This window comes from Strongylocentrotus purpuratus, unplaced genomic scaffold (assembly GCF_000002235.5).
Source record: "Strongylocentrotus purpuratus isolate Spur 01 unplaced genomic scaffold, Spur_5.0 spur5_scaffold_8, whole genome shotgun sequence".
NCBI lineage: Eukaryota > Metazoa > Echinodermata > Echinoidea > Camarodonta > Strongylocentrotidae > Strongylocentrotus > Strongylocentrotus purpuratus.
The window spans coordinates 26,871,944-26,934,841 of NW_022145614.1; the positions used below are offsets into that span (position 1 = coordinate 26,871,944).

Here is a 62,898-nt window from a genome sequence, read left to right on the forward strand (position 1 = left end):
ATAATAACTTCATTTCAACCTTCTTTTTGTGTGCATTATGTACATATAATAACGAAACTTAATATTTCTATAACATATTATTACAAATTTAAATTATTATTTAAACTATCTGGTGAAAAGGTGCAGGATACCGCAATCATAAGCGATACTTGACTAGGGTGGCGGCCTCCTCGCTTCTCTCTCTCTTGATCTTCCTCTTTGCAGTGTCCCAATCTTATCATCATCTTCTTCTTTCGCCGCCCCTTCACCTCTCCCTCCTCACGGCATCAACGAGAAACATCCCCACCATCCATCCATTCATAATATTCATTTTCTTTCTCCAACTGATTCGTCCTCCGCCTCTTCCTACTCCTCTTCCTCCTCCATACTCTTCCTTGTCCTCATTCTATTATTCTTCATCCTAATCTTTTTCTTGCCCTCTTCCCCCTCCCCCGCCCTCCCCCGCCCTCCAGTCCCTCCCCTCCTTTCCCCATTTCCTGCACAATCATATGATCTCCTCCCCCTTTACATACCACTCTATTCTCAACTTAAATCTCAAATCACCCAGTGATAATTACCATCGGATATGGACACGTATATTGGACTTGTCCTCACATCCACATTTACAACATTGTTTGATTGGCTCTCTTTCCGCCCTTCGTTAATGTCATGATTCTGTTTCTGTGGAATAATATTGGCCGATCGTCTGCAAACCAAGGACCGCATATCTCATCGAGCGGGAAAGATAGAGACAAAACTATTGCAATCACAGTCACTTCGCCGTCTTGTTTCTGAGCTTGCTTCGACGGACAACTGTTGGAAATCTCTTAACAAGTACTTTACAACATTAAAGATCTTGTATTCTATAGTTTGTTTGTTTGTTTGTTTAAAGAGAGAGAGAGAAAGAGAGAGAGAGAGAGAGAGAGAAAGAAAGAGAAAAAGAGAGAGGGAGAGAGAGGCAGAGACAGAGAGAGACAGAGGGGATGATAAGATGGGATGATAAGAGGGGAAAGAAGAAGAGAGTTAGAGAATGAAGGGAAGAAAATATGAGGGACATAATAGAGGGGACAGCGAGAATGCATGGTAGGGAGAGAGAGAGAGGGAGAGAAAGAGGTAGAGAAGGGAGGGCGAAGAGATACAGAGAGATACAGGAGTAAGTGGACATTTGGAGAAAAACAGAAAGAAGGAGAAATGGAAAGGGGAAAAGGGAAAGTTAAATAAGAGATTCAAAAAGATAGATAAGAAAGGGAAACGTAGCATACTGCTTCATTCTGATTTGATTTGAACAGATCGTGAGTCAAAATCGTTTTTAATTTGTCAACCCCATAACTCAAGATCATAATCTTGTTTCAGATGCCAGTACTCATGAAATAATGTTCTTTGTAAACTTAAAAACCTGAATGATAGTGAAAGGGTCCTGACATACTGACTGGTTACAAGGCTAAAATAGTTGACTCGCAGAATGGAAATCGAAGATGGGGCATTAATAATAATCTTTTTGTTTTTGCTCTGTATATTCAAGAATTTCAAAATTTGACATCGTCTGTTCAGTCTCTGTGCATTTCAATATTCACGAAAAACACAGTTTTTTCAACTTGCTTGGTTAGAATGTAGAAATAAGTAAATTTCTGTCTCGTGCTTTAGAGTGGGAGTAGGGAACAAAATATTTCTATGTTATGCAAAAAAAGTAATTATGCAAGCAAATCATCCCCTTTTTTCTCCACCTCTCTCCCCGTCTCTCTCTCTCTCTCTCTCTCTCTCTCTCTCTCCCTCTCCCGCTCACTCTCTCTCTCTCTCTCTCTCTCTCTCTCTCTCTCTCTGTCTCTCTCTCCTCACCTCGTTTTTCTTTCCCCCAGAACATGATTTCAAATACTGACTCCAAACGACCAATCAAGATAAAAACATGACGTCAGTGTTTATGATACATATTTTTAAGTACATGGATGTGTTACATAAATTTTTCTGGGGGTATACTGTAGTATGATGTGGGCTGGCATAGATCATCGTCACAACATTACCGAATGTGTCGAGATAAGGGACTGGCTGGGGGAAGGGGCGGACGAAACGTAGTGCGACGGCGCTGGGCTGAGTGATGGGCGCTTTCATCTCAGGGTCCCGCGGACGCCGAGATGGGGGCTGAAGATGCGGTTTGGTGGTGATGAGGGAAAAGAATCGTTCAACCCCCTTCCCAAATTCGTCCTTCTTGCATTTTCTCTTGGCTTAATTCATGCATGGTCTCTTCCACGGAGTCCATAATATATTTATGCCCACCCCCCCCCCTCTCTCTCTCTCTCTCTCTCTCTCTTTCTCTCTCGCTCTCTATCTTCCTATCTCACATTCTTTCCCTCTCCCTCCCCACGCCCACTCTCTACCCCTCACTCCCTCTCTCCCTCTATCACTCGGTGGCTCCCAATCCCAGTTATAATTTATTAACATGCATGGTCAATGGACTAAAATAATAAGTCCCTTACACATTCATTTTATGTACATGTATTTATTTATTAGGATCACTTTTTGCTTTTAGTCCTAAAAAGAAGAATTGCAAAGCGAAGTTTTGGGAAATTTTGAAAATTGGGTGGATAGTGAATCTTTACACTTTTGATATATTTGGATGCCCATGTTGATGTAACACTTATGTTTTCGAGAAAAAATTGAATATAAAAATTTACCGGTGCTCCCGGGAAATTTTGATAAATTTCAAATAGCGCCTATGGCCGTACAATGGAAGCTGCGACCATGAAAATCTCAGAATATGTAGTTGTGATATATAATTTCCAAAGGGGAATAGCTAATCGGTCGGTTTTAGTCAAGAAACATTGTTTCATAGCTAAATTAATATCTTGACCTTGAGAGGGAGCTATACAACATAAAGAGTTTATTATTTATAATTTCATAACTTTAGACTCGATTTCAACCGCGACAACGATCAATGAATATTGTAGGAACGTATATGCTTCCAATATGTTAATTTGAACCAAATTCATGACCCCATACCAAAACTTTGTAATACCTTTAAGTTTACATCACCCTAACAATCCTGAGCTTGGAGAATCTATCTATTGTGCTGATTCATGAAAGTAGACTGTGACGTAAGAAAAGACAAGAATATAATACTTCTAATTGCTGTACGTAGAGCCTGATTGACAAAATCTATTTTATAAATCCGAATAAATTTTAAACATTATGGAATCATGTATGAAAGTAGAAAGACGTACAATTGTTTAGTTTTGTCCAACATAATATGATGTTCATGATATATTTATTGATATTAATGGACGTAACATAACTGAATGTTCATCCTCATCATCATCATCTAAATTCTCTCAGCAGCAGATGTTTGTTATTTCTGTTTTAAAAAAAAGATACAGCACGATTTCTTTAAAAGTAAATAGAGTTGACGAGCATGCTCTTGACTCCTATACACAAACACACACCGCCAAGAAAAAAAAGCTTAAACCATAAATGGGAGTAAAGAACATAAATATATGGGTTTATGTGGGGACTATGCTTTCTTCAATTATCGTGGAATCTCGTGATAATGTTGTGGTGAGATACAGACTGGAGACAGGAAGGCCTTGACGTTTCATCGTCTTTGCCGATGGATCACGTTTGGAATAAACTGTGAAACGATGCCCCCTGAAATTATCCAATATTCACCATTGCCTGGCCTTGCTACAGTTTAAGCCCATGTGTACAACCTAATGGGAAGAGTCGTAATGTTAAAAGAAAGTACTGCGATTTTGTTCATCTTTTGGACAACTAAGAGGTTTTGTTGTTGTTGTTGTTATATTTTGATGTTTTATTGATTCTTTTGATTTAGTGAAACATCGTATAATATCAACATAACTTATTGTGGATCATATTGATATATATATATGTCTAATTATATATACATTTTTTTTAATCAATCAAACGACAAGATGTCGATTATTAATATTATCATAATCATAAGACTACAGGAGACAATCAGAGATAAACAATGCTCATCAGAAGAAAAGAAGACAGAGAGCAGGCACCTGGCCAAATACAAGAGGAACAAAAGTAAAACACACCCTCTCATTCCTACTGACCCTTAAGGATATTCAAAATGTCGTTTTGCAGCTTTGATGACTGATTTGTTTTACCTTTGTGCAATGTTATGTTCGACAGATTCATATACTACAAACGAAAATTACAGAAGTGACTGAGAGTTGGCTTTGTATCGCCGCACAGACATAAGAAACTGTATTGTTTACCTAGCAACACCAAAACTTTCGATGGATAAATATTTCGAGACTTACGAGGCTCTTAAATACCACAGAAAACTGACATTTCTATTTAAAAAAGAGGAAAGATCGAATTATGCAAAAAGGGCGTTAAGATCATTCCAGAATTTGTGAACGAATTGACAAGAAAACTTTCCAAATTGGTTTATAAAACAGTTACAAAAACGTTCTCCGAAGTTAAAGGATTGGAGCACTTTTAATGAAAAGGCAAATCAAACACCTTTTGGTAATCTAGACTTTAGAGGTAATACAAAGTTTTGGTATGGGGTCATGAATTTGGTTCAAATGAAAATATTGGAAGTATATCCGATCCTACAATATTCAGTGATCGTTGTCGCGGTCGAAATCGACTCTAAAGTTATGAAATTGTAAATAATAAACAATTTATGTTGAATAGCTCCCTCTCAAGTTCAAGATATTAATTAAGCTATAAAACTAGGCGTTGTGGCGTGCGCCTGTAATCCAGCTAACAGTGGAAGTTACAAACTGATTCAGCCGAGGACGCAGGTTCGAAACTGAGTCACGTCTTTCGGATGGTGACGTTAAAGGTCGGTCCCCAGACGTAAATAATCATATGTGATTGATACACGTCTGTAAAAACCAAATACACACACACACACACACATATAAAACAATGTTTATTGACTAAAATTGACTGATCAGCTATTCTCGTTCGGAAATTATATACCACAACTACATACTCATACCATTGTACGGCCGTAGGAACCATTTGAAATTTATCAAAATTTACCGGGAGCACCGGAAAATCTTTATATTCAATTTGTCTCGAAAGCAGAAGTGTTTTAGGGGCTAAAATTGCTGGTGTTTTTAATACATCCATAGGGGCATCCAAATATATTAAAATTGTAAAGAATCACTATCCACCCATTTTTCAAAATTTCCCAAAACTTGTATTACCTTTAAAGAATACACGAAATACTACTTTGCAGGGCCCTCAGTGAGAACAGTATAAATACAAGACATATTATTATTATTATTATTATTATTATTATTATTATTATTTGGATTATTTACTTTATTACTATTACTTTTACTGTGCGGGCACCCTCTCACATAATAATATCTATCCTTAACAAATGCTACTTGATATAGGGATGGTTCAAATCGAGTAAAACTTTCTTGAATCTTTTTGCTAGTGCTTTCGAACCAATTTTCAAGTCGACCTTTACTATAGATTATATAGATTAATTGCCCGATAATTTTCAATCTACATTTTGTCTTTTCCTTTCTTAGATATCAGTGTTATTATACCTTGCCTTCGTGAACTTGCCGAGAGTTGGCCTTTTTTTTAATAGAAATTATGATTAAGATTTAAAGCTGACCAATCTGATTTCTGAATTTGCTCTATAACTCAACTGCTTTGTTTTTCTGTTGCTTTTTTGTGTTGACATTTCAGTGTAAAAAGACTCATCATCCCATACGCTGTTATTAAACTTCCAAGACATAGCCTTTCATCTTCTTTATTTTTCCACTTTACATTCTAAAATAATAGCTAGGCGATCCGAACCTACCCATGGAATCATATCTGCATTACCCAACTACATCTAAGAGTTGTCAACTTGAAATCAAAGACGTAAAATATGTCAGAAATTTACGAATGAAAATCTAAGGAATATTAGATAATTCATTTTTAAAATCATGCACTGATTGAATAAACTTCAAATCATTTTATTTACTCTATTTACCAGTGATGAGAAATGATATTTAACTTTGCATCAACTTACAAGTGGTATAATCTTGCAATTAGTGTCAATCAATGAGGAATATGAGGAAACATCTTCTTAATATTTTTTTCACATTCGGTTATGACATGTAATAGCCTACTACAGGTATAATGAAATATGAAAGCTTAGCTCGTAATCTGTTTGCGTACCAACATCTTTGCCTACATAATTTTATGGATATTTACCTATCTTAAATAGCAAATTCATATATCATATCATCATCTAAATATTTTAAAGTGAAAATGTATGACAAGCTAGACGACGATCGATAAAAGACAAAAAAACGTGCCTTTGCATCGTATAAATTATGAATGTTAACGAATGTGCAAAGTTAAACCAGGGACTTGGGATACAATGCCCGAAGGAAATTGAGAAGTTGTTAATACTGGCAATAAAAGTAAAGAAAATCTCAATTCACATTTTAGCGAAAAGATACTTAGAGAGTACGTAGTTGTTTATATTTTAGTGGTTGGATATTGAGCGAAATTAACATCATAAATGCACTTGTATGAAAAGTTGGTTTGGCGGCTTGAAAAAAGCCTTGAATGAGGTATTTAGTAAACTTGTTTATGACTGAATCTACTTATAATGTATAAATTCCAACCAAACCAGGGGCGGATTCAGAATTTTGTGAGAGGGGAGGGGGCACATTGCCGAAAGATTACACAACGAAGGGGCATGCTGTTGTTGTATACCTAAGGTATACCAAATCGGCTTTAAAGGGGGGCATGGGCAGGTTTGTGAAATCCCTCTCCGCCATTTGATAAAACTGTACCATTGCGTATGTTGAGGCAGTTAAATTTGATAAAACTAATGTGGGAAGGCAACCGATAACCTCTGAGAAAATGGAGGTAAAGTGGGTAGAGCATACAGGCTGCTGTACAGGGTTAATGTTAATATCTAGAATGACAGATTGAAGTCGGGTAAAGAAATCAAGCTGAGTGAACGGATTGGTTTATAAACCCGAGCGCATTCGTTTTTTGAAGCCACCGCTCGGTTGAGCAACTGACGATTCGCATATAGGCCTAAAGGCAGCAAAAGAGGCTGTAGAAGAAAAAGAGGGGGTGGGAAGGAGGGAGGGAGAGGGAGGGAGAGAGAGAGAGAGAGAGAGAGAGAGAGAGAGAGAGAGAGAGAGAGAGAGTCAAAGAGAGAGAGAATAAGAGAGAGAGAGAGAGAGAGAGAGAATAAGAGACAGATAGATAGAGATGGAAGAGTGAGACAGAGAGAGGGAGACGGAGAGAGAAAGACAGAGTTACAGACAGAGTTACAGACAGAGTTACAGACAGAGTTACAGACAGAGTTACAGACAGAGTTACAGACAGAGACAATATTATTAACAAAAAGAGTATAAAGCAAAAATAAAGAAAGATATGCAATAGAAACAGGAAAGAATTTAAACAAAATTTGGAAAGAGGGGAAACAAGATCTGATTTGATCTGATCTCATGGTCTCGGAGTGGTTTAAGGCGCTTGGCTGGAGATGCGAAGGTCGAGGGTTCGAATCCCGACACGGCACTAATATCCTTTGGCAAGATATTTACCTACACTTGATTGATACTCTCCACCAAGGTGTTAAAGGTAAAGACCAGTTTTGGAAACGCCCCAATTTCAAAAAATGAAATGGAAGCTCTCATTACCAATCATGTGAAAGAATATGTTTTGACTAATACATGATGATAACAAATTTGCCGGGAAACCGCCTACTAATTCATATATTTGGTAAATTTGTTTCTCTCATGGTCTGTGAGAGATATAGGGTAGTCCCATATACATCTTTCTGTGTATAATGATTGTAACTTTACGAAGAATGGGCCAAATTTCTTATCATTTTGATGATTCCAGAACCTTGCAGATGCTAGATGCTAGATGATCAACCTTTTCTGATCGATTCCACGTTTCTTTCACAATGCAATCGCATGACCATAACTGGTCTTTACCTTTAAATGGGTACCTGGTAGGATGCAGACGTTCATGTGGTTAAACGAGCAAGTGTGCGCTTGTAAAATGGCGACTGGCTGGAATGCTCCCCAGGGAGTGGAAAATGTGCACACATTGTGTGTGGGTAAGCCTGAATCCGATGACCGGGGTAATAATATATCTGTAAAGCGCTTAGGCACATCGTCGGATCGATGTATCGAGCGCTATATAAACACTAAATATTATTATTATTATTATATCAACAAAAATCGGAAAAACAGAGGGAGATAGAAAACGAGAGAGGGGAGGGAGAGAAGGTTGGATGGGGGAGGGGGAACAGAAATACATTTCCTACACTATTTTTCCTCTAACCATTTCCAAACCCTCCCACTTCATGTTTGATTACGTAACTCTATCTTTTTATTCACTAAAAACTCAATTGTTTGGACAATTTTTCCCCAAATGGATTTGTCATTCTTATGTACAAAGCACAAAGTCTAATAAAAGACCCAAAAATTGTTCCTATGTCTAAGATTCACGAAAATGTCACCTGCAAACCATGAAGATCGGGGTAAGGGTCACGTCTCAATCTCGCATGACATCATATATTCCACATTTTCGCTGTCTATTCTCCTCTCATGCTCTATGCGTCTTCATAAATTAACCAAGAAAACAGCAAAAACATGACAAAAAATACAACGACTAAGGGCAATTTGATTGAGATATTTGTATTCACATCATTGTAACATTTTCTTGGCACAACTGGAGAAAAGAAAAAAACATAACAAAAACAATGACTAAGGGCAATTTGGTTGAGATATTTGTTTGTTAATGAAAAGAAACAAGTACAGACACTTATACTTTAAAAAAACATACACATGTTCACTTTCACTTAGCTTTAAAAAAACGTGTTGTAAAAATATGTCATTTTCTTTTTTGAAATGAATAATCAAGCAAAGTTAAGCACGAATTACTATGCAGCAATATATAAAGCAGGAATACAGGATGCATTTTAGTTTTAAATAATAATGTCTAATATATGTGGAGCAGACTAGAATATATGACTGATATGTTATACAATAAAATAAAAATATGATAAGGCATTTCAAGTATTAAATAAAACAAGGTACATATGATATTGCTATGAAATACTTTTGGTGTACATGTATGTATACAGGCATTAGACTTGAAGTAGATATACAGAAGCATCTAAATGGAATTGGAGATATATCACGCTATATCATCAATTTGATTTGTTTTGAAGCTACCATAAGCTGCCTCAAATGTCCAATCTACAAAAAGGTACCCATAATTGCACAGATACTTTCACTTCATCCTTTTGCCTTACAACCATAAATAGTCACAAAAATATTGGAGAAGGGTTTAAAATAAATGAATAAATTAGTAAGGAAATTAAAAGAGAAAAAAGGGGGGAAAAGCCAGGGAGAAGAAAGAGAACATGGAAAGAGGATTATATGAACTTTTAGGGTACATGTTAGAATAAACTCACTATGATAATAAGGATAACATATTTATGTATTTTCCATGAAATGAAATTACATAATAATAATAATTAATAATTACAGTGCTTATATAGCGCCTAACACTTACTTTGTCAGAAGTATCTAAGCACTCTACAATAATGCAGCATAATTACCCTGGCTTTAGCAGTGCAGCTGTTACGCGCATGTCTTAATATTGTCTTAATTAACATGCTTCTCTTTGCATATTTAAATTTGGAACAATACATGCTTTACTAAGTAGACGAGTCTTCAGATGTATGTAGAGCTACCTGAATGGTCTCATCAATAGGGTGGAGGGCATGGTTGTTTTGACAATGGGTTTTATTATAGGATCGGGGGGGGGGCAAGAGATACCCTTTCCTTTATCATTTATGCCAGTTCTCATAATTTATTTTTATGTTATTTATTTCCACTTGTGGGACGAAACACCCTGATCAACATGAATATCATTTTTCATAGAGCTTCACTGGTTTCACTGGATACACCTGTAATTTGTCTTGTAAAATTCGAATTATTATTAAAAATGGAGATTCACAAATGACACATGATTTATCACAAGTGGCAGCAGCTCTATACATAAAAAGAGCTACACAGAATGTTTCATTTCTTGACATGTTGATTGATATATATGGATCATAATTCAAGTTAATATTATTACACACAGTTATCATTCAAGCAAAATTTTAAAAAATAACATGAGTTTGACAAAAGGAGAGGAAAGATTATGTGATCCAGAAGATGCAATGGTACATTTCACAACTTTCACACAGGCCTGTGTATACAATGACAAAATGTTGACTACAACAATTTCATTAAAGAAGAAAAATCATTTCCAAATAAAAATAAATCATGTCATATTTCCAATAAGAATACTGTTTTATCACACTGTCATACTGTTGAGTCTTTTCTGTCTTTTATATCATTTTATCAAACATATGCTTTTTGATCTAGTTCATTAACACCACCTGAATCAAAATTATTTTCATGAGTTTCTTTAGAAGTAATCAAGCATTACTGTTGGAATGATTTAAAAGCAACAAATGAGGTAAATAAATGATTTGTGTACAGCTGGTTTAACATCAACTCTAACAATTTTCCTGTCATTAAATGGATTAAGGGTTAAAGAGAAGGTTGAGTTCTGGGAAGAGGTGAAAAATAATTTGTGAGCATTACTCATTCTTATTATGCAAGTGTGGAAGAACATCAGTTAAGACATGTTCCCTGAAAAGCATGGCTCTTCAAATGCCTTCATATTCTAAATATGCATGTAACATCGTAAAAATCGAGGGGGGGGGGGCGGCTTTTTACGCCACGTGTTCGTGTAGTCCCATATACATCTTTCTGTGCAAGTGTTTGTAACTTTACCAAGACTTGGCCACATTTCTTATCATTTTGATGATTCCAGAACCTTGCAATACACACAAATTCTTATATGCTAGATGATCAACCTTTTCTGGTCGGTTCCACACCGTTTCTTTCACAATGCAATCGCATGACCAGAACTCAACTTCATCTTTAAGGGTTAAGGAGAAAGGAGGATGACATAAAACCTAGCTTGCATGATCAGACCCTGTGCGGAAACCTAATTCTGATTTGGGTTACATGAGCATCCTTTCTTGAGCAAGTGCTTTCAATACTACCCCATCCTTCAATGGATATTCCTACAGACTTCTGCCGACTTCGCTGATTCCCAAGGCTCTAGACAAGAACCATCTGGTTCCTCTACACGATCTGGGGGTGTTTCACAAAGATCCCAATTTGAACTTATCTCTAAGTTGGACTTAACAATTATGGAAAGCTGTTAGCATCTATGAAAATATTTTGTACAAGTTATTTTAAAGGGCACAAAATGTTGATTCAAATCATTCATATTTTCTATTATCGAGGGCACTTCATGTTCTTGAATTGGAATTTATAAAAAGTCTAAAATACTTGAGTTTTCGCTTTTGAATATATTTCATTTTATCCCTACCATGTACATGGTGACCACACAACAAACAGTAATAATATATGTATACAGGCATGAGACTTGAAATAGATATACAGAAGCATCTAAAGGGAATTGGAGATATATCACGCTATATCATCAATTTGATTTGTTTTGAAGCTACCATAAGCTGCCTCGAATGTCCAATACAAAAAGGTACCCATAATTGCACAGATACTTTCACTCCATCCTGTTGCCCTACAACCATAAATAGTAAAGCACTAAAATAAAAAGCACTTAGTCACATTGTTGTATCAATGTATCGGGTGCTATATAAAAGTGGAATATTATTATTATTATTATCAATGCCCTTGTTAATTTCCACATCATCCATCGAGTAAGGCTGGAACCCCACCGACGGGGATGGTGCCTCCTCAACGTTTTGCCCCTCACTACGCCACTGCCTGTGAACATGAACCAGGAAGCTGCCTTCCACTGTGTGCATCACAAGCCTATGCACTCTTTTCGGCATAGAAGAGCCCCCATTTCTGGTTGCCGGCGTCGACGCGCTCGATCTTGCTCCTCCATCCGTCCTGCAGTGACCTGACGTCTTCCTCTGTGAAGTCCTGTTGATTAGAATGGATAGATAGATGATTAGATGTGGGTTAAATGCAGTGAAAAAACTCTAAAACACAGAAATATTTATTTAAAACAAATATTGTATGAAACATGGAAATATTGTTATGTGAAATATCTACCAAGTATATGACAATGCCTCTACCTAGAGAGAGAGAGAGAGACAGACAGATAGACTGAGAAAGAGGTATGTCTAGAGAGGAAGAGAGAAAGAGACAGAGAAAGAGAGAGAGAGAGAGAGAGAGACAGACAGACAGAGAGAGCCAGAGAGACTGACCGACAGACTGACTAAGAAAGGGGTATGTCTAGAGAGAAAGAGAGACACAGAGAGATAAAAGAGATATGAGAAAGGGAGTGGGAGAATGATACATGTTTTGAATGTTTATTGTTCCAGATAAAAGAAATTTCAGAGTAGCAACCATCAGTCTTTCTTTGCATACAGCTCTCTACCTTATATTTCATCACACATGTATGGAATACGAATAGATTATAAAAAAAGAACCCATATAGTAAGCACACAGAACAAGGAGAAGGGTATGCTATAAAAGAGCAATAAACAAACGCAAAACGAAAAGGATGAGAGCTTTTTAATCACCTTGAGGATATCTAGGCTGGGATCCACCATTCTGTTGAGTTCTTTCTGTAGCATGGCTTTGAACTGCCATGTTCTATCCTCAGCCTTTACACTCACAAACCCTGCTTCTTCCAAGAGCTGAGAAAAGGAAATGTCAAATAATGGAGTTTTTTTTTAAAATTGATATTATTTTGATTCAATTCTATTCACATTTATTGAAATGGAATCTACAATTTTGGATTATTTCAATACACAAGTAGTGGTACAAACAAAACCAAATACTTGTATATACACATATATTCATTGAAATAGGTTATAAAGTAATCATTGGAAATTTCATCAATCATACATATACCATTTCAAAATGAAAAAGCAAATACAAATGAATTGGTGAAAATTGCTCAAATATACAAATAATCAATATACAATTATAAAAGAAGAAGGAAATACACAGTTTGAGATTATCTAGTACTTACAAGTACTTAAAACAAAATAATAAAAACAGGTTAAAGTGAATCGTTGAATTCAAGATCATAAACTTTGAACAAAGAAATATTATGACAGTAAGTGTACAAGCATCACCGTCTCACTACCCCTATTCTCTGCTACCTCTTCATTCTCATTATTTCCCATTTTGTTTGTCTGTCATGTCTCTTGCATGTCTGCTTATCTGTTCTCATTTATACTTATTTCTATCATTACGTTTGTCTTACTGTTTGTCAGCCTGTCTCTCTCTATCTTGTTGTCTCTCTCTCTTTTTGTATACCCCCCCCCCCCTCCACCTTTATTGTTTGAATCACTCAAAATTTAATTCCCTTTCTTTCTTCATATCTCTTTCAGGAAGGGGGAAAAAACACCAAAAACAATGATCTCCATACCCCAGTCTCCTAATCTCTCTATCTTTCTTTCTTTCAATCTGTCTGTCTGTCTCTCTCCCCATCCCTTCCCATCTCTCCTCCTCTCCCAATACTCTCCTTCCCCTTCCCTCTTTCCTTCCTCATGGAGTCTCTCCCTCCTGCTCCTCTCTCTTCTTCATACTACAAAACTTGTTATGCCCTATCAGGTCTTTTTTTCTCCCATTCTCAAATACTAGCTCTTTTACTCTCTCCCTCTGTATCCTTTATACCCATCTCTTGTTCTATTTCATCCTTATCCTTGTAAAAAATGTTGGCTTGCACCCACTAGACTGGCTTATTTATATTAATGGTGGACTGATGAATATGAATAATTCAGAAGGACTCAAGAGAGCTGAGGTGTTGGTTTCTAGTTCATCATGACTGTGTCATTGACCAATGATGGCCTGGTGGTAGAGTCGCTGCCTGGCAAGCAGGAGATGGCAGGTTCAAATCCAGTTGTTCAAAGATTCTTCTGACTTGCTTTCAATTACAAGATCAAACACAAGATCTTTATTTTCTCAGTGCAAGCCAAGAATTTCTTTACAACAATAGAAACTTCTGCCAGGAAGCCTAACATTCACAACAGTTCATGTAGAGGTGTTGTGGGCTAGTGGATAAGTCACTCGACTGCAGATCACAAGGTACTGGATTCAAGTCCCACTGCATTACTAATGTCCTTTGGCAAGACTTTAATCTACATTTGCCACTCTCCACCTAGGTTTAAATGGGTACCTGATATGCTTGAGCGCTAGTTACTTTGGCAGCTTGGCTACAACCAGGATAATATGTGTAAAGCGCCATGAGCGTCAGAACCTGGCGGATACCGGCGCTATATGAATAACCATATTATTATTATTATTATTATTATTTCATACCTGTCCATATTTTGCCGGGGTGTAGAGGGTGTACCCTCTCTGGGCCACGTAGGCCTTGAAGACATCGCTGTGTGGGAGTTCACCGCAGCAGTAGTCAGATATCAGCAGCTTACCACCAGGCCTCAGCCACGTCTACACAAAGCAAATGAAGGAAACAAAAAGACAATAAGAATATAGATCGAGCACACTGGGTGCAAGCCATTTTTTTTTTTCCAATTGAATTTTTTTCCCAGGAAGCCTAACATTTGAGGAATATGTTTGTTTCACACCCCAAGTTTCATCTGATATCCATACAAATTAGTTAGTCCCAAATTTGGTGCTTCATAGGGTGTCCATAACTATATCACCTTCTCACTCACAAAAAAGGGGAGGATCATAAGACTTGGGTCAATACACTTCTCAATTGTGAAGTTAGTGTAATGACTGACTTATTTTAATAGCAGATAGATTGAAAAGGATATGTTTTATATTGAAAGAGTAGCAGTACAAGTAAACATTCATATTTGAAATAAATTAGGGGTCCTATGAGATGAATAGGCCATTTTCGTATTTGTAATCAAATTATGGCTTATACTAGCTCACAACGAGACATTTATGCATTTCGCATTCTGACTATTAAAATACAATTATTTGTAACAGGTGAATGAAAAGATTTGTAATGAGGCACTTAAAGATTTGTGCATTAAAATTCATGGCCTATTATGATAATAGTATCATCCCTGTTGAGTATCTATTTCAAACTTAAGCTTGATGAGCTCCTTGGTATGGCAAAATAAATTGTGGATGAAGAACCCTATGAACTATATACTCTTGTGGTATCAAGCATGAAGCATTTACGACCCAACACAAACTATTGATTCTGTGGGGTGTTTCACAAAGATCCTAAGTTGAACTTACCTCTAAGTTGGACTTAACAATTATGGAAAGCCGTTAGCATCTATGAAAATATTTTGTAAAAGTTATTTTAAAAGTCATAAAATGTTGATTCAAATCATTCATATTTTCTATAAATGAAGGAAATTTTATGTTCTTGATGTGGAATTTATACAAAGTCTAAAATACTGTAATTTAGCGTTTGAGTATATTTTATTTTAAGGCTACAAATGGCTCTCCATAATGTTTAAGTCCAACTTGAGAGTTAAGTTTGACTTAGGATCTTCGTGAAACACCCCCATGTTCTGATAATTGCTCCCCGCAATCTTACCAGGAACTTTCTGAAGATGGCTGGTTTATCACTGATGTGTAACAGTGTATCTCTGCTGTAGATGACATCAAACGACTCGGGACTGTACTCTCTCTTTGTGATGTCACCAATTTCAAAGATGACCTGTGGGGACATTACAGTAATACAGTGAAACATTTACATAACAACCGCTCAAGGGAAACATGAAAAGTGGTCTTTGTAGGCAGGTGATCTTTATGTACAGGTTCTTGAGTACAGGTTTCAATGAGAAACCATATTCAAGGAAAATGAAAAATGTGGTCTTTATGGACAGGTGGTCTTTCTATACATGTGGTCGCTAAAGTAAGTTTGACTGTAATTATATCTTCCATAATGAAATATCAAACCGCTTTAGAGAGAGGGTATGAAAGAAAAAGATGTAATTTGTTACATCACAGCAGTATTAAAGGTAAAGACCAGTATTGGAAACCCCCCAATTTCAAAAAGTGAAATGGAAGCTCTCATTACCAATCATGTGAAAGAATATGTTTTGACTAATACATGATGATAAAAAATTTGCCGGGAAACCGCCTACTAATTCATATATTTGGTAAATTTGTTTCTCTCATGGTCTGTGAGAGATATAGGGTAGTCCCATATACATCTTTCTGTGTATAGTGCTTGTAACTTTACGAAGAATGGGCCAAATTTCTTATCATTTTGATGATTCCAGAACCTTGCAGATGCTAGATGCTAGATGATCAACCTTTTCTGATCGATTCCACAACGTTTCTTTCACAATGCAATCGCATGACCATAACTGGTCTTTACCTTTAAAGCTCTTGTATAGTTTTGGTACCCCCACCCCCTACACCATCAGCAGACTTCTTACAAATAGCTAGATACTAGCAATACCAAGCTACTCTACTGTGAATTTTTTTCTGTCTCTCTTCCAGTGGATATATGGAACAAATAAGAAGTAATAGTTTGCGTGTCTCACCCTGCACATGAATCCCAATGAGACCGATGTGCTCAAAAATAAACTTCCCACTACGGTATAATTCCAAGAATATTCAAATTTCTAGCTTAAACAGTCAACTTAATACAACACAATTTCCCTAAAATTAACCTAGCCTTGTACAAAACTTTAGAAATGACTTTAGAAAATGTTTAAAAAAAAGAAAGATATATAAAGAGTAAAACCTGTCTATAGCGACTGCCCAAGGGAAACACAAAAAATGGTCTTTGTAGACAGGTTCCTTTAGTACATGTTTCAATGAGAAACCATTTTCAAGGGAAACAAAACATGTGCTTGTTGTAGACAGGTGGTCACTTAAGCAGGTTTGACTCTATTACCTTGGGTTGGTTTTGTCCTTGTGCTCTGTCCATTGCTACCTCTATCATGTTGCTTGATAGGTCAATGCCATCAACAATGACATTGTATTTCTGCAGAAAGAGAAAGGGAGTAAAGCATCCACAATTCATTATGGATCCAAAAACAGGGGGGGGCACTGTGGGTATTAGCCCCTATTTTGAAATGAAGTCCAACCCAATGTCAAGAAAAGGATCTTCACAATCACTGTTCAATGCTTTCCTATACATGCAAATACAGTTAACAATCAAATTATTCATACCCCTTGGAAATTTGATGTTTGTGTTTTGCATAACTTGAGAAAGAAAGGTGGACTGGTTGAATTAGGGCCATTGTTGAATACTTTTAGATGCAAGCTTTTATAATGTCACATTCTCAAGAAACAAAAATCAGGACACATCAATTTTTCACATTACAGTACCCCCTAAAACATCACAAAACCTGATAAGGGTATGAATAATTTAGTTGTTAACTCTATTTTTTTTAATATGTCAGCTCTTAATAAAAAAAATGTGTATCAATATATTTAAAAGATTTTGATGCGTGCAGCTCCCCTCCTGTCATCCCCACCTGCCGATCATTTAGTACACAAAAACACTGCCACAGTTTACCGCGACATATATATATATATATATATATATATATATATATAATATGTATTTTCCTTGATCGTACTCTGTCATAGAGACTCTCAATCAAACAAACATAAATATAAATGTTCCAGAATTAGGAACAAAAATAAAAAGTGTCATCTAAATTCTCTTACGTCTGCCATGTAGAAATCCCCTCCTCCAATTCCACACCCGACATCGAGGACCGTCTGATCTTCTTGAAGGCCAAGCAGCTCGACAAATTCCTGTGAGAGGTTGAATGAGGAACAAAGGAATTAAAGAGACATACAACAATGTTGTGATAAAGAGAGAGAGAGATTAAAGAAGAGATGGATGGATGAGGTGTCAAAAAGATGAATATCAGAGGGAAAGGCGGGGAGAAGTGGGAACAACGACAAGGAGACAAAGTAAGAAAGAGATAAAAGAAAGAAAGGAGAAAGAGAGAGAAAGATAGATGAGTGAGAGAAAGAGATAGAGAGAGAGAGAGAGAGAAGAGAGAGAGAGAGAGGTCACGTTAAGCCCCGCCCCTTATATACCGATCTAGTTCTACTAGTTATACTAGTTACGTCCACACACAACACATTCCGGGATTAGGCGTGATTTTTTATGAAGTTATAGTTCGAAACGATGCCCAAACCCGCGTTTCGTTATACAACGTTTCGTTATACGACGTATCGTTAGTAAGCGTCCACACACACAATTTCATCGTATAACTATCCCGAAACGGTATAACTAATCACCCCTAATCACGGAAAATGTTGTGTGTGGACACAGGGTCCATCACCGTCTTGTACCTACCTGCGTGGTCTCTGGTCCACCGGTGCTGACGTAGCCCTCCCCAAACACCTTCTCGTACCTGAGGATACTGTTGAGGGAGTATTGCCTGCTGTCCAGGAACTGCTGGAATGACTTGAAGCCATGGTTGGCCTCCACATCCTGCCTTGTCTTCTGCCACAGCCAGCAGTACTGATTGGGGTTGTTCTTCAGCTGTTAGACATCAAGATTCAGGACAGGATTTACTTTAAGGGCTAAATTGTTCACTTGTTTTTTTCTTCAAATTGGCAACAATAGTATATATCTTTTATTGCTATATTGTTCTAATAACGTGTAATGTCTACAAAAAACAATATCTATGTGTAGGAACTTTGTCAAAAGGTGAAAAAAATAATGATTTAGAACCTTTCAACATGTTACCAATTTAAGGAATTCAAAGCTTATTTTCCTTTATAAAATTCCTCACATCAAACGCAATATGGTCATGCAAGAAAACTTTATGCAATGTGTGCAGAAATTTTTGCTCTTTCTACTCATATTGCAGCTTGTGTATCATTATGGGCTCTGACTCAAAAGTTATTGAGCAAAAACACAAAATGTGGAATAATTGTCCAATTATACTAATTATTTTTTAATAATCATCATTCTATTTCCATGGATCATGAACTCATGACCGAGTATCACAAATATTATGCTATGAGAATCCTTTTGGAAGAAATAAATAATGATATTCTATTGAAGTGCCCCGGTACGATCAGCATGACCCAGTAGACAGCTTCTGCAATTAAGTACAAATGCTGTGTGCGACATGAGACAATACTTCCTGCATATATTTTTGTGTGTTGTCAAATTTGTGATCAATTTGCAATTAGCGAAATTCGTGAAATTAAAACCCCTGTGTATTACTAACTGCTTCTACAGTATCCACGACCTACCTTGATATAAGACTGGATACTTCTGCACATGATCAATTCAAAGCCGTCTGAAAGAACGCCCTCATTCTGGTTCACGCTGTTGCCGGTGCCCTGGAATATTGCGTTGTAGTCCCGGGGATTGCGGTACCGGGTCGGGTTGAAGTTACGAGTCTTGTCACCTAACGAAACAACAAAGATTGAAGAGCAGTTTGGTTAAGTTTCACTTGGGCCATCCATCTGAAAGGGAACCAATCACTAAAATATGTTTTGCGATTTGTATGTTTGGAGATACATACTGGTATCCTATGCTCACGATATCAAATTCAAATATTACTTCTGTAATCTGTAGGGATAGATTAAACAAAGTCATATCCTAAATAAGAGGTAGGAGCAACTTGAGAGAAGTAATGTCGACATACTAGCTTAAAATTTGGCATGCATGGGAATGAACTAGAATTAACTTGTGAAGGCCTGGAGCTATCCTTACTCTCTTTAACCATCAGCAATTCAGATGTCTTATAGGGGACATTATGTCTTGGGGATGTGTCTGTTATTTCATCTTAAAACATAAATGCAAATAAAGCTTTATAAAAAAAAAAAATTAAAAAATTATTAAAAACTGTATTTTATGAAGAAAAAACGTAGTACCGTAATTTGGAGGAAAAAACAGAGTAATTCCGGCAAAAACAGAATGGTTCGCAGCTCTGTGAATGCAACACTGTACATTTTCTATCCAATATTTTGTAAATTTGATCTATTCACGCTTTAGTCCAGTCTGATTGTATTCATGCATACCCGGTACTTGCCAACCTTTCACAGCAAGACATAAGAATCTCTCAAGACAAAGTTAGGAATACAGTCTATTTTGTATACTTTTCACACAGAATATTTCGGAAAAAGACAAGAATCTGGGGTTCAAAACAATAGCTTGAAGACCAAAACAAAAACAGGAACCATTCCTCTAAAATAGGATTATGGTTGGCAACTATTTTCATGTAGAGTATTCCATACAAAGAGATCAATGTACCTGACTGATGAAAGCATGACTCTCTGAAGAATAAGAACCCTCCATCTTTAAGCCAGCCCAGGAGACGACCAGCGAGTGTAAGCAGCTCCTCACTAGACAGATACATGAAGAGCCAGTTGGAAAAGATGATATCATAGCTGAAAGAAAAAAATAAGCATTGTACTCGATCATAATCTTCTTCCAAAATTACATATCAAGTTAGAATAAATAGTCAACTCTTCATAAACAGACTGATCAAGAAAAAAACTGTAAAATTCTGACAGGAAATGGAAGTAGAGGATTATTTTATATTGTAATTTTAATCAAGAGAAAATCATTCTATTTGTTTCATTCTATTTGTTTCATTTTAAAAGTCAACGTATAGCGGCCGACTGACACAAATAGACAGAAATCTTATTAGGAAGCAATTCTGTTTTTTTCTTTACATTACAGCCCTATGGAGAATTCTGTCAATGTGCTCAAAATTTTTAAAATTTACTACATAAAAATGCCTGAATGGGACTAAGACGGGTAAAGACACGACATGGCAGTCTACCTGTTGAGAGGAAGATCTAAGGCCATCACATCGGCCTGTTTGAAGTCGATGTTCCCCATGTGACCGTTGATCTCCCTGTTCTTCTCTACGAACGACGGCATGAAGTCGACAGCCGTCACATGACCACTGGCTTTGGCGAGAATTCCGGTGAAACGGCTAAATAAATATAGCAAAAGAATAATTTAAGTTTGAATAGAGCACTATGTTTTCCTATTGAATTTCCATGTGAGATGGCAAGAAAGATGCAAATCTTCAATTTGCCAAAGATTCAATGCAGTTTTATAGTTTAAGATTGTGACAGGTCTGGGGAAATATTCATGGGGAGGATTACTTGATCAGCCACTTTGGCACATAAAAAGGTGACATCTATGCATGTATTCATTAATTGGGATGCACAGGGCATCTTTACACGGGTCTTCTTGCACAAAGCTGACTGCTTTCCTTTCAAATTTATGTTAGACTATAAAAGCCTGCATTGTGGACTATTATAATATCTAAATTCGAATTATACAAAACAAATAAGTTTCAATATATATGTGCAAAAGAAGATATCACAATTTTTAAATCCATAATGCATATATTTTTTCTTTCATCCCAGGATTGCTAGTGCACTAATATCCTTTGCAAGACACTAATCTACATTTGGCTCTCTTGACCCAGGTGAGGTAAATGATTACGAAAAAGCAGGATGAAATTCTTTGCAGGATTAGTCTTGTAGCAGGTGCATTGCTATCTTTATAAGTTTGTACAGCACTCTAAAACAGTACTGCTCAGCACTACTTAATAAAACTACATTGTAAATGTTACTTTTATGAAATACTTGTACCATTTTACTTATACACATGTAAAATTTGTAATGCTGTTGATTTTATCAAAATGTACACTTACCCGATCCCTGAGCCAAGCTCCAGAATCCTCTTTCCCTTAACTTCTGGGAGGAAAGCCATCACCTCTGGTAGTTCATGCTTGGTCAAGATTGAAGCGTTGGAGTCCAGCATCATCTCCTCCAGGCTACCCTCTGCGGAATGCCCCTCCCAGAACTCCTTCATGTCGTTCCTTGTATTTGCATCTGAGTGATGAAGGGAGAGAGGAGAGGAAGGGAGAAGCAGATAAGGGAGGGAAGGGAGAGGGGAGGGAGGGAGGGGAGGGAGGGGAAGAGGGAGCGAGGGGAGATGGAGAGAGAGGAAAGGGAGGGGAGAGGAAAAGAGGGGAGGGAGGAGAGAGGGAGATGGAGAGAGGGGAGGGAGGAGAGAGGGAGATGGAGAGAGGGGAGGGAGGGAGGGGAGAGGAAGAGAGGGAGGGAGGGAGAGGGAGAGAGGGGAGGGAGGGGAGAGGGAGAGAGGGGAGAGAGGGAGAGGGAGGGGAGGGAGGGAGAGAGGAGAGGGAGAGAAAGGAGAGGGAGAGAGGGAGGAGGGGAGGGGGAAGATGGGGAGAGCAAACGAGAGATAGTAGGGAGGGTAGGAGATAGAATGGGAAGGGAAAAGGGAAATAGAGGGAAAACAGACACAAGGAAAAAGCAAGCAAGAGAGTAAAAGAAGGAGATAGAAATAGAGGGGATGAGAAATAATGAGGGCAAGAATGGATTGGGAAAGAGGAAACATAGGGAGAAAAAATGTTAAATTCAACAGATTATAAGCCAACATTCAAATTTCTGCTGTACCAAAAATTTAGCATGCATTATGCAATCAAATAACAGAAGAAACACATTTCAATTTCACTTCATTTAAAAAAAAATAAAGGAAAATATGCACAGAATAGTAAAAGTCACAACGCAGAATTATTACCCATATTTTTAATCAAAAGCTAGATCCTCAAAATCAATAACTAAGCTCAAGATTCTCCCAAAATTCTCAAAAGAATAATGTTTTGTAGGCTGTAGCAATCAAAGTAATGTGCAATACACATACACTTGTACATGTGGCAACACTATGAAATGAACTTTATATGTAAGCAATGTTTGCTTTACTACGTAGATACTCCTGATAGGTTCAAGTTATAATAAAACATCAGGGTGAAAGGTGAAAGGTAAAAGGACTATCGTAAAAGATCTTCATAAAAATGATAAAAACCTATCATGCAATTTTTATTTGGAAAATGATTACAGTTTATAAAAGTGGATAAATAGTTATGTATGTATTATGGCTTGAGTGGAGGTAAGCTCAGAGCTAACAGCTCATTTCTGTGCACCTTGAATTCCATCAAGAATTCACTGTCACTATTTACACTAATAAACTTGCAATATCTTTTTATGAAAGAAACATATTATGAAGCACAATTTATAGCACATATATTTCACATGAAGTCTAAGAATATCAGTATCAAACCCAAAATGTACAGAGGGGAAAAACAAACAAAAACAAAATATAAATTATCAAGAGGAAATAAATAATTACAAAATCGTAATTTGATCTCTATAATGCCAGAAACATCAATGACACATTGTAAGCAATTTTGCTAGGGATCCAAAACAACCAGAAGTGTTCCAATCACACCTTGAAATAGTAAATTTCAAGTGATTTCAAACAGGATAATAAGTGAACCATCAGATTGAATTGAGAGCCTCTGCATTTTATTTCTTTAATCATAATTTTAACATCGAGGTGCATCAGTGCATATTTCCAATATCAACAGAACAAATATTTGACTTAAGTTAATCATACTAAGTGCAGCTGTCATGCGACCTGGATTTGCATGGTTTGCAAAAATTGGCTTCACACATTACTTGTTTCATAACTTTTATGAAAATGACTTTCATAACTCATTATAATGCTCTTCGACGGGGACCCAATAAACATACATCATCAATTTCATCATCTATTTTGGCAAGAAGTTAGAATAGCTAATATTTACCTAAACTAATCAAACAAATTCCGATTAGTCTGATCTGTCATGAATACAAGGACAGGAGCAATGTCATTAACAGCATTGTAGGTCATTCCACTGTACATCTATCTTGTTTCTTGAAGGTGATTTTCACATATGATTTATAACAAACAGCCTGATAATGGCTGTTGATAACCCAGTGTATGTGTGTACTGTATGATCAGTTTCTTGAAGGTGATTTTCACATATGATTTATAACAGACAGCCTGATAATGGCTGTTGATAACCCAGTGTATGTGTGTACTGTATGATAGAAATCAGTACTCAGAAGTCTCAGAACAGCCTACCTCTCTGTAAGGAGGCTGCCACTTCTGTCATCTATTATGTCATTCGTGTTCATTTCCTTCTAAATAATGAGATATCCTATTGTTTTATACTTAATAGTCACTCACATATTAGGACATACCGAGGTGTGCCGCTCTAATGGGTCACTTTTTTCACAAAAAATCCCTAAACATGGGTCCCACTTTTAACAAAAATATATAAAAAATGGGTCTGTTTTTTCAAAATTTGCAAAATTTTTGGGTGCTTGCCATGCAAACACCAAAAATTTAGGAAAAATAGGTCTTTTTTGATCAAAATGCCCCCTAATAATGGATAGGGGTTTCGAGGCTTGAACAGCACACCCCCGTGGGCCCCGTCCAAACCAAATCTGAGTATCCCCAGGCTTTTTGGGCTGCTGCATTGTGTTAGATTTCTAGACTACCGGTAGCCAGACTCAGCCAGATGCACATGCAATGTGTATTTTTATTACATTTCAAGTTCATGTTCATGTTTTTTTGCACTGGTCAAATTCTAATCTTATAAATTGAGAAAAGGTGAAAGTGGTGCAACTTATTTCAATTCTACCATATCATCCATGTCTACGTACCATGGACACTAGTATTTGTCTGCCGACACTTCTGGGAAGTACGTTCTTTCCCTTCTGAATAGTGTCTGCACGTACGTGAGACTAGTCATGTTCGCTAGCACATTAGCGCTGCGAAGAAGTTTGAATATCCATCGCGAACTATGTGATTAGATAACATTCCTCCTCGTTTTATTTAAGTTTTATTGACTAATTATTGTGATGTTCTCCTTATTGACGTGCTGCCTCCTCTTCAGATTTCCAATTTCATTTTAATTGTTGATGTAATGATTTTCCATACGGTAGTGGATTACATGTAACACTATTAAAGGTAAAGACCAGTTATGGTCATGCGATTGCATTGTGAAAGAAACGTTGTGGAATCGATCAGAAAAGGTTGATCATCTAGCATCTGCAAGGTTCTGGATCATCAAAATGATAAGAAATTTGGCCCATTCTTTGTAAAGTTACAAGCACTATACACAGAAAGATGTATATGGGACTACCCTATATCTCTCACAGACCATGAGAGAAACAAATTTACCAAATATATGAATTAGTAGGCGGTTTCCCGGCAATTTTTTTATCATCATGTATTAGTCAAAACATATTATTTCACATGATTGGTAATGAGAGCTTCCATTTCATTTTTTGAAATTGGGACGTTTCCAATACTGGTCTTTACCTCTAAAAACAGACCTCTACTACTAGGGACTTTTAGATTTGCGTGGACTGATAAGTGTGACGTCCATTCAAGGCAGTGCTTTAAAAGGACGTCGACCATAGCAATCCAGATTGTCTTCGTGCATATCTAAAAGTTTCTATTTATACTGTCTAGTATGCACACGACTACTATTAGTCCGTTAATCAGGGGTCTATTCGCTATTCATAAGGACCGCTATTCATAAGGACCGTTATTCGTAACGTGTAAATTCCCGTACTTCCTGGTCCGCTATTCATAATGGCAAAAGAGGGTCACTATTCATAAAGAAATAAGGTTCGTTAATCATAAGGACCGCTATTCATAACTTGGAATAAGGGTCGCTATTCATAATTTATATTAAGGGTCATTAATCATAAGGACTGCTATTCATAATATGAAATCAGGGTCGCTATTCATAACACGGGAAGAGGGTCGCTATTCATAATACGAAATGAGGGTCGCTATTCATAATAGGAGAAGAGGTCGCTATTCATAATAGGAGAAGAGGGTCGCTATTCATAATTGGGTCGCTATTCATAATAGGAGAAGAGGGTCGGACTGATGGGGGGGGGCATGCCTTTTTCTTTTCTTTTGTTCAGAAATGTTTTCAATATGTTTTCAATAAATGTTTTCTACAAATATTCGGGGCCATATGGCCCCCTCCCGCCTACGCTACAGCCGTGGGGTATCCCCTATCCATTATTTCGCCTACAGATGTTTATTGCTTATTTAATTTACATTTTTTTATGAATAGCAACCCTTATACCGTATTATGAATAGCGATCCTCATTTCGTATTATGAATAGCGAACCTCATTTCGTAGTATGAATAGCGACCCTCTTCTCCTATTATGAATAGCGAACCTCATTTCGTATTATGAATAGCGACCTTCTTCTCCTATTATGAATAGCGACCCTCTTCTCCTATTATGAATAGCGACCCTCTTCTCATATTATGAATAGCGATCCTCATTTCGTATTATGAATAGCGACCCTCTTCTCCTATTATGAATAGCGACCCTCTTCTCATATTATGAATAACGAACCTCATTTCGTATTATGAATAGCGACCCTCTTCTCCTATTATGAATAGCGAACCTCATTTCATATTATGAATAGCGACCCTCTTCTCCTATTATGAATAGCGACCCTCTTCTCCTATTATGAATAGCGACCCTCATTTCGTATTATGAATAGCGACCCTCTTCTCCTATTATGAATAGCGACCCTCATTCTGTATTATGAATAGCGACCCTTATGAATAACGACCCCGATTTTGCATTATGAATAGCGACCCTCTTCTCGTATTATGAATACCGACCCTCTTATCTGATTATGAATAGCGGTCCTTATGAATAATGAACCTTATGAATAATGACCCTTTTCTCCAATTATGAAAAGCGGTCCTTATGAATAGCGGTCCTTATGAATAACGGACCTTATGAATAGCGGACCTTATGAATAGCGGACCTTATGAATAGCGACATTGACCCGTTAATCAAGACCCCTTTTTAAAAAAAGCCCCAATCTGTGCCGCAGAAAAATATAACGCCCCCCGCCTCCGACCCCAAGTTCATTAACTTAAAAAGTTATAAAACTTATATGACTATACTCACTACTTGAATCCATAATTCAACTGCTGCTTCAGCTAACTCGGCTCAGCTCAGGTTGGTTATAATAGCAGACGAAATGCACGTTGGTTGAATTGACTGGTATCAAATCGTGTGTATTGCGACTCTCGTACGGCTGAATGTTCTGCTTCGGCGGTTGATGTCCCGTCCACGTCGATACATATCCTCTCTACTTCTAAATGTGAGCCAAATTATTGTGAAATTTCACAGTTCTTTGCTACTGAGCTGGCTCTTTATCGCAGATCAGAACCCTCAAACTCCAGATAAAGAATTTAGTGCAACAACACAAATATATGGACTTAGACCTAGTACACCTTTATCTTAGTACACGTACACGCACACGATCTTCGCGATCAGCTGATGGCCTGATGGAAACGTGTTTACGGATATATGGCCTCATCGGGTCATATTAGAGTATAATTCACAGACTTTATTTTTCTAAAACTACAAAACTTACTTTCCTTCGAATATAATTATTGAGGTAAAAAGCATAAGTATCAACGATAAGAACAAAAAATATTTCATTTTGGTATATATTGCAATGTTTAATTGCATGCAAAGTCGAAAACTGTATATCAAATGTATTTGTCCACCACTCACGTAAACAGGGTCTAAAATAATTAGACTACAATGATGGCGCGAGGCACAGGAGGGGAAAACGAAGAATAAAACAAAGAAAATACGTCATTGGTGTTCCCTAGATTAAGTTTGCAAATCATAGACGGACTGGTCGATTTGAAAGACTAAAAAGAAAGGACATTGAGATTAATTTGGTGATACATGAGAGTAAATCTTTCAAATGAAAGCAAAAAATTAAATCAGCCCCAAACAAAGAGTTCGAGTCATGTTTCTCCTCAAGAAATAATGTGCAAGCTATCTTTTTCCAGAGACGTGTTATATTCCAAATGTCAATATAAAACTACAGGTAACCTTCGACCTACATCATTTTGAGATCACAAACTGACATTTCGGGCAGGCATTAAGGGATTACACATTGTGAACATTAACGTTTTTCTAGCCTTCTAGGTTGGGCAAAAAAAGCTGATTGGCTCATGTATTCTTGTAAAGTTTAATCATGGATAATCATGGACATATTCATGTTCCGTTCTGAATAATTATAGTAACTTGAAAATTAAAAGAGTCATAAATGTAAACAAACGAAACCATTATGACGTCACACAACGCACAATGCTGAAGATATTGTTTTGTGACGTCAGTTGTATAAACTAGGGCTGCCTTTGACCTCCTCGCTGATTGGCTCAAAGTTTCCATTGTTACGTCGCATGTTCTGTTGATACGGGATCCCGACCAACGACGAAAAATGTATTTATGATAAGATTGACAATGTTTAAACAGGGAGTTGAAACGAACTCCCTGGTTAAACAGGGCTTTTCCGCATTCTCCAGTTTTCACAAATTTCTTTGATATAAAGCATGTTAGGAGCAAATGATATGGATTTGGAAAGGGTAAGTCTAGAATCATGTAAAATGCATGATATTGTGGTAATGTATAAAATGAAATGTATGGCCTGCGTCCAGTGTTTGGACGGGGGGGGGGGGGGGCAAATCTCACTAGGTCGACTAAATCAATAAATCATTGTTGCATATTATTTTCTTGCCTCCCCTCTTTCTCTCTCTTTCTCTCTCTCTCTCTCTCTCTCTTCTCCCCCCATTTCCTCTATTTCTCTATTTTTATTGCTATTTTATGTAGATTATGATTATTACGTAGTTTGTATGTTACAGTATTATATATGTCTGTTTTATCATGGCGAACCCACCGGAATTTCGCCTCCTTCCTGGTGCTGATATAAGAACTTGACATTACATGCACCACACCATGATTATAAGCTCATGATCATCCTTGAAATAAATGTGTAAAATATGTCAGGACGCTGATTAGCCAAGGGGTAAAACCTATCATAACCGTAAAAATCAAATTAACTTGCTTCGCTTTCTCCCCAAGTACCGAATTAGCGAAAACTTACTGCATTTACTGCACATTTACATTGTCGAACTGTCACAATGAAAATTGGAATGGATCTAAATTAATCACTGACATATTGGACGAGCACAACGAACATTAAATATGAGGAATAAAAGAATTGTGTGCATTAAAATATACTGGGTACAACGTTCCAGCTCAGCTGCACTCTTTATCTGGATACATCTATTTTTCTTTCTTTTTTCTATGATTTTACCGTGAATATTGAAGAGTCATAAATGTCAACCAAAAAAGACATTATGACATCTACATCGGCTGCACGCGCGTGATGGCAAGGATATCGTATTATGACGTCAGCTACACTGAACATGCGAAATCATGGATGGCTGAAACTAGGGCTGCCTTTCACCCCGCCGCTGATTGGTGTAAAGTTCCTATTATGACGTCACATGTTTGTCGGGAAATACCACTGTCTATTCGCAAAAAAATTACCTTTATTCGTATAAAGGTAGATTGCAGACGTGGGGAATTTCTGACCAAGACTTCCACGTGTTGTTATTGTTTTCAGTTTCGCAACTTCATTGAGTGAGCAAAATGAATTTTGAAAGGGCCGGGTAAGTCCAGCGCAATTTGAAAATGAGAATAACAATATTATGTAATGACATGTCAAGTCAGTGACACAGATCCAGGATTACCGACAGATGAGGGGGTGGGGCAGGGGGCAACAGAAGGGGTCTCCAAGAAATGTTGGCAAGCAAATACAAATATGTATACACAAAAAGGATCAAAATCTAAGCGAGTGGAGGTATAAGTCAGAAAAAACAGAAAAAATAAACAAACAAACAAACAAAGGTTTAAATCTGGCATAGGATTACACCCCCCCCCCCTTTCCCCGAACCCGCAAAAAACTCTATCGTAGCGCGAGTTCGGTCCATGGTCCAGTCATGCTGGGATGAGGGAATAAATCTTATTCTTATCAGTTGAACAAAAAGAGGGTCTTGGGTCTGTCCACTCCCACATGAATGTGATTATTTTGTTTAATTCAGCAAATGAATTTCTTCAAAATCATTAGGCCTACAGTTGGTATTATTTTAACTATCCGTATACAATTCAGTCCAAACAACAAATGCAGGATAACACAATTTTTATCGTGATCATTATTTTTCATAGGATTACAATAAACAAGACGAGCAGCGTTTATAGGCACATCAATGTTGGGTTCCTTCTTTGAAAATTTCTCCAGTAGACGGATAATATGAAAATAGTTTTCTATTCGTAATCCTTTTTCTAATGTACAATAAATGAAATTAATATGTTTGGCAAATATTGTGAAATTAAAAGAATTACACAAACAAATGTAGATACATTAAAAATTATATTGTCCTCTCATCCAAAATTTAGATCGAACGGGACACTACTTCTAATCTAATCTGCAACCATCAGCAACTTGGTCTTGGACCAGTGCAAGAGCGCCACACTGAAACAACAAGGGCTACCAACGATGCCACAGCGCTTGCCCATTGTGAAGAGGTCACTGACCTGTCACCTCAGAGGAGACGACGAGCTGCGAGACAAGCCAAAAGACGCGACCGACTAGCCCTTGGACCAGCATCTGTGCATGCTACAGAGATCTCACTTGCCCTTCGACTTGTCCAAGCTAAAGGTGTTGTTACCGGACATGATTATCTTTCAGGAAGTAATCCTGGGCTTGTGTTTGGTTCAGCTAATGGAAATACGGTAAGTATCAGAGAGCATCATGTGTGGACTGGGCATTTGGAAGGGGGGGGGGGGTTAACATCCCCTCAGTTTTATCATCTTATTAATATCCTCTCTCTTTCCCTCCCTATCTTTTGCATAGTCTTGTCGTTATTTTTTTCTTCAAATTCTGAAAAATCCATCTTGCCTTGTTCTTTAAATTCTGCATGGAAAAATTAATACGGACTGCAAAGTTGGCTAGACGTTCCCCTCCTGGATCCTCAATCGAAATACTTTAGAAATTACCCTTTTCACCGCTTAATAATGTGTACAGAAAAGGGGGATTCATTTGGCCAGTTCACTGAGAAGACTGATTCCTTGCCAGCTCATCCCAAATAATTCTTGGTCTATGATAGAGGGATGATAGACCAGTTCACAGATTTATTAAAATATGCAATTTTCGTAATGTAACCAAATTTAAACTTTTGTGCCTCGATACGAATTATTTCATTCACCCCTTACGAATAATTGTATATCAATAGTCAGAATATTAATTTCCATATTGTCGGACAAGCCATAATGTCTGTCCTACCTAGCAATAGGCACTTTTAGATTCTGCATGACGAGAACGTGGACTGCCCTTTTAAGGCAATGTGACGTCACTGCCAGTCCCTTAAAAGGACGTCACATTGCCTTAAAAGGGCAGTCCACGTTCTCGTCGGGCAGAATCTAAAAGTCCCTAATAACAAATGCATGCAATTTGAATAGTCTGACAATTGAGATACATTTATTTGTAGTACCAGGTGAATGAAATAATTCATCTCAAGGCGCTTCACAAATACATTTGGTTACATTATGATAATGGCTCAATTACAATGGTCCTTTTCTAGGAGCCTAGTGATGAACTACTGCTTTCTCCTCAGAGCTCATTGAGCTGTTGCTATGTTGGGCAAACCCTTGAAAATGCTCGCAAGCATTTTCATTGTCATTATAGTAACAGTTGTTATAACCATAAGACCCGGGGAATAGTTGTATTTCAATAGTAGGAATGCAGTTTGCATACATAAGTTGTTGCTATGTCGGGCAGCCGCATATTGCCTTTCGAATTGTCAAGAGTGACCATTATTGTCGAGGCATGCAGGCATAGAATCTGAATACAATTGTGAAATGGTCTATTTCACCATCGTTCCAGCGTCATCAAAAATGTGTCCAATCATCACAACATCGTAAAAATGTGGAAAACATTTATTTGGTTGCGAAGTGACAATGGCTTTCCGCTCTTCTATATACCAATCAACCCATCACCATATCATTGTAATCCGTTTGGCTTTTATCGCATTACTAAGTGAATATGCTGCCAAAGTCGACATCACGGGGCTTCCGATTTGCAAACCACCGCCTTTCATTTTTGCCCGGAGAGCTGTTGCCACATGTTTTGGAAAGTGAATATTTGATTATTATTCTTTCCATTTGGGTGCACCGATGAAGCAATACTATATAAATAACACTCAACATCCCCGCTTAATTTTGTTTTGACAGTGCCTGAACTTAATAAATAAGGATTGCTTTCGTGGTTATTCTTCAAACACTTTAGAATTCAGTAGACATGGAAATAATGGAGGCATCCTCGTTGTCAAGCAGCTCATCAAGCCTTATGAGTGAAATCGCGGAGATATTCCCAGAACTGAGAACAACTTGTGATTCCATTGAAGTGCCCGGCTCATGCGGGATCGGCAATAGCAGTGGCATTAATCAGGTATGTGAATTATTGAGTTTGTATGAATTAATAATTGTATAATATCATTAATATTGACGTAAAAGAATACTTTAACAAAGGAGGATGGCAAAATCGCAAAATGTTTTCGGACGACATATGCTCCGGTGAAATTGCTCGTCGGTCAATTCCTTGCAACATGAATACGAGTCCAATTCTCAACTTTACGTTTGTTTCTGGTTCTAATATTAATATGAACATCGGTCGTGCTAATTCTAATACTAAACCTAAGTCAAACTCGACTGCAAACCTAACCATATAACCATAACCATAACTTGTATAACTTTGACGAAATTGTCATTACACTGCAAAAAAAATCATCTAATCAACAATACATGTATTATATTAAAAAATCATGCATACTTGTTTCAAAATAATTTGAAATTGTATTCAAATGAACAGCTTCAGTCTGTCAGTTGCAGTATAAGTAGTATTTATATTCCGTTTTAAAATAAAACATGAAACATATAACGCGAAATATATACATACTAATTCAAACGGATGGATATCCCTGCTTAGCAATAACATGGTATATCGCTGGTTTGCAGGTGGTTCAAGGTAACACATAGTGCACAATATACAAACACTAAAATACAATGCAACAAATTTAACGATACTAAAGAAGAACAAGAAAGGAGACAAGAAGCAATGAAGAAAACAGGAGAGAGGTGTGTGGTGGGGGTGGGGGGGGGGGGCGGATGGTTATATAATAATAACAAAATATACAGTTCAGGTAGACAAAGGAACATCCCTTCACTGCTATTATGTAAAAATGTGTAGAACGGGTGTCACATGCATATTCACCTGTTCTACACATTTTTACATAATAGAAGTGAAGGGATGTTCCTTTGTCTACCTGAGGAACTGTATATGTTGTCCTCTTTCTTCGTCCGTCATATTCATAGTGTAAGGAATGTGCATTATGAATCTGTTCAATCTCAGGGTTGTATTATTTCAGCTATGCTAATGCGTATGGTTGTATCGGGCAGACATTTTTGAATTAAAAATGTATTGACATTGGTAAAAGATTTAACATCAATAGGACGAGCAGTCGAGCATTAAACGCCTTAGCATATATGTATATATAATTGAATGACCTATTCAAGGATTCTGCGGCTTTGGTAACCGAAATTTATTTCCGAAACGGAAGGTTAAGGGTGAGTTACAGACTCAAGTTCATATTGTTAATATATAGGCGGTGGTTAACTCATTCAATATTTGTATATGTAAACACAAAGGAGTGTCCACGCCGTTTTTTTTCTTCTTCTAAGAATTGTCAGTCTAATGCGTTATGTAACTCAAAAACCAAAACAAGGGATTCAGGTTTTATTCTTAATTATAATACCATAATCAAATTGAGGAAGAATCAGTCATTTGTAAATTAATTTCAAAACAGACTCACTTATAGCGAACGTCTTAATCTTCCAAGGAAACCTACCATACTCTCAATCTTTTTAAAAAATAGTTTCAATACGCAACGTCCAATTTAAATGTTCATCGCATATCAGACCAAGGTACTTAACATTCCGTAATATCGATTTAAAGGAGTATTATGTAACAAAACTATTAATACATTTTGCTTTAAAATCATACATACAGATTTCTGACAATTATCACTTAGCTCAAAGTTGACACGACGAGTTATAAACTATTTCAAGTCTCGATTAAGTGCAAGTTCAATCTTATGTATTGAAAGGTGAGAAAAATACAGGACCGTGTCATCGGCATGTGGGACTCCACAATATGTTTAACAGATTCGAATGAAAGCTCGAAATTTACAAGAGTCCGACATACTCTCTGATCTCTGTCATATAACTTTTCAACCATGCGTAAGGAATACCCGTAATTCCTATATTTATTAAGTTTCGTAATAAAAAATATCGCAATTTACCGTGCCGAAAGCCTTTTTTCAATGTCAACGAATATTGTACCCATATATTCATTCTTTTCCATTGCCTGAAGCCAACCATTCTTCACCTTCAAGAGACAGTGTAGTGATGGTAGAATGGCGCGGCCTGAAACCAATTTGTGCAGACGCCCCCCAAAAAATTATGCAAGTATATGCTAAAGCCTGTCGTTGAACAACAAGCTGTAGAATTTTTCAACACACAAGAAAAGATCGAGAACGGACGATAATTTTATGAATGGGAATCATTGTTGCCCTTTTCCACTCTTTGCAAGATAATGCAATACTAGATGAAAATTTCAAGAGCACATTATTTCAAAATAAAGACAAACTCGCTAGTACATGTCTGTAGATGTCTGTACCGTTTTTATTTGCGGATGTGCCATAGGACCTTTCGTCATTACATGAATCCGCTTCAAGGATAAATTAAAATTCTATTAAAGTATTAAACATTTTTTTGTGGAAACAAATTAAAAGAAAATGCATCCCATTTTGGCATAATATTTTTTTCTTCATGGCCTTGCAAAAAGAAGATAATTGCGCCGGTTCCGTCTTGGGGGGATACACCAATGCCATGTAAAATAAATGCTTGCAAACGATGGATTTTGTGTTTAGTTTGGTATGATTTCAGACTTATAGATGAATGATATATAATTTTACGATCATTATGCAATTATATTTTTGTAGCTTTTACTACACAGCCAGGATAGTGATGCTCCTATGTGTGATTGTAGAATGGCTAGGCCTGAAACCAAATTGTACAAACGCCAACATTTGTAGAATCTTAAGATCTAGAACGGACGATTCTTTTATAAATAGACATTATTTTTGCGCCGATTCCGTCTTAGGTGGGATACACCGATGCCATGTAAAATGAATGCTTGCAAACGATGGATTTTGTGTTTAGTTTGGTATGATTTCGAACTTATAGATGAATGATATGTAATTATACGATCATTATGCAATTTTATTTTTGTAGACCTTGCTTGAAATAGTTTTTTTAAATGACATTATTTGTTTAGCGTTGCGAATCAATTAACAGAAAGAAAAAAAGGATGTGGTATAGACCTGTCATAAAAACATCCGGTAAAAATCCCATTAACAGAAATACAAAACGAAAGTACACGGGGTTGCGATAAACATATATAATGTTAAAGGAAAAGTATAAGGGAGAGAAAGAGAGAGAGAGAGAGAGAGAGAGTGAGTAAGAAGGAAATAGAGAGAGGTTTATATCATAATGACTTGATTTTTGTATTTACAAAAATGAAATCGTGATGCTTTTACCTATAGGGTCTATACTAATCTATCATTGTGTTTTTATTATTGTTACGAGCAGACGCTATTGTTACTGATTTCGCCAATGAATAGATACTGTAAAATATCATAGGCATGGTCGAGGATGGGGTTTAGACTTGGTAAAAGAAAACATCCTGCCACAACCATATAATTGTTTTGGTTTTCGCTTTATGTCTTCATTGTTTCTTAAATTAAATATCTTGCTTTTTTTTTTGGGGGGGGGGGGGAGAGGGGCTATAATAAGCCTAAATATCGATGGCATATCTCTACGTTTCCAGTCTATATACATGTATAGCCTAATGCAGCATGGTTCATTCTACCAGTCTTTATATATGAATTACTGGAAAGCCTCTACTACTAATAATCACAATGGGGATATCCTTCATGGCTTGTTCGAATTGAATCATATCATTTACTGTGGCAGGAATGATATTTTGACACAGCTCGGTCTCTGAGCGAACAATGCTTGCATGATTATGGATAAACGTACAGGATATACAGACAGAGTTGATAAAGAAACTTAAGAAAGATAGAAAAAAAGATTTACTAAAATGAAATACAATGAAATTATAATTCACTAAGTTTATCCTTCGATGCTGTGTTATAAATATTGGAAAAGTGAAAAAAAGTTATTAAAGAATTATAACGTGCGATGTCGATTATCAATCGTTTTTCTATATTTTCTTTTTTGGACACAGGATGACTGTAATGGCGAAAATGATGTGTTCGAGCCAGACTCGTAAGTATTACTCTCTTATATTCGATTCAAATACCAATGATGGACCTACAGGGGCATGATGTGGGGGGGGGGGGGAGGAGGGAGTGTTTAGATGGCTCGTACCCCTTTATTTTTGGAATACTATTTTTGGAATAGAGTGGTGAAGTGTGACGTCATAAAAAAAATTACGAACCAGAGCAAATAACACTGAGTTCCTATAGGAAATATATTTATTCAGATGGTCATATCTCAGCGAATACTGAACATATTCAATTGGTTTTCGACATTTCGACATCATTTTTGATGCTCTTTCGGAAAATGAAGAAAAAAAATTGAGATTTTTGATGACGTCACACTTCACCACTCTATTACTCTCTTATATACTCGATGCAAATACCAATAATGGACCAACAGGGGCATGATGTGTGGGGGGGGGGGGAGGAGGGGGTGTTTAGATGGCTTGTACCCCTCTATTTTGGAATACCCCTATAGAGCAATATACATGTATAGGCGCCTACCTCAATATCCAAATACTGAAACCGCCTCAGGTTATAATTCAAGATTAATTTTAGGGCAATGGAAAATGCCTCGTCAAACCACATCCTTAAGTTGTGAAAGGTATTTCCATAAACCGTGACGTAATGGGAAGACAAGAGTTGGGCAACAAAGGAAAGAGCAACGCTTCAAAATATGGTAAATCATTGTCTTTAATTTAGTCACAAAATAAAAAATAACGCTGACTCAGAGATGGATAAATTAATCATTTTTTTTATAAAGCACTCAGTTCGTCGGTTAATGCGTGGTCATTACATTCGTATTAAACTATGATTTTTAACAATTTGCACCGGAGAACTATGTCAAAAGTTCTGTTGTTTTTCTTTTCTTACAGCTGTTACTCAAACAGACAACACTTGCTCGATAAAACGGTGATCGAGATGCTGTCATCAAAGGTCGAATGTCAAAATCTAACGATGAAAGATGTTAGAACCTTTGTCAAATGCAAACGCGTAAAGGTAGGTTTAATATCAATTTTTTGATAAAATCATGTATTAGCAACATTACATCAAAACCTCGCCCCTTTTCCAAGACGTGTTCTTTATACCCGTTAATTTGTTGCGTAGCCAACTGAAGTGAGGGGGGGGGGGCGATATTTCGGTTTGGTTCGGTCGCAGGAAAACAATGCCAGTGGTAGAAATTGCAGAGGTAAAAATGGCAGAGGTAAAAAGGGCAGAGGTGAACATGGCAGAGGTAAACATGGCAGAGGTAAAAAAAAGCAGAGGTAACAATGGCAGAGGTAACAATGGCAGAGGTAAAAATGGCAGAGGTAAACATGTCAGAGGTAAAAAAGCAGAGGTAGAAATGCCAGTGGTAAACGTGCCAGAGGTAAAAAAGCAGAGGTAAAGAATGCAAGATGTAAAGTTCTGATGGTTTGTGCTGGAGATAAAACAGAGAAGTGGGAACATAATAAAATATATCATCAGTGTATAAACATATCCAAAAATACCGCTATTAAACACTTGCATCATACAAAGAATAGTAATCATCTATATATCTTTTTTGTTCTTTTGTTTAGAACATCAACGATCTACAGGAAATTGGTCGGGGTACCTATGGACGGGTTCTCCTGGCCCGACACGTTCAGTCAAAGACACCCTTGGCTATCAAACAATCCTGCAGATCAGACAATCATCAGTCGTCGAACGAAATGGTCGATAAAGCCCACGACGCGACCAGAGCCAGGGTAAAGAAAGAGGCACTCGTTCACCAACTGCTTTCCGACAGCCCTTTCTTTCCAAGGTTTTTAGGCACGCTCGATATCGACAAGGATCTCTGCTTAGCGCAGGAATTCGTTGGCAATCGCAAGTCGGGAATCGCCTTCCCTCTTCTCGAGCCTCCGCCGTTGTCGGTGGCAAACGGACTCGACATTGCAGAGGACGTCGTTAGAGGGCTGATGGAGATCCACGACCACGGGCTCCTGCACAATGATCTCAAGACTGATAATGTACTTCTCGAGAAAAGAGGTCACCGATACCACGCCGTCATCATCGACTTCGGCATGGTCAGCACAATCTCGTCACCGTTGCGGATGACGGAGCTTCCAGAGGCATTGAAAGTAGCGTACATCCACGGAGAGGAGGGCGATTACGTCGCTCCCGAGGTCATACTGCATGGACAGTCGACGTCGATTTCATCGGATGTTTTCTCAGTTGGCAAAATCCTCGAAGACATCACACAAGTTGTGGAAGGTAAAGTTTGTAATCGCTCTGCTTTTTGACTGCGCTTTGCTACATAATTATTATTCCATACGGCTAAGTTTCAAGTTATAATCCTTTCCCTCTTTGATGTGTATTCGAAATTCACCTCAGTGGCGAATTCAGGGGGAATAGGGGGCACGTGCCCTCCTTATCCTCCTGGTTAACACCCAATGTAGCAAACTTTATATATCTATCTGACCCTCTTTCTATAGGTTTATATCTCTCTTTATGTCACTCTATCTATCTATCTATCTAATATCTATATCTATCTATCTTTCAATATATCAATCAAACTATGTATCTATATATCTATTTATTTATCTATCTGTCCCTCAATTTACTATTCATATGTAAATATATATAAATATATATAAATATATATATAAATATATATATATTTCTATCTATCTATTTCTCTTTTCATATCCTTATTCCCCCTTCTTTATATCAAATAAATGTATGCGTCTTTCTTTCTCGTTTTCTGTCGCCTCATAACAGAAGGATCTCCACTCCTAAAAGACCTAACATCACTGGCCATCAAATGTATGAAGAGGAATCCGGAGTCAAGACCCGATCTCCCCTCCGTCCTCAGTCACCTCGTCACCATCAAGACACAATTAGTAGACCGACCAGTTCCACTTTGGAAACGACTGGTCAAAAAGCATCGATAGATAGTGCAGGCGGATCCAGTGATATGCTTGGAAATGGATGCGACCCCTCTTTGGAGAGAGAGAGAGAGAGAGAGAGAGAGAGAAGGAGAGAGAGAGAGAGAGAGAGAGGGGGGAGATAGTGAGAGAAAGAGGGAGAGAAAAACAAAAAGATAAGTGATAATATTTTGGGAAATAAGTGCTTTTACATAATTATTGTAAACATTTCCCTGTTGCATTAGTCAGCAGGCGGGATCATACAATTTTGAATCCACTTAATGAAAACAAAAATGAAAAAAATATGGCCTATCGGGGTGACTTTCTGGGATCTACCACCCCGGCCTGAAATTTGTCACCTATATTATTATGCAGTTATGAGATTTTTAACTCCTCACCTTGAAATGAACATAAAATTGAATGCAGAGTGAAAACAGGGGGTGTTTCACGAAACTAGTCATCAGTGACAAATGCCAGTTGTTGTTATAAGCTACTGAAACCCATGCTTCTGATTGGTTATCAGCAGATTTTATCCCTGATATTTGTCATTTGTCATTGAAAAAAGACTTTGTGAAACGGGTCCCTGGTTCTCTTATTTTAAACATTTTGAACGGGGAGAGCGAGAGATGTGTATGAAAATAAACCTATTAAGTTATAGAATTCAAGGGTTTTTCATGTGTTTCGTAGTATCTAATTTGATCACATGCTATGGATGATTTATTCATTACTATGTTTTGCGCGGGCGCATTACTATTTCGTCGTTGAAGCATGATTACTTATTCACTCTTTTGGGATAGAGTGACATTTACATCACATCGAGCCGATCGAGTGTGTTACCCAGGATGGGGGGGGGGGGGGACGCACTGCTTAAGGGCAAACGCAGAATGCAAAATTCATTCCAAAAGTATTGGGGCAACTGCCATAAACACCGCAGAATTGAAGAGAGAAAAAAACATCTGGGTGTTTTTTATATTTACGTTTTAAAACTATTGTATTCCTTTGGAACTTGGACTCACTGATCACTGCCAACTTAAATATAATTATGTAGCGATATTAATCAGCTCTCGCCCGTTTTGACGGTATGTTTCTTTTTAAGGACATACAAAAACAGATCTGCCACCCTTATTATCTGGTTCTACGTGTATTTTCAATATTGCATGCTATTTATATATTTAGATCCATTTTGATGGGTTGGTATGCTTGTATAACTTATGACGCCATTGTGTTGCAAAAACAAAGGCTTTCTGTGTAATCATTGTATATTCATTATTTAATAAATTTGAGTCCAGCTGCCGACGCAATTGGTGTGCCTTGTCTTTTTTCCGAGTCAGTTGATACGAAACCCTTGACCCAGTCACAGGCATGGGCGTCAATCAAAGGGAGGCAGGGGGCATCCCCCCCCCCGGAATTTTTTAAGGATGGAGGACACAATATCAAAGCCCCCCCCTCAATATTTTTGACTTCCTTTATCATGAAGCTCAAGTATTACACTGTGTAAGACCAAACTCTGTGTCCCGTTGCCCGTGGTAGGCTTTTTTTCTTGCAAAACTTATGATTTTCAAAGGACTCAATAACTCCAAGATATCTTCCACCCTTACCCCTAAATGCATGCATATGCTGCATTAATACATCACTTTCTTCAAAATCAAGAACTTCTTTGCATTGTAATCACCTCCCGGGAGGAGGTCACATCCCCTCAGACACCCCGCTGAAGCGTCGCTTCTATCCGTCTTTCATTGTGCCCCGATCCCGACCCCCCCCCCCCCCCCCCCCCCACTTTCTGAAATTCCTAAATCCACGCCTGACTGAGACCCCTGGGACCTTCAATAATATGTTAATTAAAATCGCTCCCTGTATAGTGTATCTGAGTTTCTGTTTATACGATTTTGATTGTTTGTATATCAGATAAATTTCTATTGAATATGATGCTCATACACGATTAGATTTGCGAATTGAATTGATAATAAAACATATGAAATATATTCATAACAAATAGATTTATAGGCCTACTATACAGTGACATTGAAATTGTGGGGGGTAAATCGGGCACAAAATCGGGCACAAAATCAAGGACAGCCTAAGTCTTCTTCTCATTCTTCTCCTCATCTTCCTCCCCCTCCTTCTTCTTCTCCTCCTTCTTCTTCGCCATTCTTCTCCTTCTCCTCCTCCTCCTCGCTCCTCCTCCTCCTCCTCCTCCTCCTCCTCCTCCTCCTCCTCCTCCTCCTTCTTCTTCGCCATTCTTCTCCTTCTCCTCCTCTTCCTCCTCCTCCTCCTTCTCATCTCCTCCTTCTTCATCCCAGGCCTCCTCCGAGTCCTCACTTACTTGGATTTCGATGGTCCCCCCTCTTATTCGTCAGTCCGAATATAGCCTCAATCAAGTCTAAATATGTTTACGCTACTCTTTTGTTTAATTCAAATAATCACATTAATTCAAAAATCAGAATAAACATTCATTATAAATATTATTTGAATAATTTTCCGACATAGTTTATTCAAAATGAATTTATTAGTGCAAAAAATATATTTTAAGATAAATTATTGAACATCCTCGCCTCACACGAGGCTACATCGCAGAGCTCGGCGCGGCCGATAGAATCAGACACGCCAATAAAACCAAAACAGCAACAACATTTAAAGGAACTGGAATACAATTGTGTGTAAAATGGCTACACCTCGAATTCGCAACCCATTACTTCGTGCAGTGCATGAGCATAATACGGATGAAAGATTCAAGAGATACAATTTGAGAAAATATTACGACGTTGAGAAGGTAAGAATTCAAAAACTGTCTAGACTAGATCTAACCTTGGCTTTTTCATCATGTTAGACCGCCGTTTTCTGTTTTAGGTCCCACATATTGAATTATGAGTAAGGTGCACGTTATCACACATAGGCATAGCTGCATAACTGGCTGTGTATTAAAAGCTGTGCCATTGTCTATTGATTCTCAATATTTCAAACACCACTGTACAAAACTCAACTGATTTCACTAAAAATCAGTACTTAAGTGACGATTGATGACACCTATCTAGACTAAATAGCAGTAAAATAAAAAAAAAATCAACTTTCCGATGTAACTTAGAGACCTCCGGGCTCTAGACTACAAAGAATAATTAAAAAATTGAAGTTGTGACGTGAGTCTACTGTCAAACTTGCCGATCAGCCGCATCGGCATGATTGTGTGTGTTATGAGTGTATTGACTATTCATGTATTCAATGCACATGTAGTGAAGTGCTAAAGGTCAATATGCATTAAGATTGACTCTCTCTATGCTTTGCTGGAGTGCACGCTATCTTCTTCCATGATTTTATGATACTGAAAGATTGGAGTTGAATGATTTGGGGCACGGCGTACTTGGGGGGGGGGGGGGGGGGGCTTGGGGGCGCTAGATGCTTGTGAAAAATAACCAAAATTAGTCAAACTAAAAGCAAACGGTGAAAAACAAAAAGTATTAGACCCTATGTTTAAAACTTTATTACAAATTTCTTGCTGAAAATAAAGATTTCTTCCTAGTTTGCATGATTTTTAAAGGAATATGACAATATTGGATATTATTTTTGACAATGTAGATTTCTTTTTTAAAGATTCAAGACTAAAGGAAAATCAAAATCAAAATTATGTCTCTGATTTTTTTTTCTCCATGGGATCTACAACAAATAAGGAAATGAACATATAATAATTGAGATTTACAATCTTGGGCAAATAGGGTCTAGATTAATGTATGTACGATCATGCTCATCATTTTCAGTATCACTGTTTTCATCTTTGTCCTTCCTTTGTAGTGGTACAGATGTGATGTTACCAAGCTCCCTGAATGGCTTTCTTCCAAGTTTGTACAGAGCAGTATAGACCGGAGAACAGAGCTTTTTTTGGATGGTTGTTATGAGAAGTCTGGTTGGTTGATGACCCAGATGTGGCATTCCTTAGCCAAGGCTGCTCTTGCTTTCTTCATGTCAACTACCTCAGTTAATGGGTAAGAGAGAGAGAGAGAGAGAGAGGCAAAAAGTACACAGAGATTGGAGAGATAACGAAATGAGAAAGGAAAAGAGGGAGAGAGAGCTCGGAGAGGGAGAAAAGGTGAGAGGGAGATAGAGAGGGGAGAGAGGGAGAGAGAGAGAGAGAGAGAGAGAGAGAGAGTGTGTGTGTGTGTGTATGTGTGTTTGTGTGTGTGAGAAAGAGAGAGAGAGAGAAAAAGAGGAGAGAGAGAGAGAAAGAGAGAGAGAGAGAAAGAGGGAGAGAGAGACAGAGGGGAGGAGAGACAGAGACAGAGGGGGAGGAGTAGAACTAGAGAGAGAGAGAGCAATGTTTGGACAATTGCTATGGGGAGTCTGGATGATATGGTTGCTGACTCTGATGTGACACAACTTTAATAGCCAAAGCTGTTTTTTCTATTTTCATGTCAACTACCTCAGTTAATGGGTGGGAGAGAAATAGAGATATATATATATATACAGAGATAGAGAAAAGGAAAAGAGAGACAAACACACAGACAGAGAGAGAGAGAGAGAGCAAGATAGAGAGACAGAGAGAGAGGGGGAGACTAGCAGAAGAAGAAGGAGAGATACATCCAGACAAAAAACGTCGAGTGAAATAGATTTGTGGACTAAAAAACCATGAATCATGAAAAGCTACCCTTAGTTTCCGAGTTAAGGATAAAGTAGTGAATCAAATGTCAATCATTGAGATGATTGCATACTTGCAACGCAACGTTTCTCATTTTTCATTAACGTCGCCTGGCTGGCAGAAGGGCGTTAGCTCTAATTTTAGGTAAAAAATGAAGCGCTAAGCAGAAGGGAGTTAGCACTAAATTGCCTCAAACTTTTATAAAACTGACTTATTTCCGAAAAAAAATTGTGGCTGTGTTCTACTATAACATTTCTATTAGTCTTTTAAGTTGTAAACCATTTTTTGGGATGGAAAGCAGTTTAAATATAAAACAATTCTTTAAATGATAATAATGCGAAAAGTAGTGTTCGAGTCACTCGTGCGCTAACGCCCTTCTGCCAGCTGGTCGACGTGATTATGATCCTGCCCAGCACCATTTTTTTATGCCTCCGTTACGAAGTAGCCGGAGGCATTATGTTTTCGGGTTGTCCGTCCGTCCGTCCGTCCGTCCGTACGTCTGTACGTACGTCTGTACGTACGTCCCGTTCTCGTGATCACGTTATCTGAAGAACGGATCAATGGATTCCTACCAAACTTTGGTCATTTATGTATCTAGCAAAGTCGATGAACTGATTAGATTTTGGGGTCACGAGGTCAAAGGTCAAAGGTCACAGGGCTCATTATGTATGCAAAAACAGCTCGTGATCGCGTTATCTGAAGAACCGATTGATGGATTCCTGCCAAACTTTGGTCATGTATGTATCTTGTAGAGTCGATGAACTGATTAGATTTTGGCGTCACGAGGTCAAAGGTCAAAGGTCACAGGGCTCATTATGTATGCAAAACGGCTCGTGATCGCGTTATCTGAAGAACCGATAGATGGATTCCTGCCAAACTTTGGTCATGTATGTATCTTGCAGAACCAATGAACTGATTAGATTTTGGGGTCACGAGGTCAAAAGTCAAAGGTCACAGGGCTCATTATGTATGCAAAAACAGCTTGTGATCGCGTTATCTCAAGAACCGATTGATGGATTCCTGCCAAACTTAGGTCATGTATGTTACTTGCAGAGCCGATGAACTTATTAGATTTTGGGTAACGAGGTCAAAGGTCAAAGGTCACAGCGCCCATTATGTATGCAAAAACAGCTTGTGATCGCGTTATTATTAGAACAGATTGATGGATTCCTGCCAAACTTAGATCATTTATGTATCTTGCAGAGCCAATGAACTGTGTAGATTCTTGGTTCATAAGGTCCAAGGTCATGGGCTCATTATGTATGCAAAAATAGCTTGTGAACGCATTCTCATTAGAACTGACAGATGGATTACTATTTAACTCTGGATATCTTGCAGAGCCAATGAGCTGAGTAGATATTAGGATCATGAGGTCAAAGTTCAAAGGGTCATATATGTATATGAGAAATTGTTTGTAATCACGATATTCTGAGAACCTGTTAATGGATTACAATTGAACTTGAATTTGAAAAATTTCTTCCGTTTTGGTTTGTAAAATTGCTCTATGACGGAGGCATCATTTTCGACTGCGCGCAGTCGAATTCCATCTAGTTTTTTTTTAATCTGATTTAAATCTTAGTTTTTATGTCACATTGATTTAGATTCCTGAAGAGGGGGTCCATGTTTGTCTTCTCAAGAGACCAAATCCAACGCCTCCTGGGAGTGACAGCTGACTGGAAGGCTGAAAGGGTCATTGACCTCGGAGCGGGTGATGGGGAGGTAACTAAAGAGGTAGACTTTATGTTTCAGGAGGTTTATACCACCGAAGCTTCATGGACTATGCAATGGAGGCTGTCCCAACGAGGCTATAAGTAAGTGTGACTGTTAATTCAGTCTAATGCGCTGCCAATTTGCGTTTCAGTTAGATTATTTTCAGAATACCATGAGCTACCGTTTCTAGAATAAACTTATTGTGTAAGTAAGGATTCTGTACACGCTGTTTGAGAATGTTACATGAACATGAACTTGACTAGATTCCTTATGTATGGTGTGTATATTTTAGCTTGCCAGACTATCAAAATTTAATATAGTCTCATGTACAAATTGGGCTAAGGGTATTATGTCTGTATGTCCCGTGATCGTGATCGCGTTATCTCGAGAACCGATCGATGGATTCCCGCCAAAACTTGGGTCATGTATCTATCTTGCAGAGCCAATAAACTGATTAGATTTTCCCGGTCATGAGGTCAAAGATCAAAGGTTCATACATGTATATGACAAATAGCTTGTAATCTCAGAACCTGTTAATGGATTACAATCAGACTTGAATTTTAAAAATTGCTTATGTTTTGATTTGTAAAATCGCTCTACAGCGGAGACATCATTTTCGACTGGGCTCAGTCGAAGATCCATCTAATTTAGTATCAATTTGAATCAGGGCAAAACATGTATCCAAAGAGTTTAGGATGAGTCTTTGTCTTTCTCAGTAAGTCTCATGATCTTTGACCTCGGTTCAAATCATTCATTGGGCTAAAATATGACATTTTTGTTTTCCTCCAAAATATGTGGGCAAAGTAACAACAAAACATTTGTAGCTTCACAGGGCCCTGTTTCACAAGAATTGTTATCGATAACAAGTGCAACAGATCTATGAAAAATCTGCTCTTGGCCAATAAAATGCAGGGATTTCAGTAGATTTCAACAGTTAGTGATAACAAGATTCATGAAACAGGGCCCAAGGGGAGTGTTTCACAAAGACTAAGATCGACTTTAAGTTGGACTTAACTATGGCAGGCCGTTCGTGCCACTGTTTTCTCTCACCATTTACTGGCATTGGTCTCTCAAGAGATGTACAAATCATGGTCACAAATCTACAGAATTTAAATTTGTTGATAGTTCATTACTGAAGGAAAAAATCTACAGATCATAATGGTGAGAGTAACCAGAAGCATAAACAGCATGCCATAGTTAAGTCCAACTTAAAGTCGATCTTAGTCTTTGTGAAACACTCCCCAGGTTGCTTATGAAATGTCACATACTGGTACATGTCATAGCTTTTTCTTCGTCTGTTTTACCATTCAGAATACTTCCCATTGATGGGTGGAGTCAGGAGAAAACTGGACATGCCTATGACATGGTTTGTTGTCTGAACCTACTAGACCGATGTGACCAGCCCCTGGTACTCCTCCGGGATATCAGAGAGTCCCTATCGCCATCGGGTGTGGTCGTCATGGCAGTGGTATTACCCTTTAAGCAGTTTGTAGAGTATGGTAAGTATTCTTGGTAGTGCAATCATTGACGGGCCTTTTGTTCATATACTAACAAAAGATTAAAATCAAAGTTGGTATGCTTTAAAGGTACTATGTCCCATTTGCAGGCCAAAAAAATGATAAGGTTAAATTCCGACAGCATTTAAAGGATAATACTAATTTAGAACATCCCTAAAAAGAAGGGGGGCTTGAAAATGTCTTTAAGTGGGAAAATAACAACTATTAGTTTTCGAATCGACTTAAGAGCTATAGAGCCTAAAAGTAATAGTCTGCATTTCAGACCATTGTACCGAATGGTTGTACGTTTTATGCTGGGCAAAGAATCGATTAGTTTAATTTTGGCCATTACAAGAAGTGGGTTACTGATGTAGACAAATGCTCATGTACCCTTTACAGCTCATTGTATGTATGTTATTTCCAACAAAGAAAGAAAGTCAGTCAGTCACTCAATAGTGTCTGATAGTGAAGTCTAGCAAGTAAACAGGTTTCCTTGCATAATTTGAATACTAGGACACTGTTAACATTTAAATTTCACAGATAGGACATACGTGACATATTCGTTATTCCTGCAAAGTTCTACAGAATTTGATGTTGGCTGCAAAAGGGACATAGTATCTTTAACAATCAGAATGTTGGAGAAAAAACAAACATGTGAAGTATGAGCAGTTTTTCTGTCATAAGTTAAACAGTTGTAGCAACAATTAGTTTTATGACACATCTCAGAGAATCATGGCCCAAAGTAGATTAAAGTTGAATAATCTTGATACGTTTTACCTTTATCTTTTTCTGTAAACTGCAAACTCTCGGGTCAAACAAAGATGCATTAATTTTTCATTTCAAGGTAGGATTCTTGTTTCTTTTGATTTACAATGTGTGAATGTGTCTCCAGTCAAAGAATGTTTGGACTTTTACATAAGGAGTAGTAATAAAGGCTGCCATATGAGAGATATTAGAGTATCTGGTCTCGCCAAGATGGATGCTGAAGATCGGAAGGCACAGAGAAGGGCCATGAAGGAAATAAAACCCACAAACCTAGAGTGTGGGAAAAACAAATACTAAATGATGATTATGATGAAGACGATGATATATCTATGTTTGTCACACCACGGAGCCATCCGTTAAAGGCTGGCTGCACTAGTTTGGCCAGAAGGGTTAGACCACACAGCGTGGTCAATGACAGGTGGCTATCTTATCAACTGAGCTCTCAATTAACATAAGAAAAAGAGGATCATGGGGGACCAATGGTCACCGATTAGGCATTGTTTTCTATATAGAGGGAGCAAGGAGCTACAAGTAGGACAGTGGGGCTTTAAACTATCTAGTCACGGTAAGCTGCGGAGAATTCCAACACCGCTTTATCGGCTCTCTATGCCATCTCTTTCATTTTGTAGGCTCAGGCCAGAATCGGCCCTCCGAAGTGATCGAGGTCCAAGGAGAGACTTGGGAGGAACAGGTCCATCATCTAGTCCAGGGGGTGTTCCAGCCCGCAGGGTTCCAAGTCCGTAGCTTCTCCAGGGTGCCTTACCTCTGCGAGGGGGATGCCACACAACCCTTCTACCATCTGGATGATGCGCTCTTTGTACTGGAGAAAAGCGAAGATGCTCGGAGCAATGAAAAGGAGAGAAGTGAAGGTGCTCCGAGCAGTAGCTTCAGCATGGTAGAGGAACGATGACGAATTCCACGTTCCAAAAGATGACAGTACTAGTGATACAGAATGATTTTGTTCCTTTTGGACAGTGACTCGATTTTTGATGGGAGACTTCTACCAGTGCCTGTGCAGAGATGCAATCACTTCTTGCTTTCATTACAGATGATATTTATTACACTGCCTTATGATGTTACCAATGGAAGATAGAGAAAACTCATTAGTCATTCCACAATGGAATCCTCATGGTTTTGAGAGAGTAGCTTGTGAAATGACTCGTGTTCACTGTAGCTGCCAGAACATTTTGCCCAACTTGCCAAATGCCAGTATATCAAATTAATATGGTATTTACTATCATTGTTCATGGGGACTACGAAAATGGTCATAAAAATAGAAACTGAAGAAACTCAGAAGAGATGTAAATGGAGTTTCCATAATGCAGGTCCCCACAAAAACATTTTGTTTGTCGAATTATGCAATTTCATTCTTTCCTACTATGCAGTTCATATCTTTGCATATGTATGTATATTTGATAAAAAAAACAATTCTAATGATATCTAATGGAAATGGAGTATATTGCTTTTGACACAATCATTTATTGGCTACTCTTAGTTGTTTGGTTAAATGTATATCATTCATAGATTTTAGAAAGCATGCAACCAATCTAAATGAGGAACCTTGCTTTCTGTTTGTCAAATTGCTTTCATGATTATGCCTCTTTGGACAATTTAATGATTTATTCTTTTTAGTCGAGTTGGTTATTGTTTTATTTACTGTCATGTGGCTGATATTATGACATCCAATGTCTATTCTTGTACATGTTGTTTACAATTAATTAATTTTTAGATATTTTTGATATCAAACTCCCCCCCCCCCCCCCCCCCCGAAAATCATCCTGCATCTGTAACTACATTTTGAGCACACATGGCCTTGTGTTGTCTACAACCAACATTGTAATCAATTTTTATTTTGATTGTTAAATGCACTTATATTAAGTGTTCAATTATTCTGCTCACTGTTCCACGTACATGTGCACATATTACTGTTTCTAACTTCCTATATTTTTTCTTCTGTCAACTGTGCAATAAATGAGCTTCCATATATTCAGTGTGAATATTTTGTCATTCTGTTTCATTTCTAGTCTTTTGTTTTCACTTTAGATGACAGGAGAGAGGGGGGGGGGGGGGCAGAGGGTGGAGAGATGGAGAGGGCAGAAAGAGAGATAGAGAGAGAAAAAGAAAGGGGGGTGGAAAGAGTTCAATTAAAGTTTTCAATAAAGCCGTTTTCTTACTGCCTTGATAGTTTATGTTAATATGGTCTTGTGGTAGATCCATGCCTTTCTAGGTAACCCACTATATAAGTAACATTTATCATATATTGCAATTGTTTGTTACATGTATATAAGAAATGCATTTTCGCAGGTGATAATGCAATTTGACCGTTCTGTTGACCGAGTTGTCGGCTTGTTAATATTTTTTCAACTAGCAAAGAAAAAGTGGCATCTTTAGGTCACAATAAACACCAACTATCACAAAGATGCCAATGGTTTTGTTTCAGTCTTTCTGAGAAAAGCCGATGGCTCCTTAATCAAAATTCTGAGTTTGAATACCTGCAAGAGGTGCACCATTTTTACTCAACATCCCTTGTATGAATCAAATAGTCATTTTTGCACACCTACACACATTGTTCAATCAACCATTTATCTGCGAGGAAAAGCGAAATGTTGAGAGACGCTACCCTCGCATCTGTCCAACTTAAATGTCCACAATTTTATGTGATATTTTTTTTGTGAATTTTATTTTTCCATAAGGAATTTGTGATTTCTGTATCGCGTTTTTGTCTTGTGAAGGTCAATTTCAAGCGTTATGTAATTTCCAGATAATTTTCTATTTTCATTATCATAGACATTACCCAAAAAATCAAGTTAATGATATATCATCACGTATGAGGTATTAAAAGATACTATGTCCCTTTTGCAGCCAACATCAAATTCTGTAGAACTTTGCAGGAATTATGAATATGTCATGTATGTCCTATCTGTGAAATCTAAATGTTAGCAGTGTATTAATATTCAAATTATGCAAGGAAACACGTTTACTTGCTAGACTTCACTGTCAGACACTATTGAGTGACTGACTGGTTTTTTTTCTTCTTTAGTAATACATGTACATACATAAATTGAGTTGTAAAGGGTACATGGGCATTTGTCTACATCAATAACCCACTTCTTGTATGGCCAAAATTAAACTGATTCAATCTTTGCGCAGCATAAAACGTACAGCCATTCAGTACAATAGTCTGAAGAAACAGACTATTACTTACTGGCTCTATAGATCTCAAGTCTATTCGACAACTGATAGTCATTATTTTCCCACTTAAAGACATTTTCAAGTCCCCTTATTTTTAGGAAGGTTTTAAATTAGTATTATCTATCAAATGCCATTGGAATTTAACCTTTTCATTTTTTGGGGTTGCAAATGGAACATAGTACCTCTAATACAAGGTATTTTACAACAATTAAGTTTCCTATCAACCATTCATCAAATTTGTGAAATATTACATTTATATGCTTTGTTACAGAACGACACAGAGGGGTAAATTTTTTATTCAGCAAAGCTGTTTAAAATACAATATTTTATCAATTCGAAGAATGGTCGATAGGAAGCTTAATTGTTCTAAGTACCTTGTTATTTTTGTATTAATAAATATATAATATAATTTGTACACGTTTAAAAAAATGTATTATATTCTTTTTTTGAAAATTAAAAATGCTCTAAAATTGTCAATCTGTAAGACTTGGAATTGATCTGAAATAGTAAATAGTTTTACTTGTTTTGAGATGTGTACATGAGGGATCAAAATTGTGAAATATTGGCTTTTAATCTAATGCTGTTTTCATTGCTTCAAATGCATGACTTTTATGGGGCATTGCAAGAAAGTTGCGATTGATTGAAAGTTGCAAAATTTGCAAATCGATTGCAACTCAACTTTCTTGCAACACCCCACTAGTCTCCTAAATTTCCTAGGATTTTTTAACAATTAAATTAAGTTAACTAGATCTAGCTTTTATTCTCTGCCTCTCTTTATCTATGGGGCGTTGCAAGAAAGTTGAGTTGCGACCATAATCACAAGACTTAAGCTTGATTTGGGGGATTTGAAACTTTCTTGCAATGCCCCATTACTCTTCTGTTCTTTTATGCAATCTCTAACCTTCCTTTTCTAGTCCCAATAGTTTGCTTTCGTCCTATTCTTCATCTTCTATGGTATCTCCATGTCTTCTTTTATTTCCCCTCTATACACAAGAAGTTAACTCTCTTAAAGGTAAAGACCAGTTATGGTCATGCGATTGCATTGTGAAAGAAACGTTGTGGATTCGATCAGAAAAGGTTGATCATCTAGCATCTAGCACCTGCAAGGTTCTGGAATCATCAAAATGATAAGAAATTTGGCCAATTCTTTTTAAAGTTACAAGCACTATACACAGAAAGATGTATATGGGACTACCCTATATCTCTCACAGACCATGAGAGAAACAAATTTACCAAATATATGAATTAGTAGGCGGTTTCCCAGCAAATTTTTTATCATCATGTATTAGTCAAAACATATTCTTTCACATGATTGGTAATGAGAGCTTCCATTTCATTTTTTGAAATTGGGGCGTTTCCAATACTGGTCTTTACCTTTAAAAAAGCAGGCAAGACATGGTCACAATCAACATTTCAGCATCAACCAAGTAAGAACAGATGCACATGCACTCTCATTCTTCCCATGCATCGCAGAAGACTGGAACAGACTGCTTTTGTTTTAAAAGTCAAACAAACATATTCCCCCCCCCCCCTTTCTCTCTTTCTCTCGAAAAGATACTCTTATAGAATACACATGACACTTAGCATTGCATTCAGCAGATACTTTATTCCCTGACTGCACTATTCACAAAGGGTTTATCGCAAGATGTTGAATGCGACGTGGAACCATGACGGTAGATTTACTTGGCGGATGATTCGGCTTTCTTCAGCTTGGCCATCTCTCTCGTCAGGATTACGTTCCTCTGTAAACAGAAAATAAGAAGAAAAAAAAATGTTGGAAATGCTCAATTTTATTTCGCATGTATTACAACTATTGCAACTCTTGCATTTCTTTTTTGCACAGGGTTGCTGCAAATATAGTTGTCCTCAAAAATGAATTTCTCCATTGCCTGTCATTTTATATCAGAGAAATATGTGCCAGAATTTCTGCTTACAAAAACACTGAGAATTAACTATGTCAAACATGATCAATGTGCCAATTTGAGATTGTTATATACTAGAACTATAATCAAGACTTTAAAATACAAAATATTAAATTATTGTGTAATAATTATTTTTAAAAAATTGAAGTAGATAATTCCATCTAGTTTTTATTATAACAACCTCACTGTAAACTGTAATACACAGAGATTAATGTTGTCCAAGCCGCCAAGGTATCACAACCACCTCTTAAATTACCTCTTGCAAACTTTGAAGGATCACAATCACATTATTTCCCACAAAATACAAAGTTTCCCCCATGGATATAGGTTAGAAAGACTGACTAGCAAGGAATCCCTGGTCATCATTTGAGCTAAGCATTTGGGTTTATTTAAAAATTTTGTTACGGTTTTATGAATGGTTTCACATTTCATTCCATCTTCTCACCTTTTGCTTGGCACGCATGAGCTTGTAGCGGTCAAAGTCGGTCATCTGCTTTCTCTTCTGCTTGGCAGCGAGCTTCTTGGCCCAGATGGTGGCGTCCCACTTGCTGGTGATCTCGTCCTTTTCCCACGCCTTCCTTACGGTGCTGTTACGCGCAGAATGAGGAATGCGGATAACAAAGTCTGTCAAGTGAAGCTGCTTGAAGCGCATTCCCTGGCGCTTCACGCCGGAGAGTGGTCCATCAATAAGGGCCTAGGATGGAAACACAAAGGTGAAAAGTGGGGTAAGTTACAATACATGTCATATGTTATAAAAATATTCTGTTTTTTAAGATGAGACAGAGACTTATTCAAGACCAAATAAACGATAATTAAGAAGTCAGTCTGACAAAGTTGCCTGAAACAAACTGAAGCAATTAATTATGTAACCCTAAAAAGGCTGGGTCATACAGGGCAAAGCCTCAGCTGTTCCCCCCCCCCCCCCCCAACCTCGTCCATGGACAAACAAAACATCTTGATATTTAGCATGTACATATAATAACTCGATATGAATATATAAAGGAAAGTTAGTTTTTATAACAGGAAGTATTTTTTTAATAACCATCTAATTAATTAGCTTTGTGTGTATTAGTATAGGGAAATATAGATATAGTGATTTTGAAGCGCGAAGCAAATTGTTTGGATGCTGTGCACTAACCCATTGTCCGACTTGGTGTCAACAGACTTGAGGCTTAAATCACAGGGTTAAAAGAAAAAATCTGCTGAGTTATTTTGGAAAAACTACAGGGCAGTGGAATCCAACCCCAAGCCATTTTAGGGTCAGGAGTGTTAATTGGGCAATCACTCAATACCCCTATACATGCTCACAAGCATGTGCATCAGTTTGCAAAAACCAGCAACAAAATGAATATTAATTGCAGAGGTACTCACCCTCCTCTGGTCAATGACATCAACGATGACACATAGCTTGCCCTTGTTTTGTCCGCTGGCGATGTAGGCCACACGGCCGACCTCGACGAACCTCCTGAACACCTATCAAACCGAAAGAGAAAATGCAATATTAGTTTCAACCAGGTTACATGCTCGTACTCCCTGGCTCATTATTATTATCAAATGCGTGTATTAACTTTAACGTGTATTAACTTTAACATGCATTTCAGTGGGATGACAACGAAATAGTTTTTATGATGGTTTCTTTGAAACGTTGCCTAGTTTTATAGTGTGGCAGAATTTTATACCAGAGATTTCTTGGGATTAAACCCATAGAGCATCTGATGTCATACCCTAAAATTCAAAGGATGCAAGCTTGGAACTATAGTAAAAGACATCGATTTTAGAAATGTAATTTCAATACAGTGAATTCAAAATTCCTCTTCTATACTAGGGTAGGATATCCCAATTTGATCATTTTGTTAAAATCTTGAATAAACCCAATATCTCATGAAATGATTTTGTTTTGTTTCTTCCCCCAAGGTCTATATAAAAGAAAGAATTTGTTTTCCCTCAAGTACGATTTAAAGGATAGGGAAGAAGGAGTGAATTCCAAGTCATCATTTAAAGATACATGTAGTTTATAGTCATTAAACTGTTATCAAGTGATTAAATCATTCTTAATCACAAAAGTATGGGTGATACAATTTGGATATTCATATGTATAATGCAAAACTGATGTATGTTCAATGACACCCCAAAAATGAAAAGACACTGTCATATGGGCAGAAGTAAAAATTGAGAAATTTGTTTCATGATGCATTGAAAAGGGAACAAATGAAATTGAACGACAATGAGTACATAGTTCCATCTTTTTCAATTCAATTCAATTCAATTTTCATGAAATAAAATTTTAAGACAGGTACCCTATGAGTCGAAATATAAAAAACCCTCCTGATTCATTTAAGCTCCCAAGTAGAAAGGTTTTATGAAAATTCAATTCATGTAGCTATGATATTTTTTTCAGAATGAAAATTGGATGAATGCAGACAACACTTTGAATGAAGAAGAACACTTTAATGTTGAAGCAACTATCAATACGGCGGTGAAAATTTTCTTTTATATATGTATGGTGGTTGGATGAAAAATGAGTGTGCTTTTAGTGGAAACTTTTGTTTCTAAAATTCTGCAAATATTTTTTGAGGAATATGAATCTGAAAGTTGAATTAAGAATATCATGGAAAATCTTTGTGAGAAAAAATTCTGCAAATACAAATGAAGAATAAAATGTAATTTACAGAATTTTTAGCATCAACAAATTTTTCAAGAAACCAATTACGGTACATAATTTTGGTTTTCACTGTGATTTTTTTTTTTTAATGAGAGCTGAATAAATGACTTGACCCTCAACAGTGGTGGTGGAAAATCAGACAGAATCTGAACATAAAATGGATTGCAACTAGTCTGAATTCATGTAAGTGACAAGTCCTTACATCAATCACGTTGCAATATTAGGAGTTGCAATTAATATGGAGATCAATTTTCATACTTTCAATTTACTATGATCACTTCAAATTAAGTGTATAATAAAAAGTAAAAATCCACTTTCCTAATCTGAAAAAATGTAGATATTTATTTACATTGGGAACTGCCCTGAAGTACATGGAAAAGGCAACATGTGAGGAAGCATAATGGAATAGACAAGAAGGTATAATTATGGTGAAAATATTATGTACAAGTATAGTATAACAATTTATCCATATCAGGAAATTTGACACTGGTTACAAAGTACTTAATACAATACAAATATATAAATTGAAATATTACAGAACAGTGATAAACATTATGAACGAGGTAATAAATGGACAGGAATTTTAGAAACAGAAGTTTTTTTGACGAGACAATACTTTTTTGTATTTAAGCAGAAATCCACCCTGATATTAAGTTAATTTAAATAGAAGCAGGAGAAATGAGAGGAACAGGTCAGTGAAATTATGAGCAATTTCAGATTTACAATAAGAAATTTATGAATTTTTAAGTTGCGATCAATCAAATAGAAAATGGTAACTCTGTAAATCTTGTGAGCTCCCCTGCCATTAGCTCTGTACAGAAAAGTTAAGAAACTCTCATCTTTTTAGTTATTGATTGATGGTTTTGATTTGTTTCATACAGATTTTACAGGGGTTGAATAAAAACAGTCAGGAAATTTGTTAAAGAGCAAAAATAATTTGTATTGATTTTTTTAGTATCAGAGCAAAAGGGAGGGGAGATTTCCAGATACGTCACGGAGCTAGTTGTCAATTTGTGTTTGATTGATCGTAACTTCAGGAATCATAACTTACTTATTTTTAATCGGATATTGGTTACTGATCAACTTTCATTTATTTGTTTCTCTCATTTTTCTGCTTCTATTGAAACCTAGATCTACTCAATATAAGAGTGGACTTCCCTTTGACGATGTAGCAATTAAACTAAGGCATGATGGTGATGAATTTCATTTTATAACCAGACCATCTCCGCCTGCGCCTGAATACATACCTGTCCTCCCGCGGTTACACGCTAGAACGCATATTAAGATTGAACAAAAGAAATCTTATTAAACCTCTCATTAAATTTATTACCACTAAGTTCATTTTCATTGAGTGTTTTAGACTCCCCCTCATCTCTCTCTCTCTCTCGCACTACCTCTCTCATGCGGAGTCTAGACCCAGCTCATTCCACCTGTATTGTGCCATTTGTGGCACCGTACCCACAGCGAGTGTTGCTCTCAATTGTGTAGTGTGCATTCTTTCTTTCCCTCACACGTACACATGCATAGCGTTCAACTCGTGTGTTGCGATGTGCACTCATCGGACATTACAATCACGCATTTCAACACTTCGCAGTGACATTATTATTGTGAAATACACTTGTCTTCAAAACTATTTAGATTATGAAATATATATAGTCCAAATATTATAATCAAACATATCACAGAATAATAATAATACACTCATTTAGGAGGCATATTATGGGACAAAATTATGACCGTACCCTATCAGTCATGCTGGAAACTGTGAAAAAGAAAGATGCTAACGAAAGAGGGCGTAAACTCAAATTAATATTCTTACATCAAGCTTGGATAAAATAATTAAAGAAATATATTTCGATTTTCAACAGTAGTATTCGCTATTAAGAACATTTTTTGGAGGTACAGGAATAGAACGCAAATGTTAGTATAAATAATATTTCTTAATGGACTACCAGTGTCTAAAATATAAATTTTCTATCCAGCTTTATTTCCCTAATCAGCTATTAAAGTAATTAGCTTTATGTATGGAACGCCAAATTGGGGAATATAATTATGTCATTAAATTTCTCCTTCTTCTGTATAATTATAATACTTTTAGAACTATCAAAATATTGAATATTCACACACAAAATAAATGCAAAGGATAAGGACACATTTTAATCTTTGACTCGAAATTCTTATCCAGAAAGTTTCTCCTTTTGGCTGATGTCTATTCCCATCAGCAAATCTCTCTCTCTCTCTCTCTCTCTCTCTCTCTCTCTTTGATGATGACTTATTATGCGCGATATATTAAATCTCGAGGTATTAAATACAGCCTTGTTCAAATATATGCAATACCAGGCCCGTAGCCAGAGTTTTGTTTTTTTTTTTTTTTTTTGGGGGGGGGGGGGCACATACATACAATAAATAATCGACGTCCGGAGTTGTTTGGGGGGGGGGTGCAATACTGGTTTTATATGAATTGTACAAGGTCGAGGAATGATACAGGTCGGAGGCCCTATTTCATTTAGGGCTGGAACGACTACCTTCTTCGGTAATTTCTGCCAAAACTACCTCTGCCCCGGCCCCCCCCCCCCCCACTCAGTGTTATTTAGGGTCCGCATATGCGTGTTCCAACCGACCCCCCCCCCCCCTTTTCAGCAAAAGTCCGGTGTGTAAAGTCAACACGGCTCGACCTTTTTCTTTTGTATACGAGCCTTTTTCAGCACCCCCCCCCCCTTTCAGCAAAAGTCCGGTGTGTAAAGTCAATACGGGTCGACCTTTTTCTTTTGTTACGAAAAGGACATTTTGGCAACACGCATGGGGTCCGTCCGTTCTCGGAGTGGGGGGGGGGGGGGGGGGGGGGCCGGGACCTCTGCATTCAAAGCAGAGCTGTTCACTTTCCCCACAAGCCAAAAGTAACTGACCACTCAAAGCCACACCTCCAGTTAAAACTCCCTAGTGGGGGCTCTTAATTAATTGTACTAGAGTGCGACCTAACTATTCAGTTTCATCATAAGTTAGGAAGCACAATAATTAAATACGACAAGCCTGTAGTCGGAAAAAACAAAATCCGCCTGCATGTATTGGGATTATTCAGGCGAATGCATCAAATTTAGTTTAACAAAAAGAAAGTTACAACGATTTTTTTTTGTCCAGTTGTCCAGCCTCCATGTAGTTAATGGTAAGATTTGATTTATTCACATATCAGACTACAGACAAACAAGTAAGTGAAGTAACAATGAATAATGAACCTCCGTATACACAAGGTACATGGTACAAGAAGAAAATATTTCACAAATGTATCGCCCACCGGATCGCCCGCATGGTTTCTCTTTGTATTTTCAAACTCTGAGCTATTATAGACCTCTTACATAAATATATATATAGGAGGATCGTCCCATGCCAAAGTTTACCGAACTTTTCTGATGGTTGACTTAATCAGTGGCAGACTCGACCAGGCGCGGATCCAGGATTTCTTAGGGGGGGGGGGGGGGCCCAAATTTGAAATTATGCGAGCCAAATATTGGTACGTAATGGCGACCAACAGTGACGTAATGCGGGGGGGGGGGGGGGGTCGGTGCAAGGGGGGGGGGCGAGTTTCCCCCTCCCAGGTTTTGAAGTTTCATTATATTATTAGAGAAAGAAGACGATTCGTTGTACCGTTCTCGAAAATAATTCTCGTCTGAATTTAGTTTTTTTCCCTCCCGCGAAAATTTTACGATTTGTTAAATTATTAGAGAAAGAAGACGATTCGTTGTAGAGTTCTCGACTCTTAATCCTTGTCTAAAGTCAGTACCCCCCCCTCCCCCTCCTGCACGAAGCGCGGAAGCTTTGACGTTTAATTAAACTTTTAAAGAAAGAAGACGATTCGTTGTACCGTTCTCGACCCTTTATCCTCGTCTGATTTCAGTTCCCCCCCCCTCCCGCGCCAAGGGCGGAAGCTTTTACGTTTCATTAAATCATTAGAGAAAAATGACGATTCGTTGTACAGTTATTGACTCTTAATCCTCGTCTGAATTCAGGTTCCCCCCTCCCGCGCAAAGCGCGGAAGCTTTTAATCTTCATTTAATCGTTAGAGAAGAAGACGATTCATTGTACCGTTCTCGAAAATAAACCTCATCGGAATTTAGTTCCCCCCTCCATCCCGCGCGAAGCGCAGAAGCTATTACGTTTCATTAAATCATTAAAGATTCTTATTACCGTTCTCGCCTCTGAATCTTCGTCTGAATTCAGTCCCCCCCCCCCCCTCCCCTCCTGCGCGAGGCTTTGACGTTTTATTATTAGAGAAAGAAAACGATGCGTTGTACCGTTCTCTATACTCTTAATCCTTGTCTGAATTTCAAAGATGTTCTTTGTCTGCTCCTTTTTCTTCCTACGTCCTCTTCCGATTGGAGGGGGGAGGGACCGCCCCCCCCCCCCCCCTGGCTACGCGCCTGTGGTCAGATAAACACATCTTGATACCTTGTCCGACCCCGCAAGCTCAGGGGTTTAAGGCAATAAATTACGATCAGATAAGCATTCAGGGGCCCGCCTTAGGGCCCCTGGTGGGGTCGAGGCGGCGGAGCCGGCCCCGGAAGCTCAGGGGTTTTAGGCGTTTAATAAAGGTCATATGAGCACATTTTTGTGTATACCCAGGAAGCTGTAATTAATGGAGATCCCGTCCAAGAGGCCCCTTTGAAGTCATCCGTGGCACCGCGCGTCTTTTGTTTCCCATACCGTAATCCCCTTAACCCCCTCCGAAACCGTACAGCTCCCTAGTAGCACTAAGTCTTCCCTTTTCACACACAGCCCAGCCCAGCGAGCACGGCGGCTTTTGCTTTGCCGGCCCGTACTGGGGTGAATAGTGGTGATAACTTGACAACTTCTAGCTTTAAATCAATAAATGCGCAAACATATAACACAATTTCTTTTAGTTCTTTAGGAAGATAAACCGTTGGACTACCTTCCTAGCTATGTACACATTTCGGAAATTTTCGGAAAATGTAAATAATTAGATGAGAAATCATGATGATGAAAACCTTTTATTTGCTCTAACTCATGATTTCCTCGGTCGATTTCGCTGGCTGAAATGGCAATGTCTTTAGTAGAGCTATCCGAGAACGGAAAAAGCATTTGATGACTAATAGAAAGTTGCATTGGTCATATGTTGTGAATTCTGTATTTTATATGTTATAGCTAAATACATCTTCACTGAACATGACTTTATTTTTCGGTGCGACGCATGGCTTCAAAGCCCGATGCTTGCATATTTTTGCAAAAGAGTGAATAGAAAACTTAGGGAAGCAGATGGCGTTGCGTAACATTTCGTACTATTTGGAATTGCAGAGAGGGACTGTGTATTGATATGGACAGCTGTTGATGGAAATGATGCCTGGAGAGGGTTACATTTCTTTTTGTTAAGCCAGGTTAATCTTGAATATTTTTCCCTCGGAAAATTCTTTCGAGACGATATCTCCATTCATTACAGCTTCCTGGTATACCTTATTATTTTGAGACACTGGCAAGTCACTATTTGGCGTGGGGTCCAGGGGGCGGAGCCCCAAATATCAGGGGTTTTAGGCATTAAATTACCGTCAGATGATCATCTAAGGGCCCGCCGTAGGGCCCTAGATGGAATCCAGGGGGCAAAGCCCCCGGAAGCTTAAGGGTTTTAGGCATTTAATCACAGTCAGATGAGCATTTTGATGCCTCATTATTTTGTTAATACTCGCAGTTAACTATTCTCACTTTCTTGCTCTCATTCTATTTTATTTCTCTTTAATATACTTTTTCAAGAAAGTGGGGGGGGGGGGGGGGGGAGCTCGAGGCTCTCGATCCCCGCCGTACCTCGGGCCCTGACATGTACGAATCTCAAGAATCATATTTTTTGCCTGGTTGTAAATTTAGGAATTTGTCATTTTTCAACAAACACATACAAACGTATAATTTACCAAAAAGTGAGGAAAAATTTCGGAAATTATGCCATTTCAGCATTATTTGTAATCCACCGTTGTGGAATTAGAAATAAACCACGTTTGAATTTGATTTCCCCCAAGCCCCCCCCCTCTATCAGTACGCCAGTATCTCCTCTTTTCCTTTTTTCTTTCCCTTTCCTTCCTTCTCTCTTATTTTTTTTTTGATGGGGGGGGGGGGGGGGGAACAGCCTGGGAGGCAAGGCCCTTTCGGCCTTCGATCTCCTTCTTCCCTTTTTTCGTTTCTTCTTCCTCTTCTTTCTTTCCCCTTTTCTCCTTTTTCCCTTTCCCTTCTTTTCCTTTCTTCTCTCTTTTTTTTTTTTTTTTTTTTTTTTGCGGGGGGGGGGGGGGGCCAAGGCCCGCTCGGCCCCCCCCCCCCCCCCCTGGATCCGCGCCTGGACTCGACTGACAGTGAATATTATGAATGGTGCGTGTTAATAACAGTTTATTTAAGAAGAATGAGCTGATTAAAAATTCCTGGAATCTCGGGTCAAGTTCAAGAACTTGATACTGCCGTTGAGAATAGTTCTCTATATATGGCATATGCAGGGGAGGCCGAGCGACTTCTAAAGTAGGGGGGGGGGGCAGGGACCCAAAAAGGGCACCTATAAAGAGAAATCTCATAGCGAAAACATACAATTTTTTTTTAGACATTGGCATAGTGCAATGTGTTACATAGTACTAGTGTTTCACTTTGCCCCGGATGTCCGGGGCAAAATGAACTTTTAATATTTTGTTCAAGTTCATAGCATATAATAAAACTGATTACTTTGAGAAACATTGTTAGTGTCATTTGTTAGTGATAGTCCTAAGGTAAAAGTATAAACCAAGTGTTTTGCTTTACTTTGCTTTGTAATCCTGTTCTGGTTGTTCTAATGTTTGGTCCACTTTGCCCCGGGTTCCCTACCCGGCTATATTGTGATTACATTATAAGGGATGATTTCAATATTTGTTTCACTTTATACACCATACAAGATATTGCTTAAGCATGATACTTTGCAGTTGTGTGTGACAGTCTGAAAATTAATTTGCGAGCGAGCGAGCGAGGGCAAATTTTCAGATTTAAGAGGTCGCAGTGCGAAAAATTACATCTTATAAAGAGGAAAGAATCCAATCCTGATGTGGTTATAAGCACATTCCCACAACGGAAGACTGAGAAGACATTTGATAACTTAAATATATCATCTATAAATGCGAGCGAGTGTAGCGAGTGAGATTTTGGGGGAAATTGCTCTTAGTCACTTGAAATTAGGGGCGCGTTTAATGATGAGAGGAAAAGGAGCACGTACGAAGAGTAATTATCAGAGGTGAAAATGGGGCACTTCTTACACCTTCAAAAAGAGGCACTCAAAAGATGAAAAATAGGCACTTATGAGAATAGGTAATGGGCATTTGTCGACGGAAAGAAGCCCCCATCAGATTTTGATAGGGGCATTTATAAGAGGTGAAAAGGGGGGCAATTATGAAAAGGAGATAGGTCCCTTATTAGAAAGGAAAATGGGCACGTATCATTATGAAATGGCAAATTATCAGAGGTGAAAAGGGGCACTTATCGCACCTGAAAAGGGCCA

The 62,898-nt window shown here is 37.8% G+C and overlaps 4 protein-coding genes across 5 annotated transcripts; 2 read left to right on the forward strand and 2 right to left on the reverse strand.

Annotated features, from left to right (window-relative positions):
* Positions 1-10,874: 10,874 nt before the first annotated feature.
* On the reverse strand, positions 10,875-27,079 carry LOC589652 (phosphoethanolamine N-methyltransferase 1). The gene is made up of 12 exons (XM_030975905.1): positions 26,780-27,079; positions 21,620-21,800; positions 20,732-20,887; positions 20,197-20,333; positions 19,191-19,348; positions 18,280-18,468; positions 17,637-17,726; positions 16,855-16,944; positions 15,541-15,663; positions 14,337-14,468; positions 12,587-12,703; positions 10,875-11,981 (listed from the first exon to the last, which is right to left on the reverse strand). Exons 1-12 carry the CDS (start codon positions 26,790-26,792, stop codon positions 11,868-11,870), a joined length of 1,500 nt encoding a protein of 499 aa, XP_030831765.1. The 5' UTR covers positions 26,793-27,079; the 3' UTR covers positions 10,875-11,867.
* Positions 27,080-28,227: 1,148 nt separating this feature from the next.
* LOC577086 (serine/threonine-protein kinase pakC-like) lies at positions 28,228-40,319 on the forward strand. The gene is made up of 7 exons (XM_030976128.1): positions 28,228-28,260; positions 30,137-30,472; positions 32,025-32,186; positions 36,105-36,145; positions 37,014-37,137; positions 37,698-38,370; positions 38,878-40,319. Exons 1-7 carry the CDS (start codon positions 28,228-28,230, stop codon positions 39,048-39,050), a joined length of 1,542 nt encoding a protein of 513 aa, XP_030831988.1. The 3' UTR covers positions 39,051-40,319.
* Positions 40,320-41,617: 1,298 nt separating this feature from the next.
* On the forward strand, positions 41,618-49,612 carry LOC763143 (methyltransferase-like protein 9). Its single transcript, XM_011662435.2, has 5 exons — positions 41,618-41,793; positions 42,807-42,997; positions 45,249-45,458; positions 46,669-46,856; positions 48,248-49,612. Exons 1-5 carry the CDS (start codon positions 41,686-41,688, stop codon positions 48,526-48,528), a joined length of 978 nt encoding a protein of 325 aa, XP_011660737.1. The 5' UTR covers positions 41,618-41,685; the 3' UTR covers positions 48,529-49,612.
* Positions 49,613-52,396: 2,784 nt separating this feature from the next.
* LOC105436651 (60S ribosomal protein L14-like) lies at positions 52,397-57,177 on the reverse strand. 2 transcript variants are annotated; one of them, XM_011662433.2, is made up of 5 exons: positions 57,137-57,166; positions 56,642-56,662; positions 54,104-54,205; positions 53,178-53,426; positions 52,397-52,552 (listed from the first exon to the last, which is right to left on the reverse strand). In XM_011662433.2, exons 1-5 carry the CDS (start codon positions 57,146-57,148, stop codon positions 52,490-52,492), a joined length of 447 nt encoding a protein of 148 aa, XP_011660735.1. In that variant the 5' UTR covers positions 57,149-57,166; the 3' UTR covers positions 52,397-52,489. The 2 variants fall into 2 exon arrangements, with proteins under 2 accessions (XP_011660735.1, XP_011660736.1); XM_011662434.2 differs by lacking the exon at positions 56,642-56,662 and having other exon boundaries at positions 57,137-57,177.
* Between the last annotated feature and the right edge of the window lie 5,721 nt (positions 57,178-62,898).

What these genes read in the sequence shown, in the direction of transcription:
- LOC589652 (XM_030975905.1), bottom strand. An exon ending in TTAGATCTTCCTCTCAACAG is followed by an intron (nt 20,334 to 20,731) that starts GTAGACTGCCAT and finishes TTTTTCTTTCAG; the next exon opens with CTATGATATCATCTTTTCCA. An exon ending in AAGGACAAAACCAACCCAAG is followed by an intron (nt 15,664 to 16,854) that starts GTAATAGAGTCA and finishes ATGTCCCCACAG; the next exon opens with GTCATCTTTGAAATTGGTGA.
- LOC763143 (XM_011662435.2), top strand. Translation starts at nt 41,686, where the DNA reads ATGGCTACACCTCGAATTCGCAACCCATTACTTCGTGCAGTGCATGAG. An exon ending in TCAACTACCTCAGTTAATGG is followed by an intron (nt 42,998 to 45,248) that starts GTAAGAGAGAGA and finishes ACATTGATTTAG; the next exon opens with ATTCCTGAAGAGGGGGTCCA. An exon ending in CTGTCCCAACGAGGCTATAA is followed by an intron (nt 45,459 to 46,668) that starts GTAAGTGTGACT and finishes TTTACCATTCAG; the next exon opens with AATACTTCCCATTGATGGGT.
- LOC577086 (XM_030976128.1), top strand. Translation starts at nt 28,228, where the DNA reads ATGTTAGGAGCAAATGATATGGATTTGGAAAGG. An exon ending in ATGATATGGATTTGGAAAGG is followed by an intron (nt 28,261 to 30,136) that starts GTAAGTCTAGAA and finishes TCCAAAATTTAG; the next exon opens with ATCGAACGGGACACTACTTC. An exon ending in CATCACACAAGTTGTGGAAG is followed by an intron (nt 38,371 to 38,877) that starts GTAAAGTTTGTA and finishes GCCTCATAACAG; the next exon opens with AAGGATCTCCACTCCTAAAA.
- LOC105436651 (XM_011662433.2), bottom strand. An exon ending in GTGTAACCGCGGGAGGACAG is followed by an intron (nt 54,206 to 56,641) that starts GTATGTATTCAG and finishes TCGGTTTGATAG; the next exon opens with GTGTTCAGGAGGTTCGTCGA. An exon ending in ATGTCATTGACCAGAGGAGG is followed by an intron (nt 53,427 to 54,103) that starts GTGAGTACCTCT and finishes TTTCCATCCTAG; the next exon opens with GCCCTTATTGATGGACCACT.